The 66,483-nt window shown below is 33.6% G+C and overlaps 2 protein-coding genes across 2 annotated transcripts; one reads left to right on the plus strand and one right to left on the minus strand.

The window, feature by feature from the left end:
- Nucleotides 1–28,397: 28,397 nt before the first annotated feature.
- LOC128177163 (uncharacterized) lies at nucleotides 28,398–31,052 on the minus strand. Its single transcript, XM_052843744.1, has 2 exons — nucleotides 30,923–31,052; nucleotides 28,398–30,125 (listed from the first exon to the last, which is right to left on the minus strand). Exon 2 carries the CDS (start codon nucleotides 30,112–30,114, stop codon nucleotides 28,756–28,758), a length of 1,359 nt encoding a protein of 452 aa, XP_052699704.1. The 5' UTR covers nucleotides 30,115–30,125; nucleotides 30,923–31,052; the 3' UTR covers nucleotides 28,398–28,755.
- A 1,563-nt stretch (nucleotides 31,053–32,615) lies between these two features.
- LOC128175356 (uncharacterized) lies at nucleotides 32,616–34,162 on the plus strand. The gene is made up of 2 exons (XM_052840916.1): nucleotides 32,616–32,948; nucleotides 33,501–34,162. Exons 1-2 carry the CDS (start codon nucleotides 32,616–32,618, stop codon nucleotides 34,041–34,043), a joined length of 876 nt encoding a protein of 291 aa, XP_052696876.1. The 3' UTR covers nucleotides 34,044–34,162.
- The last annotated feature ends 32,321 nt before the right edge of the window (nucleotides 34,163–66,483 follow it).

Below are 66,483 nucleotides of genomic sequence, written 5' to 3' on the forward strand. Positions count from 1 at the left end.
TCCTATCTACTATACTATATTCAGTTATGAAGATGTTCATTACAACCAAATCATGCCACGAGTCCTGGTCATTTAGTTCAGATTACATAACATGTATAATTGTATAACTTAGAAATCAGACGACCGGGCTGTACAGTATGGCAATAATACAAAGTTGAATATTTACTCACTATAATGCTTTGCTATTTCCTTCAACCTTAGTTGGCGATTTTGTAAGATGATTGTTAACAACACATAGTATTGTATCAATACACACTTCACACCTTTGCCTTTTAATCACTGTTGCATTTTCATGGAGCATCTTGGCACCTACGCATTTTTGTCCACTATCAGATCAGGCGTGTACCAATAACAAAACGCCATGTTTAAGGTTTTCTGTGACCATTCTGGATTGGATGTAAAGATAAATAACCATAATACTGAGTTGAGAATTGGATCACAGAAGAAATAAAGAAATTGTCGGATATATGAACGTGTCTAGATTAACATTTCACTTCTGCGAATCATGTTGACAAACTGCACTTTGTACATGTATCATAATGCTACTTTGTGAGACCGGTTGGAGTCTGCTTGCTTGAAGACACTAATTGGTTTTGAAACACTTGATGTAAATTTGGTCCTAGTCTATTGATTACCATAAACTTTAGCATTAAGTAAAATGTGCCTTGTTCATAATATGAAGGGATAAGGAACTATCAGACAGACGTCGTACATCATTCAACGAGTCGTGACAATGTGGACAACTCCTAACACATTAACTTAAATGTCCTCATCCTTGGGGCTTTCCCTGCTAAGAACAGATAATTGTATTTATTAAGGCTGAGTGAAAATCCAATAAAAGTGAAGATTTTTTCAAGAAAATGGTTGAATCCACTTTTTTGTGTTGGTTTTTAAATCGACGTGAAGAACACATTATATGCCTGTTTTGGAGCTTTTTGGGTTTAACGTGTTATTCTAAAAATGACTTAATGTAAGTTACAAAATGTTCAGGCTTAGTATAATTATAAAATCCCTTTACAGTGTAAAAGACCAGTTTTCAGTACTTAAAGCTAGAATTTATTTAGACTTATTTCGTTTCCTAAAAATAAACAATGCATGCATGTATTGACCAAGTTTTCCTCATATTGAGGGATGAAAGCCATTGGAACGAAATATTTTTTGCCATTGCAACGAAATAAAATATTCAACTTAAGTGAATCAGAACAGTGGCTCAAGCAAACACAATTTGTCGTGTAATATATTCTCATTGGTTCAAATGATCGTCCCTAGAGATAGACAAGATATCAAAATTGAGCCAAATTTCAGCATAAAGATATCCGAAGAAAACAAGTTTTCTCTAAGGAAACGAGGCCAGTAATCGTTATTATACACGTATAAATGTTGACTGTGGGTGAGCGTTTTTGTCAGCCCCATGAAAACAGAATTCTGTATTACCCGACGCAAAGCGTCAAAATTTTGATATTAAAAAAACCAACATTTTAAAACAAGAATGAAATAAAAATCACCGTCTATTCCTCAAATAAACGTAGAATATACAAGACAAGCTTGTTTTCAGACCTCTTTTAAATACCAATGTCATCTAAACATTCTCTGGATATAGCTTTTATCTCACGGGAACCACTCTACAGACGTTAAAGCTGTTTCTTAGTGCTCGATAGCTGACGAATTATTGTCTCACTTGCTAGCAAACCGCTCCGTTGTGCGTCCGTAGTTGTGTCTTGACTGATTACATATTATGACGTCACGCTGTTTTTTTAGAGTTGCATTTATTTTATTTATAAGTTTATTTACATCATCTTCAACGAATGGACGAATAAGATGTATTGTTTTGCCTCGGAAAAGAATGTCTCGACGTCATTGGATGAAATGCGTCACATGATTGCCTTACAAATTTCTTTACACGGCGAGCGTCAAAATTTATACGGCAACATGGCGGACGTAACATTATTTGAACTGATATTGTACACAAACTTTCGACCATACCTTAAATTTTTAAGCCCCAAAATACTTAGAGTGACCCCCCTACCCCCTTGCCCATGACCTTATATTACGATCCTACGATGACATCCATGTTTCCGCCGACGACTGACGAGGAACGAAAAAACAAGAGATTTAAACTATGAATTTAAATGTTACATTATCTCATGTTTGCTTAGATATCAAACTTTAGGTCATCGACAGAACAAAACACTTATAAGGTTTGTTTGTTACAAAACTAATAAGTAATAATGTATTTAAATTGTGGGGTGTTTTCTCGATCTCTCCTCTGGCCCGGTCAATTGAACTTTAATGTCCCAGAGAGCGATATATCCCATAGGCCTCCTAAATTCCGTGGAATCGTTTTTTCATTGATTGTCAATTTTTTACAAGTTTCTATATATACACACAAGAACACACACACACATCCTTACAGATATCAGGTTTTATAATTTTGTACTTAGTAAGCCTGAAAAATTCAAGATTGTAAAAAATAATATTACAAATTACAATTTATAAAAGATATTTTAAACGGTGTGTACAACGCGGAACATCAGATGCCCTGCTAACCATTTATCTTCTCTTTCTCTAACAAGGTCTACTTGGTAATATTTTAGGTGCCCTATTGATGATATGTGCAAGCGTGATTTACTTAAGGTGACTCACTAGACTATGAAATAGTTTCTAAAGTCGGCAGAAAGTAACTCCATTAATTTGAAAGATAGTAAGTCTTACAGGCAAAAAAAGTTATTTAGGTTTTAAAAAAAAAATATGATGTTCAAAAATTGAAACTAGATGCTCTCATTAGACAGTAATACCCGCACCATGTGTTTGCCCCTAAATAACACTGTTTTGTACCAGTTTAATTAAAAATGAAGGCTACATGCAAGCTCCGGTAATACAATTAAAATTTCTAATTTTCATAACTGAAGGATGAGATCCCTTCCCATATGATAATACACATCGTGATATGAGCATCACTTTATGTGCAATTTGGGGTAGAACTGTTTGCAGTGAATTTTCAGTTAATCAATAATCTTAAAATTTTATGTCATAGAAAGTATAATGGTCTATATATTTATTACAAACAAAATTAAAAATTAAATTATGCCCCCTCCCTGTGGCGGTTGTCGGTTTAAGATTTGCTTCTGTGTGCCTACATGAACATCATCGTGTGCACAGATTTAGAGAAGGGGTGGGAGTGAGGGGTCCAGACCCCCCCCCCCTCCCCTCCCCATGAAAATTCATTTATATCAATTGTAAAATTACCAAAAATACACCTTGGACCCCAATGCTCTTACAGACATGTAAACACTCTAACCCATTGCGCTTCGATGTTAGGTAACATTAATTTTTGGGGGGGGGGGGGGGGGTGTGTAAATATTTAATATACTTTATTGTTTATCTCAATAGGAAGTATACATGTACACCACAATATGAAGGTGTCCTGCACCATCTTAAAGCTGTTATTTACCTAATAAAATAGTGCAAGTGGATTTGAAGAATAGGTCATAAAAATACATGCATGTTACAAATGACTGATCTTTGTCTGAAGTTACGTACACACCACAGATCTGCATGTCTCATTAGCGGGTACTAGTTTTACCCAGCTCTTCGATTAGATGGGTACATGGGTGTTGCTAAAACGCGGAACGGAAAACGGAACGGAAAGCGGAACGGAAGGGAAAACGGAAAATCTTATCTAATGTTATTTACCTCATAGATTTGTTAATCATGCTAAAACGATATACTTTATGTACCTTTTTAATTTTTTTTGAAAGATTAGCAATATTAGATTATTTATTCAAGAATATTTATTTCCTCAAAATTAACAGTACATGCATTGACCACTATATTGTGTTCCAAAATATCCTCGATTCACTTTTTTGCTGTATATTTATATATACCTCAGGGTTCAAGCGATTCTCTTTTAGAAGCATTAAACATTCTCATTATTCTTTCTTTAAAACGTCCTCTCTAGCTTATCAGCTGGTATAAATACACGGCTACAAATAAAGAAGTCTACCAGGTTTTGCATTTCAACAGACCCGGATGATAGTGTTGAAAAATTGTGCAAGGTCTTCTGAGTGACTTCCAAATGGAGAAAAGATGTCAACATTTTCCATTATAAATCGTCCAAATGTGCTGCATGAATATTTTGGGATCGACAGTCTATAGTCCCAATATATAATCGGAAAATCAAACCAGGCAACGTCTAGAGCTCTCTATTCGGATCATATGTATATAGCTGCTGGAATAAACAACTGCTTAGTAATGCATTTAAACAAAATTGCATTGCTAAAAATACTAGTTTCACAAATTACTAGTTTCACAAATTACCGGGTATTTTAATGTTTACTGTATTTTAATTTTTAATGTCGTCAGTCCTACGGTTTTTTTTTATTCCATCTCAATGATACTGTATCGTCTGTATGATAAAAGATCGTCTAGAACACCGAAAATTCAATTTTGATGTAAGTATATACATGTACATGTACATCATAATTTATTTGAAATATAAAAATACTCAAAACACGCATTAAACGCTTTCACTAACTGCGTGCGTTACGCTGATATGCCAGCAATACCAAATAAGAAAAATAAGTAAAAAGTTATAGCTAATTTGCTCGTTTAATCATGTTAATGTTTCACAATTCGTATACATTTGATTTTTCCGTTTCGTACTCAACTAAAGCCGAATGAATACAATGCTATAATTGATAGACATTCATATGAATATTAATAAGATAGCAACATGTTGATAATCATTCATTAGATATAAATAAAAGATACAAAGTAAATCGTTTCTGGCCGGTCTATACCCTTTTTAAGCGATAAACGTGATGATATTTTCCATTCCGTTCCGCTTTCCGTTCCGTTTTCCGATCCGCGTTTTAGCAACACCCATACATACACGTCTGTTTTCCGTATGCAGAAAAGGATTAGTTACTTAAGACTGATCAACTAAAGGAATTCATTATTGTGTTTTAATTGGATTATCATTATGATGTTGACCAATTTAGGTAAGCATAATACATGTAGTAGCAGTAGCACAATATAATGAGATGCCAGCGTACATATCCCCGAGTACCCAAACTCCGTCACCATAAGCAGAAAACCTTCCGCGTTTCTCTGTAAATTATTTTTTGTGGTTTTTATCATTTGCAATCACTAAATATAATTTGAAGCAATATAATTTATTAAAATTATTAATAAAAATATTTTTATTTTTATTCAAATTAGCCCTCTGAATACGACGTTTATCACGCGTGCCTATTATATCTTATGAACCTAACTCCGTCACCCACATGCTCTATGATATGGCAGGGAATGAAGACACATTAAAAATTTAGTTAAAACTCAATTTGTATCTAGGCCAAGTTATAATAAGTAAAAATGGTGCATACAATTTAAATTGTATTTAATTTCATCAAAATGAAATGATCGCCAGAATAAAAAACGGGTCCATGTAACAACAATCACAAAGGCCTTTTCAGAATGTATGGATGCCGTTTTATTTATGTACTTACATATTTCAAATATTTTATATCATTAACTTATATATTACTTATTATATTATTTATTTATTACATTTTTAGAAATGTAGCACATTCTAAATAATGATATACCGGATATATATCTATACCCTGTATAAGTCAAAAGTATCGGCATGAGCGATTTGACGTTATCATCAAGAGTAGTGCATAAAGGCTATTGCGGACTGAAAAAAATGTATTGATAACCTTAATCAAATATGTATTACATGTAAAATGTTTCATCTTGACCTCTCTAAAAATGGCTGACCACCGTAAATGATCGAATGGGCCCGCAAGTCAGAAATATCGATATTTTAGTGCACCTATGAAAAGGTTTTCGCTGATTTCACTCAATTAATGGTGCATAAAATGAACAAGGTTTAATTCTGTTATTTTTTGACACATTCTTAAATTTAACCGTTGCAAATTGTTGACATTTGATTAAAGATTTTTGACATGTAAAATATGACGTCATAATCGTACTTGATTTCAAACGGCGAGGAGTTTCCCGAAAGTGACGGAGTTAGGGGGCTATGCGATATATAGGTTCTACTTTCACTTTCTAAATGTGATCTCCCTTTGACAGCATACTGTATCATCATCTTTTAATACATGTATTTAAATAAGCTTATCATCGTTACCTATCCTATCGCATTTGTAAAGTTTCTGTCATTTTAGTTGCAAAAGTCATTTTTTTCATTTGTGAGCTATAGACTGCATGCACTATTGAGTTGACCCCATATTGACCCTGTATAAACAATTTCTTTTTGAATTTGTGTATTACATGTAAATAAGTGTAGACACTTATCATTTTTATATGAGTTATAATAGGAAGGAAGGAGTGTTTCTTTCTTAATGTATTATAATGCATCAAATACAATGTAGGTCATGACCTTATGGGACTGTTCTGACCCCACGAAACAGGAAAATACAAAATATCTTCTAATATGTCATTATGATGCATCAAATGGTGTAAAGTACATTAATGACCCCCAGGTGTTTTGTCTTTAACCCCCCCCCCCCCCCCATGAAATAGGAAATGATATGATTATACACTGTATATTTTTGTTAACTTCTGAGATCTGAGATCCTCATCCCGAAACCATATAATTTATTTTTGCTCTTTGTGTCATTGCGCGTAAAATTGTATATAGATTATGCCCCCTTGGAGACACCCTGGCATTTTAGAACTAGAAATAATAATGTATTTTATCTTATTCATATGTTATACAGTAGTGTTTGATCCATGTGGGTAATTCCTAGCCTAATGATGTCACTGCTTTGTTTAGGACTGGAGACTTTACAATTGCCCCAAATAGGCAAATACACATGCATGGCAGTGATGCATGTAACATTTTATTTATAAGTCTTAAAAATTGAATTAAGCAATTTCCAAAATATTAATGTGAATCACGAGAGAAAAAGCAATCAAGAAATGATTTAAAATTTGCTACTCTACACATGTGAGAATGTATTAAGAAGACTGAATCTTTATAACCAGGTTATTGGGGGGGGGGGGGGGTGAATGTGGAGTATAAATATTTATAATTTGAATCATTTATTGTTATTAATTTTAACTTGTCAATGAATACTACTTATTGATCCCAAGGTAGAAATATGACCAATAGATCATTTGTCAATTATGCAAGGTGTAATGTAATTTTTTTTAAGAATAACAATTTTTACCAGTTTATAAAAGTTTTATGACACCCAAATTATATTTTGATTTTAATAGATCATTCGACAAGCGAGGGGGGGGGAGGAGAACAGTTTATATTTGAGTTTGTTTGGGGGTGGGTATTTCAAGTCATACATTTGACAATTTTTTAATGTAATATAAAATAAGACTAATTAAGCCATACTACAGTCATAAACATGAATAGTATAGAACAAAACACAAACTAATACATGTACATGTATATATACATAGGAAGTATTACAAAACAGATGATTGATCTATATCTGGGTTCTTAAATTGAATCATATATCATGTATATATTATATTATTGTTTCTTTGTTCAAGGCATTTAAGATGGTTTGTAGGTCATGTCATAATCCCAAATGCTCTTCCTGAAATTATCAAATATCATAAAACCATTGAGATTCCCACCTTAATCCAAAGATATTATTCCTCCTTAGGTCATGCAGGCGCATCAGATCATTATGGCATGTAAGTCATGACCCTAAGGGGTCATCCTGACCCCCTTAGAATCAGAAATTGTCAATTATCTTAAAATTATTCATGTTTGATGATCCTATCTCTATTTAATCTTTATTATTAAGTCTCCCGAATGAAATTTGGAGACTTATTGTTTTTGTACGGTTCTTAATACATGTATTATTATTCTTCATCTTCATTTTCTTCTTTCCCGCTCTGAACTTGTTTCTCAGAGATGGCTGAACCGAATTGTACAAAACTCTAGGATATGATAGGCCTGCATATCTAGTTGTGCACCCTGGTTTGATTTTTCTCATTTTGGGTTAGACAACCACTTTTCGGGGGAGGGGGGACGGAGGGGGTGTCAAAAGGGTGTGGGGTCTAACATTGAACCTTAATGTAGGAAGAATCGTAGACTCTATTGTAAATGGTAACTAAAAAACCGACAAAGATAATAAAATAGGGTTTTCATAATCATATATTGGCTGTTACTGGCAATATATAGGGTTTATTAGATCTGACCCCTGGGGTCATCCCCTACCCCCAGGAATTTGAAATAACCATATATCTCAGAAACTGTTATAATCATGACCCCTAAACCATATATATTCATGTTTCTGATGTCAAGGGGCATCAAATGTTATGTAGGGCATGGGCCCTGGGGGTGGTCCTGACCCCCTCAAACAGCAAGTCCCTTAATATCTTCAAAACAGTTGAGATCCCCACCCTTAAACCATATATATTCTTGTTCCTTGTGTCAAGGGGCATCAAACGGCCACGGGGGTGGTCATGACCCCCCTTGAACAGGAAGTGCACGAATATATCGAAAACGGTTGAGATCCCCATCCCTTAACCATATATATTATTGATCCTTAAAGGGCATCAAAAGGTATGTACCGGTAGGTAATGGGCCTCAGGGTTAAATTTAATTTTTCAAAACCGTAATGCACATATATGGAACAGTTCCTATCATATCCCAAGATATGATGTGTCTATCCATTAAATCATAAAAGGAGTTCTAGGATCTATGTTTTCTTGAAGTGATAAACATCAATTTTCTGCTACTTTTTGACTCCCTGGATGAAATTTAAATTTCTAAAACCTTACTGCACATCTATAGAACAGTCCCTATCATATCCCAAGATATGATTGTCTATCCATTAAATCATAAGAGGAGCTCTTGGATCTATGTTTTTTTTTAGTGATAAACGTCAATTTTCTGCTACTATTTGACTCCCTGGAGGAAATTAAAATTTTTAAAACCTTATTGCACATCTATAGGACAGCCCCAATTATATCCCAAAAGATGACGTAGCTACTCCAAAAGTTGTAAGAGGAGTTCTGGGAACCATATTTTTTTTGCAAAAAAACGTCATTTTTTGTTGCCCACTGATCCCCTTAATAAAAAAAAAATTCTGGAACCTGATCACAGCTTAATATGACACCCCCAATCATATTCTAGAAGATCATTTGGCTACTGCCAAAAAACAATGACGTTTTTGAAACCAGTTTTTTTGTAAAAAAAACCAAAAAAAAACGTCATTTTTCAGCCATTAAATGACCCCCAGGACAAAATTGAAAATTCCGAAATCTTATTGCGCATCTATGGGATACCCTAAAACATATTCCAAAAGATGATTTGTCTACTGTTGAAAATGTAGGAGGAGTTCGAGGAAGAAGGTTTTTTGTGAAAAAAAAAACGTCATTTTTTACCAATTATTTGACCCCCAGGACTAATAGGGAATTTTTGAAACCTTTTTACAAAACAGCATGATACCCCAAACCAAACTCCAAGAGTTCAGTTTGCTGGTTTATAAGATGTAAGAGCAGTTTGAGAAAGTAAAACGTGACAGACGGACGGACGGACGGAACAGGGTAACAACAATATACCCGAACTTTCTTTAGAAAGTGCGGGTATAATAAGTAAAATATGAACAAAGAGACCTAGGCAAATTTAAACTCATGTTATGCGGTGCATGATCACAAGCCCGATAATTTAACCACTGAGCTATGATGGTATTAAACCATGTAATGACGTAGTGTCGTCAAAAGTTTTTGTGTTGATATGAGTGAGCTACCTTAACATGTCTATATTCAGCAATCTTCGACCTCGTTCTTACAAAGAAAACAATTAGACTTGCCATCGATTTGATTTGAGATCATTTTCTTTAATGGTTGGCGTAAAATGATGATCGTTAAATGTAACTTATGTTTTTCTCCTGTAACTTCTATTAAACCAAGGACTTTCAAAATATTCACAAATCTTTTTTTTGTGTAATTAAAATTGTGCATTGAGATTGAAAGAGATTTCAACAGGTTTAATTTAGAATATGTAGTAGGGATTTTTGGTTAATTTTCATCTAAATCCCTCACAAAATTGCAAGAAATAAATCAACTAGTTGTATTTTTGATAACAAAAGAATACCATGAGAACGAGTATAGAACGCAGGCTATAGTGTGATTGATTTTACAAACGTGTAAAAAAGAATGAGGAAAAAACTGAAAGTTTGGTCAACTGTAAAGAGATTGTGCATTTTGGTTAGACCTTCATACGAAATCATTTTATTTCGATATATTAATCATGTTTATTACGTATTCATGCGTTGCTATTACCAAATTATCTTATATTTACAACAAAAAAGAGAAGATATTTTAGCTTTATCAAATTAATATATAATTTATGATAATAGCTGTACCATAACGATGTGCCCTTGCTGCACTAACTCGTAATTATAAGCTAAAGGCATTATAAATTGATCGGTTAAATGACCTTGCATATGATACATGCGCAGTGCCATTATTACTTCGTACGCCTTTACCCTCAGCCTGACAATGAGTGTAATCCTTGACAGATGTGTGAATACTTATATCTGAGATATATATATCTGAGAGCCAAACTGTTTTAGAGGGGTTTTATACTACAATTTATTTAAGAATAAGTTTAATTATCTTTTGCGAGAACTGCGAGAACTAAATATACAATACTTTAGACAAGTGTTACTGATTAACTATATTGTAAAACTATTTCTGTTTTCTGTTGTAGATATTGAAAAAATGTGTTAAACAGAATTGTGTCAAGTTCACCATTTATTCTGTTTCGATTTTCTTAATGTTAGTTTAAAGCGAGATTTCATACAGTGAAGTCATTCAGGTCAAACAATATGATTTAAGTATTACAAGGGTTGCCTTACACAGTCGAGAATGTGACATGTAATGGGATCAAAGAGAACTTCATGCGTATAAGTATTACACAACCCGCATGTTGTACAAAAGTGTCGGAGAAGCAGCAGCGACATGAAATATGCATGTAATATTAATTTCCTTCTACCAAATGCATGCTTTTCCTTCGGTTTGAATTAAGTTGAGTCGCTTTTAATGTTTCGAACATGAATCGTCGCTTAACTGAAATGCTGTGGACCCTTTGGAGATCTTTGGAGAACACAAGAGCAGCTCTGCTCCTGACATCTTCCAGCTGATGTAATTAAACTTCATACAAAGAAGAACATGATATTCTTTGGGAGGCCTTTGTCCCTCCGGCAGTTCTTAAGATTAAAAAACCATTTGAACGTTTTCAGTACACTTCTGGGAGGCAAATAATACCCCCCCCCCTTCAATTTTTTAAAGGGGGAAAGGATTGTATTGGCAATGTAACATAGCCAGTGACGGTTGATATATAGAACCATTTTAACAAGACCGTGGACTTTTAGTAGGACGTAACTATTACTAAATCTATTTCTTGCGTCAATACAAATTAAAAATGACGCCGGTTTCAAACGAAACATACACCGATTGCCTAGTCTTAGCTCAAAAGCATACAAATGCTGTTGGTTTCAAAGAGCCATGGTTAAGTGGCCTACAGTAAAATAGACACGACTACGCCATATTGCCGTTGGACACAACTACCCAAAGTCCAAGCTCTTGTTAAAATGGTTCTATGTGTAATACTACTCACATCGACGAATCGATTGACCTTCAACCCTATGTTTTGCCCGCAAGGGAGCATGCATCCCTGATTAGGTTTTTCCTCCAATAAGATACTGCAATAATTTATGGTCCAGTCAATGCCGGAACTCTCTGAACACCAGAATCAAGCTAAATCCGTCCCTCAGATAGATGGAAACTTAGATTACAGCAATTTAGTTCAGGGTCATAAGTAAATGGTCTGTTATCAGGACTGACGTTGAAAGAGCTGGTGATCTTTTTCATTAGTAGAATTTGAGAGATGCGTTCTCAAATACCCACTTACTACATGCATGCAAAGGTTTTTTAAAAGCTCATATGTTCTGTAGATTTTTAAATAGGTTCTTGCATAAAGTAACAACACAATGTTCTGACCTCGTGAAAATGTACTCATCATCAAATCATTAGTCAGTATTTATTTCACAGTTACTTGTGAATTTGTGCAATAATGGAGCGCGGAGAAAAAAACACAACATATTCCAAAAGACTGGATAGTGGGTAAGTATAATGAGAATAAAGGTAATTTATTATTCAAATCTTCAAATAAACAATGTCGTGCGATGTTGTGTTTTTATTTACCTGATGATTTTTACGTCATGTACAAGTACATATTTCCAGAATAGGCATTGAATAATTAACCTAGGATTGGGATTAGCTTCATAATGTGGAGTAGAATAGATCAATATCCATGAAAGCTGATTTGAATATATCTGCTAAATTCAGCATTCGTTACATTCATTAAGATGCAATAAAGAGATGAGATATTCTTAATTATATAGGCTTATAACTATAAATAACATAGCAGCATTATTTACCGGAAATGACACGCTAGTCCACACCTTCACATAATTAAATACTATTACGAGTATACCCTTAATCAGCGAAAAAGGCGATCTCAAAATTTTGAATTGAACATAAAACAAAATAAAGGAAACGATTGATAGAATTTATAAAAATGGTTGTGATATCAATTTTCCCAAGGTTAAAACATCGCGTGACGCAAGGATTCCATGAAATTAAATTATTGCATGTTCAAGTTTGATAACTGCAGCCGAGACTTTATGATTACCAAACGGTGAATATGGATCAATGATGTTGTTGCTTCTCTGCAACAGACCCTGGATACATGTAATGGTAATATTGGAAGTAATTAATTTAATCTGAAGAGTCGGCTCTTCCTGAGATTACTTCTGACACAAAAGACCTTTTCATGCAAAAACGTAGTGATAATATCTCATCTACCGTGCGACAACAATTCGGTTTTGCAGTGATATATATTTTTTGTTATTTTGTGCAAAACTGCTGAAGTAAATGATACCTGTCAAAGGAGAACAATTGAAATCGATGCGAAATACACAGAATTACCCAGATTTCTTCTTCCACATACCGTATATCCGGGGTTTTTTGCGTGTCACAAAATTTACGAAAATGGGGAAAATATGTAGCATGTTTAATTTGCATTTGTCATTTTTAACGAAAAATGTCTTAAAGAAACTGATACAGGGTAAAATTTCTGCGTATTCAATATTTTGCGATTTGAAAGAGGCCGTGAAAAAAATCGAAAACTAGAACATCGCGAAAAGTACTGGATACGGTATCCTGGGAAAGACAAGAACAAGACAAGCTTCCAGGGAAGTTTTTAAATCTTTAATTCATCTGGACCTGACAAAATCTGTAAAGGTGTTATATTGAAAGGTTCTTGTCGTCTTTTATAAAATTTTATGTAATTAGCTTCTTAAGCATCAGTCACAACTGGCCGTACGTGTTTGGTGATCGTTCGTGTGCCAAGTGTTCTGTGCGGCCTTACGTAGCTGACCGTGGCATTAAAAATCGCGTTGCAGTGATTGTAAGTGTAACACAAGTGTAAGACAAACGAAAGTTTGAAAAGCCAATCGTACATGTAGTTGGCATTAGAGATAACATTTTTTGACGGGTGCCATTCGCAGCATGTGATGCCCGGAAGAACCGTTCATGCGTCCTACGATTGTCGAACAACAGACGTACGTTCACGCGAATCGCAGCAGTAGCACATGCTCTATGTGAAATTTGCAGGTCAATCGAAACTGGTGTCTTATATTGGACATACGCCAGTAAAAGTGTAGGTGTTCCCGCTTTCTTTGTATAAAGAGAGGCATGTGTATAGTAAGTGTACATTTGCGGTTGGTTACATCGTGAAGAAATAATATGTCAGTACAAGAACTTGATGACAAAAGACCATGATGCTATGATGGTTCATAGTTTGAAGTTCATTGTTTTCCAAGAGTTATCTTTTAATTAAATAGTTGTCCTTTCCTTCATTATCTAGAGTTATCCTTTCACTTGTAAATTAGAGTTATTTTCCCTGATTATTCCTCGTGTGACCTACGTATGTCCATAAGGACATTCACCCGTCAGTCATTTAAGGTCTAAATGCTGTCGCACACTGTAAGTATACTTGTACCTGTATTTTTGCAAATATTTCTTGCATATGTACCTGGGTTTTTTTTTTAGTTTTTGGATTATTTTTTTTTTTTTTTTTTGTAAAGAAAATACCCATTCTCTTTAAAAAGTGTGGAACAGTCATAATAACAAGCATTCTGAGAGTATTGCATAAGCAATACACGTCCCCTACCGGTTTGTAGAAATTTGTGAAAACAATGCACTGTTATGCAGAATATCATTTCTTATCGTCTTCTGTACCCCGAATCAACAGACCAACCCGATAACGAACCCGATTGTAATAATACCAAAAACCCTGTCGATTAAATTTACAACACAATGCTTGACACTACTGTACAGAACTTACCGGTATCTGTTTGTTAGAAACAGAACAAGGAATTGTCCAAGTAAAATGCATGATATTATTACTGACTACATACCTTCCTCGTTTATTCAATACACACCGAACCCGTTAACGAACCCGAGCATTAAAAAATTGGAATATAAAAAAATAATTTTCTCGAAAATATGTCAACCAGACGCTACAAAAGTGTAAACTTGTTCTGTAGTTTGACATTTTGAAGCTGTGCAGCAAATTTCATATTATTCCTCAAACGCATAAAGAAAAAAAGTGTGGAAAACTGAAGTGGGACAGACAGACTGACGGACGCAGAGGAAAGCTATAGTCCCTCCGGTGAAAACCGGTAGGGGACTAATAATATTAACAAACGCACGTTTGTAACAATTTTCTATGGAAACCTATTTTTGTCAAAACTTTATATTTTGAATCTTATATTTGATTTGAATCACTTCCTCTTCAGATTATTTATTAACCAAATATCATAATATGTTTTTGTTGCTTTTACATGTATGTACATTGATAATGATTTTTAAAATGTATGAATAATTCATATTTTGTTTCTTGTTTCAGTTTATTACCACTAAGATACAATAAACGATGCACCTTTTTGTGTTTGGTAATACTATCTGCAAGCCAAGGCAGAATAATATTTCTTTTAATTTCAGCACCAAAGGGAACTTTCATTCACTGTTGTGTTGATGGCAAACTTGCAAATAAGAAAACTAATTTGAAACAAGAATAGAATTCCTGGGTCCCCCGCCGGTCAAGCAGTATACTAATATCGACCAAGGCTGATTTAGGAACTTGACCAAAGTATTAGTGGTATAAACATTTGGTATAAATTTAATGAAAATCCGTCAAAATTTGTAGGCATGAGAGCGCTTACAAGGTCAATTTTGGATAAAACGGAGTCATTATTGTGGTCAAAGTCTCATAACTCCAAAAAAAGTATCGACCAATGCTGATTTTCGAACTTGATCAAAGTATTAGTGGTATAAACATTTGGTATAAATTTAATGAAAATCCGTCAAAATTTGTAGGCATAAGAGCGCTTACAAGGTCAATTTTTGGATAAAACGGAGTCATTATTGTGGTCAAAGTCCCATAACTCCAACAAAAAGTATCGACCAATGCTGATTTTCGAACTTGACCAAGAAAATAATGGTATTAACATTTGGTATAAATTTAATGAAAATCCGTCAAAAATTGTAGGCATGAGAGCGCTTACAAGGTCGATTTTTGGATAAAACGGAGTCATTTTTGTGGTCAAAGTCCCATAACTCCAACAAAAAGTATCGACCAATGCTGATTTTCGAACTTGACCAAGGTAATAGTAGTATAAACATTTGATATGATTTTAATGAAAATCCGTCAAAATTTGTAGGCATGAGAGCGCTTACAAAAAAGTGTAACGGACGGAAACACGGACCAACGGACACACGGACGGACGCCAGGCATTTCTATGCCCCCGCTCCGCGTTGCGACGGGGGACAAAAACAATGTGTGTCGCTCTATTATTATTATAAGGAGTATTGCTTAATCATCCTTCTTGCTTTGGTGGATGCAGATTATGGATTTATATAGGCTAACGTAGGTGGCTATGGACCAGCTTCGGATGCTGGAATATATAAATCCGATTATTACATGTAGTAAAGATCACTATTGGATTTGATCACGCCTCGACCGAAATTATCACCTCATAATTCTCAAAGAATAATTCCTTATTCCTTAAATAATGCATTCAATATTTCATATCGCGAAGTTATGCTCAGTTTTGCGGTGCCCTTGTAAAGAATGTAACTTGTAGGGTTGCTGTGATTTCTCTCTTGGCTTCAACACGTGAACATACATGTACCACCTCAATCTCAGTCAATTGTTTTTTCAAATCATTATAGATTGAAAAAATCTTATTTATTAAACGACTATGTTATATGAATATGTTTGATATATGTCTGTTGCAAAATTTTTAAGAACATCGCCTTTGTTTTCTATGTCAATGCCTCGTCCTCAAGAGTAAACTTCTCTTTCGGATTCCTACTTGCCTCCCATTATATCCTACTATGTATGAGCACCTCTTTGTACAACAGTTTTTTTTTTAAAATGCCAACATCTAAAATCCGTCAAGAAATTCCTTCTTTGAAAATTTATTAAATAATCTAATTTGAATCTTGGGTTTTCCAACAATAAAGTTGGAATTTCCGAGCTTTATTTGGAATTCCAACATTACTTTTCCAATAACTGATGTTGTGATTTTATTTTTATTACAGAGTGGCAATAATACATTTCGATCTTGAATAGTGAAAATTAGATTAAATGATCAAAGGTTATTATCAAGGGAATTGTTGTTTTTTTTATTGTTGATGATATATTAGATTTGCAAGTAAGTGGTTAAAAATATATTTTTATAGCTTAATAAACACAAATCTAACAACACGGAAGCGATTTAGGCTAATCTTTTTCGGTTTTTATCGTTTGTTATATTATAAACTAGGTTATTTTTCAAAAAAAAAAAGCGCAGTAAGGTTTGCATCAGTCTATTAATTTCCAAACCGCTTGATACTGAAGCCTGTAGGCTCTTAATGAAAAAAATAATTTATTTGGTGGCCTCCAAAACTTTAAAGTTGCACTTTAGGCGACTACGTGTATATGTTAAATTGTTGTTAAAATTATTAAATCGCTTGAGCTTGATATAAGCCTACAAGATTTCTACAGGTGTTAAGAGATATCAACATCATAATCAAAATATAAATATCGTTTTTTGAATTGTAAATTGTAAAGAATTGAACATTTAAAAATTCTTATAACTTGTAAAAGAATCAGTGGGTTTCGATTTCATGACGCGCATTTCAGTAGCTGACGCTTTGACCTATTGCGCTACGCTGGTAAGATATCAAAAGCTTATAAATTTAATTTCATCGTTTATTATTTTTTTTGGGGGGGGGGGGGGTAGGGCACGATATAGAGGTGTCCAATACCTCCTCGATTAAGCAACTGATCTTATAAATGAAAAAATACGGTTAATTTCATTGTCAATTTAAAGAGAGAAGTACTTCGCAAAATGAAGGGGTCCCTTACCTAAGTACTAGTATCTCCTAAACCAGCCACAACATTGAGCTAATTGTAATAAATATCAATAACATCATCTTCTGAGAGTCCAAAACTAATTCAAGTTAGATTTAAATGTAAATCGATCCTTATGCTATTGATAAAAAATCAGTTATCCATATCACCAGTCATTATTATACATACATGTACATGTACTAGAATGTTATTTGATTAATGAAAATTTATTGTGAATCTGAAACAGCTAAGTAATTTTAAATATAGGTAAAGATTTATTCAGCTGCCAAACTGAAAATGTAACAATTTTTAAACCAATATAATGTCAATATCATCTCTAATAAGTAACATTCTACGTAATTCTCGTTCTTTTGAGAAAACACGAAAAACCTCATGGCCACGCAAAGTCCTCCAATTTACCATTGCTTCGTAATTGATTAGCAGAGAAAGTGAATTAGAAGAAGGCATATTCTAGACAAATTTAGTCTATTTTACATGTATAGTAATATTTTGGGTTATGTCTCGATAATTCTTTTAAATAAGGAATGTATTTCAATATGCAGGGTCTGATAATTTCTATGATGTACTAGTATATGCCGTATGTTGTCCAAGCATTCCAGAATCTCAAATGTCTCTTTAAAATCTTTTTTTGTGGCTGATGAGAAACATATTGTCATATTTCAAACTGTATTTGTAAGGTAAATGATCATTTTGAGAGGCGATTCATAATTTATTTTAATTTTAATAACTCAAAGATTGAATTTTACCGTACGCGTACAATCGTTATGAAAGTAGAATGTGTGCAGCAGATCCTGCTAAAGAAAACAGCTGTTGCTTTTGATAGCTTTGGTCATTTATCATCTTTCGATAAGCCATTACATAAGCTAGAGAGATCAAACAACGATTTTGCACTATCGAAATAGTTCGTTACAGCAGAAAATTACCAATCTTGTCCTTGAATGGAATCGAATGAGTGTAGTGTATTTGATGGTAATGGTGTCAATATAAAAGGGCAATATTTTTCTTAGAGGTAAACCTTTCCTTTTTAAAAATGTTTTCTCGTTATATATGGAGTCCATAGGTCTGATTTAAAAAATATCATTTAGAATAATAAACTTGTAGGCCAAACTATCAACTTGTAGTTATAAAAAAACGAACCGTTTTCCTGTAGATTTAAGAAAGAATTCATCTTAAAGACACCTTATTGCTTGAAGGGACACATATCTTAAAATCCGATGTGGTTATTTTTCGCATCCAGTGGCAAAGTTTATTTCTTCCTCCTGTGGGTTGATTTCATCCGGTCTTGTTTTGTTATCAAGGGGGTCTATCTTAATATTGGGTTAAGCCTTGTCTTGCATTTAACACAAGTCCTGTAGATTAAAGTATAAGAAAATCAAATAACTTAATCGAACTAAATTGTCTGCTTTGATTTATAGATGAATGATATGTTTGATAATATGGTGCGATTAGTTTTGTTTAAACGATATCGGTGACTAATTCAAGTTATTATGATTGCAAATAGGAAGTGTCTTGAATTCAGTTTATATTTTGGCATTAAAAAGGTTCTGAGTGCATTATTCTTGGCGTAAAAAAACCCAACGTAGGTTGAACCATTATTTCTATAATATTCCAACGTTCTTGTATTGATCCCTTTTATTGGCGTATTTCTTTCTGCCTCTCAGCTTGTTCGAGTAGACGCAGTTTTCCACAATCAGATGTAGATCATCATTTCATTAGACTAATGGGGACTTTAGAAGTGCATCAAGGCTAACCTATTGTAAATGAAGTATTGTTAATTTGACATGGATTTCAATGAACATTGTCTCACAATAGTGCAGGTCACAATAAAACGGCGGTGGTGATTATTCTGATTAAAAACAGGGAAAAGAGTACCAATTAATTCCTCATAAAACTTTATACAACCTTTTGCCCTATCAGTACTTGACTATGTTAAATATTTCTAGTCAAATCATTGGTACCGTTTGATACTTCATTCTTATTCCTTTTAGAATATGTCGGGGGAAAAAGAAAAGAAAAGGGATTCCGCGGTGTTTATAGGTCAAATTTGCAGTTGTTTAAACTTACAGCAATCAGCAGTTAATGACATTCTACAAAAAAATCTACCCCTTTGTTTTTAAGTTAATTTCCCTAAATATACTTCATAACATTTTGATTTAAGAAATGAAGATAATAATTTTTCTATTGATCGACGTATCAAAGAAAAAATTGACCGGAAAACTTCATCAATGCGCGTAGCGCATTGATGAAAAAGTTTTCCGGTCAATTTTTTCTTTGATACGTCGATCAATAGAAAAATTATTATCTTCATTTCTTATCATTTAATAAAACATTTTCAAATAAAAAAATGTGATGTGTCATTGATCAAAAATGTAAATAATGTAAATGAAGCGGCGCGTATGAATACAAAACAACAACAGCAACAATATTCAAAATGGATGCGCCTCAGCTGATGCAGAGCTATTGAGCTGAATTAAAGGATTAAACACAAATAGTGAGTTAAAATCTGAACCGGCTGAATTGAAAACGAAAGGAAAATACATGCGATAGCTTGTGATATTATTCACTGTGCAGAAAAACTCGTAATAAAACTAGTTTTCATTCGAGATCGCTGGAATATGCAACTGGACATAACCATCCAAGGAAAGGCGATCGTGGATGAAAATAGCTGATATGTCGACAGAGAATAGTATGTATAAGCGACTTTTGTAAACGTTGTGGAAAACTAGATAGCCAGTGATGTACTAAAATGGTATATTAGCCGCTTGGAATGCGCAGAAGGAGTTGATGCATCACTCATAGCTTTTCTTTACGACGCTTATTCTGATGACCGATCATGTACGTGTGTAAATTTTAAAATTATCTTTACCAAATTTGAACAGCAGTGTTACCGTGAAAGTGTATAGGCCTATATGTTCGTTATAATATTCCTGGAAAAGGAACAGCCAGCCTCGCTGTAAATGTTGATTGATCTCAAGCAGACGAAATCGTGAGAAGACGCTTAATTTTCTATTTCGTGAATCAAATAATGTGTTTTGTTTATTTTTGAAGGTTAAACTTTCATTTTTTTATATTCACAAGGTTGCATTTTGTTTGCTGACAATAAAACAGACACAACTTTACATTTTGTTGACAGTGTTTATCTTGGAAATTCCCGTTCTATAAATAGTGTTAGATCAGAACAGTTGAGAAAAGTAGATCCGGCAAAATTTTATTGATGCAGGTATCAAAGAAATTTTTCGACCAATCAGAAGCGCCGATATCTCATCAAACGAATACATATTAAATGATAGTGTTTTTATGTTCGTCATACGTAAATTGTTAACGTTAATTTTTTTCAAGTGACCGTGCAAGAACACATCTCACCGGAACTTCGTCCTTCTTCCGTCAGCGAAACATAAACGCCATGTGCAGACATCTTAACACATCTCTTCGTATAATTAAAATCTGCGACGCATAATGAAATATAAGTGATTAATTAAGAACAAACCATTTAAAGATTCATTTTCCTCTGAGACCCTATTAAAACCACAAACACTTAATATCTTTAGTACAAATGAAATGTCTTCCTAGCTATATTTTGCTTAACATGTTGTAACAATATAGTATTGTAATGAAAAATATATTAAAGAATAAACCCATAAAAATCAATGCCGGTTTTATAACAATGTAATTGTTTGTCTTTTGAGGCTGTAAGCGAAAAGTTTAGTACATGTAACATCAGTATTGTTTGAGAAATGGATATCACTTTCAAAACTCGTTTCTCTTGGTATTGTTGTGACAAAAAGTTTAATACACATGCTGAGGAAGGAGAACTTAATATAAATTGTGATCTTTTTTACCTTGTGATAATAGAATGAGGACTATTTTGGATTAGATATTCAAGACTTAAGGATTACGTTTACTCAGGATTTGAGATTTCAAGAAATATTTTTACAAAGTTCAATACCTGAAGTCAAAAGTTGTTTTAAAAACACAAAACAATTTTTTTTAACAAAAATCAATATTGATATCCATGTTTTGTTTATTTGAGGAAGTTATGCTACGATAAAAGTAGAAAAAATTTGAAACAGAGGAAATTCGGACTAATTTTTTCATTTTTCTTATTTTCTCTTGAAAACTTTCTGTAGCTATGTAGTTACAAAAGTTAAGCTTCTATGTGTTTTTTATATCATTTTACATATTTTATTGTTGTATTATATCGTGTTTTATTTTATATCACTGGATGGCACGCTATGGGAAAAATCTTTAAAATACTTAAAATCAATTCCAGATAGAATATCTCGAAAATTTGATCATTGACATTATATAAAGTTAATGTCAAAATAATACGGACAATAAAAGTAGTTTTAGGCAATCAGAGGTTTGGAGCTCCTATTAGTCAGGTTTTTGTAAAACTCGATCAAAAATGGGTAGAATTTTGAAAATTGATAGAGGAAATTAAATTTAGAATATGAGTTTAAAACGATTCTTTAAAATATGAAACTAGTAAAGCTATTGATATTTTATCATTTTCCAACCAACAAAGAACTGCGAACGCTAACGCCCGTTTCCCGCCTACATTTTACATCCAGATATTTCGGAATTTCTGTCAGATATTCAAAAACTAATTTTTCTACTAAAAAGTATAATCAAATCCTAATCAATTTATATCAAAAGAAAATCTGTATAAAAATTATTTATTTTTTAAACAAAAGTTTTGCTAACGCGGGGTCTAAAAAAATTTCATTGAAATCGGTCTCTATAGTGAGGAAAATTTTATTTAGCGGCCAATATGTGCATAAAAACTTAATGATAACATATTTACGATTATTAATAAAGTAAAATTTCATTTTAATTCATATCTGTTAATTAGTTTTCGAAAATTTACAAAGCAAAATTCTTTTTTTGGAATGTATTTCGGTCTGTAGACATATGTTCCCCCGTGAAACAACAAACCCTTTGGTAAAAATATGCTAAAAAACAATAATTAAAACCCCTCAAAAGGAATATTTGTTTCACCGGGGGGGGGGGGGGGGGGGGGGGGGGGGGAGATGTTTTAAAAAAACATTTCCGTTTTCCTTTATTCTCTATATGAAATGAGCTATTTTAACCCAAAATACAAAGTTATCTCTCTTTGTTTGACCAAATCATTTATATTTAATGAAAATATACATAAATGTTTACATTATTATAAAAAATTAACTTTAATTAGACAACTTTCAAAAAATGACTTTTAGTTAGGCGGATAGACAATGCTATCGTTCGCAGTCCTTGTTTTATTATTTCTAATAATTGCAAAATAAAGAAAATCATAGAAAGGGTGGACAATTTTGACAGTTTTTTCAATAAACATTCAATAAACATTCAGAAGTCACTAGTATAAAAAGTAGGTCATTGACCTAGTTATTTGAAAGTGAAAAACAGCACCACAGTAGTAGGGCTACAATGTAGAATAAGTAGTTTTTCGTTCCTATTAGTAGGATTTTTTCGCTCCTGAGTTAACATTATCCTTTAAAATATTTCGGTTAAATAGGTTTGATGACAAAACAAACTAGTGGGTATTGATGGTTTTAAAAAAAAACGAAGTGAAAAAGTCAAGGTCTTGAAATAGAATATTATGTCATGGTCAACAATTCTGATAGAGTTCAGCCTTGTTATATAACATCTATCTTAAGTACAAGTTTAAAGTTTGTATGATGAAGGAATCTCATGTTATGGCTTTGAAAATGTTTTTCATAAAACGCTTGACCTTAAAAGACAAAAAAGGTCAGGGTCAATTTTTCTAATGGATAAGCAAAGCTTTATTTTTTATGTCTATAGATTAATTTTGAAGGCTGTTTGATATAAGGAATTTAATGTTATATCCTAGATGATATTTTACATATGATGCTTAACCTAGGGATACTAAATAGGTAATGGTAAAAAAGTATGGATCACCTTTTTTATAGATCGCCCAACTATGTTTCAAGTTTGAAGTCTTTAAGTCAAAAGTTGATGTTTTTTGTCTGCACAAAATATGATTTAATCCTTAAATTTGACCTTGAGTAAAAATATGGGTTAAGGACAAATATATCACATAGTACAATTCAATGTATTATTTTTGTCTTTGTTAAAAGTTTGAAGTCCTTCTGTCAGAGTATATTCAGGACATGAACGAGTAAGGTTTTTTTTTCCTAAATAGACCTTGAAATAAAAATATTAGGTCAAGGTCCAAAAGTGTGGTAGGGTTCAGCTAGATTATATACTATCTATCTGTGATACAAGTTTAAAGTCTGTGTGTTTATTTAAGGAATCTTGTGTGTGTTGGTCTGGACAATGATTTTCATAAAATGCTTGAAAGACAAAATAGGTCAATGTCAAACATTTTGATGGCATGCACTCCTGCTCAACAATATTTATCTATGTTCCAATTTCTGGAGTCATAATGTCAAAGGGTACGTACGTTAGAGTAACGTTACGGCCCGAACAAAATATGGATGACGACGAATAATGAAAAGAAAATCGACAAAAACAATAATGTATCCCCTTTGAAATAGAAGATATTATAAAACGGGCCTAAACTGATCATGAACCCGGTCTGCTAGATTTGAAATACAATTAAATTCAGGTTATCATAAAGAACCATGGGCCTCTTGTTATATAGCATAGATACCTTCAATACCTGAGAACATATTCTATAAAAAAGTCTTATGATTGCATCTCATCTCGACTTCTTGTTTCCTAATGTATTGATTTTCAATTGTCTTTCCATTAAGATAAAAGAAACGCGAAAATATCAACAGACATGAAATGAAAGAAAATGAAAATTTTCCATGAATACTTAGTAATCATTCTGTATTATATTTCTTTTATGAAAGATTAGAACCGAAGTCGCTTCGTACACAATGCATTAATGGTCCTCTATTCACTAATGAACAATACTTTTTAACTTCGAGAAATTACATCGTATAAAGATTATCTAGCGCAATTTTATAGGGTACGTGATATTAAATTTTAACTCGGGGTAAATGTACCACTGATTGAAAATCGCATATTTTCATTAAAAGGGATCAGATTAAGTTTTCATTTTTCTGACATTAAATCTTGGTCTAATTTATATATTTATAGGTTAACGTCCAGATTACTCGAATTGATAGTAAATGTTACATACGAGGGTTTTTCGGAAATTATTGAGACAACACAAAAATCTCTCTTTCTAAGTGACGAATTTTAATGAAAATCGGCATAACCATCTTTTCCCATGGGAGTAAGAGTAAATGTCTCAATAATTACCGAACAACCCTCGTATACTTAATTTGACTGGTTTACATATTCATTTCGACGTCAGCAATGAAATATTTATTTTGAAAAGTAATTTAACGTGGTTGTAATTATGAAAACAATAAATTCAATCGGTTTCAATACATATGAACAGTATATGTATGTGGTCATACGCCATAATTCATAGGTCTATGAGCATTCTCCTCTGTTGAAAACGCGCACTGTTTACCTCAGCGCAAAACTAGATTTTGTTGGCACTACAAGCATTCAATAATTTTCAAATAAAATTCTATTCATCATATCGTAACAACTTTATACGAATAAATGTGATGGATATCGGGGTAAATAATATTCTAAATATTTAAATACCAAAATTTCATTAGAACGTTTTGTAAGAAACCTCGACACTTTATTCTCATCTTCAGGGTTTAAACAAACCTAAAGGGAATTGCGTTCATTTGAGGATTAATTTTTTAGCAATTTTTTTAAGAGATGTATCATCATTGACATTCTGCTTAGAGAGATGAAACTAGTCAAATGCATAAGGTTGGGAATTTTCACAGGAGACAGCGATTCAATTTCATAGAAAGAAAGATAACTTCCTCAAAGTTTAATAAAATAGACTTTCTTTCGCAGAAAAGGCATTAAAGGCCATATGACAAAAAACAGATACTCATATAAGTTATGCGTACTTATATTACTCAGTATAACAGTGGCTTCGGACGTGATCTGTGTTTTGTATGAAATTGATACCTATGTGGCAACGCACTTTGAAAAAAAATTTCAAAATGCGAAATTTGGGATTAAGTTAACCCACTTTTAAAATGTTTTTCAAAGTTTGATATGAAGGAACATCAACATTTTGTAGTATCGAGACACGTAACGCCCTTTGAAAAAATATGTATTATTAACAATTTCTGGAATTGAATTCCTAAATTGTTGATAGTATGATGATTTGTCAACACAAATGAATTTCATTTACCGTCTTTAAAACGGGGATAGGGGTGGAAATAAAGGTTAATTACCAGAACATCATTTGATTGATTACAGTAAGAAGGTCCCCTACCCCTCTTTCTCCTTTCCAAAACATATATGATATTCAGCAACTTACAGTAAATGTATAAAATCGGGGGAAAATACGCTTTGTTGTAAATTAAGGACAGTGATATTGACAAAAACGAAAGCAATAATTTCTCCAATGGTAGGTTAAATAATCTATTAGCGTTTCAACATTGACCCTCTTTTCAAATTCTAATCAATTAAATCACTTCATTATAAAAAAAAAATCACATGTACATTGACAAATATTAAATTATTATAAACTTAAAAATAATCATTCGGGTGTGGGTTTTTTTTTTTCTCAAAACCGATCCTCTAAAAGATCATATTGTTTTTTAATAACCATAACTAATGTATCCTTTTTTCACACCCTGTTTGTTTATAAGCACATGCAATTGAAGCCAGTTGAAATATGTTATACATTATCTCCATTATTAATGAATACATTAAATCAATTTCGTTTTTGGCACAGCAAAATGTTCAGATAACTAGTAAGTTTGCTGCATACACAAAAAAAGGAAAATGCGGTTGCTAAGCGACACAGTTTTGTCATATTTGGATAATTCAAATCTCCCAAGTTTTTCTTCATGTAAATTGTCAAACTACGTAAGCTTATGAGAAAAGAAAAATAAATTATAATCGAGAAACTGTTTAACAAGTTAGCTGAGAACGCATTGGGTTCTTTCTAAAATATATCCCATTAGGCTACACAAGGTTAAAACAATTATTTATTGTATCTATAACTATATTTTATTCCGACTAAACCCTGAAATTTTTTTTCGAAGTGCGTTGATATCTACGATATCAACGCACTTTTGAAAAAAAAATTCAAAATGCGTTGACGTGGTCTCAAAATTAGTGCACTTTGAAAACAATTTTCAAAGTGCGTAATTTGTCAAAGTGCGTTGTAACATACCTAAAACAATGAAAATCTACACCAAAGCTCTTGCAATTATTTGTCTAAAACAGAATGCTTCCGTCGCTTGAACTGACTCGTTATCAAAAGCAGCAATTTACCATCGTAATACCTGAGAAGAATTTGTAGAGAGATCCATTTTTCTGCGCTAAATTTTAATTAAATTGATTAAGAATGATTTTTAGTACCCCAGATACTAGAATTAAAATATAGGTCACAATTCTTTCCACTATCTTTATCTTCATTTTTATCATATCAGCGATATAGTCATGTATATTCATTTAGATTTTTTATACTAAAAATTTGTACATGACCAAATTGTCCTCTACATGTTTTTTGATTTTTAAAAATTTGATTTCTTTTTTTTTTTTTGTACCAGACAGTTAAACGTTATTCATTCATTCATATTATACAATTTTTGTTCTGTCGAAATGCAGAAATAATGAGAGACACCGAAATTATGGGTCAGCCGTGCCACGAGCTGAGTTTCACTTAACATTGTAAACACACCTACATATAGTCTACAGGTATTTAAACCAAACTGGTATATTTGTTTTGTTACTAGTATATTATAAATTGAACCGATTCCCCCATCCCACCACAGAAGCAGTTTACAATGCCCACTAATAGACCAATGCGATTGTCTACATGTATAACCACTTTTGTTTTTATTGTGACATAAAAGCGTTGTCCCAAAATTACGTAAACTGAGGGCAGTACCTAAATTCTGTTGACTGAATGTTGTCAGAACACCGTATGATGACCATTGACCATTTGTCAAACAGTACCTCAAAATTCAAATGCGTGCTTAAAATATTTTTTTGCGAAACAAAATAATTTATATCAGCGGTTTTGTCAGAAGGCGAAATGTTAACTGAATAGCGCCACTTGTCTACGCTATTTTGGGTCAACCCTTGTATATTTCTACATATGTAGAATATAGTGAAGGATAAATGAAGTTGTTTGATTCCAGTATAGAAGTCTTTAAATAATAGGTACTATTATCAAATCATGTAACACAACCGTTTTTTGTAAGCAGTTGCGTCTTGGCCATGGATTCTAACACAGGTCCAAAAATATTAATTTGGTCATGACCTAATTATCCGGCACTGTTTAATTAAGGCAACCGATCCATATTAGGACCTCATATTTCTAACCTTAAGTATCCATCAGGTATTAAATACTCTGATATTAATATTAAGCGTTTAAGAGAAGAAAAAGATTCACCGAGAGAAATTTTTAAAAGTATTAAACAGTAATTAATTGATGAAGATTGCATTATAGCCTATGAGGACAAGCACATTTTTTAAATAAAAAAGTAAATACTATCAATATATACTTTGGTGGAAATGTGTATTATATCATAAGGAAATTATTGAAAATAAATTTCATACCGTTTAGATTTTATTACAATTAATTTTCAAAGATTAAAAGCAAAGGGGGGAACTCTTCGGGAAAAGGAAAAGGTCGATTATTAAGACACATTCCGCTCTTACGTACTGATACGTGAAAATTATATCCAAGAATACTGAATATTAAGCCCATACACATATGTTATGCATCAAGATTCAATGAATCTTGGGCTATTATGGATCGGATACCTTAAATATTTCAATAGATCCACATATGGATCGGATACCTTCAATACTCTTATATTTTATAGAATACTAGTATAATACCAACAAATGATGGTGCATCAATTTATTAAACACTGACTGACTGGAAAAGGCTTTAAGTTAGAGTTTGTTTCGGCACTGCACATCAGGTGGGCTCTCGATGGACCAGATTGCTGTAAGGACATGCACATGTATGTATTCCACCCAATCTCAATCGATGGATAAAAACATATTCTTTGCATAGATATACCATACAATATACATATGCATATGATCGATACACACGTATCTTTGGGGTTCATTTTCTAACAACTTCAAATTTGAAATCGTGACCTTGATTATATATCTTTCGGCTTATTTCAAATAAACAGACACTGACTCGTTTAAAAGAGCATTCAACCAGATCAGTCCACATGAACATCCGTAATCGAATTTTAGCTTAGTAGAAAGATATGGTCCCCTCTCAGTCTACAGTCCGCAACCGATTCACGCTTTGCTTTCTCTTGCAACCGGCGCATCTCACGCCGAGTAAGTCTTTCCAGTCTGGATTCTGGTCTTTTTTCTCCCTCGGACTCTTTCACTTCTTCTTTTTCTTCATTTTGCTTGGCGATGTAAAGATCAAGTTCATCCAAAAACACTTCCTTTCTTTCTGTTAAATTATTCGCATACGAATGTTCAATATCTAACAACATTCTTCGGCGTTCTTCGAACGGATCGTCAATGATGTAGTTACTGATGGACTCTCCATTACTGGAGGCGGATTTGGCCATCTCTCGTAGTTGATCTTGGCTGTGCGTGTGACAAGAAAACATACCTGCCTTCATGGCCGCCGAAGCACTCATCCGTGTTATTGAGGATCCTCTGCTGCGACTCCTCCTCTCGATAGCTGATTTTCTAAAAGTGTCAAAGTCCTCAACTATTGTAACTTTTTTGCCTGAAGTCTTTTCGTTTTGCAACCCTTTGTTTGCTTCGTCGTGTTGCTGTGGGTCCTCTGTACCTCCCGTATGGCTGCTGGATTCAGGCTTTAGCACTGGTGTCACTATCACACGTGGTATCGCGGAATCGTTGAGATCCAACTTTGGTGCAACGCCATGTTGCTCTGTTGTTTGACATTTGTCCGGTGACATATTTTCAGACAGACTTGAATGACAAGAAATACTTTTAGATCGGTCTGATTTTCCTTCTAGTCTAGGTGATGTACTGGTATTTGCATCCGATTTCACTACGTCATTTCCGGATTTGGTGTTTACGTCATCTTTTAGGTTCTTTTCCATTACTGGGGAGGACAAAGATATAATCGAGCTTTGCCTCCCTGTCGACAAACTCCTGGGTCTTTTGGGACGCTGTTCCCTCCCTATGTTAGCCAGACACGTGTTAGGGCGGAGCATAGGGGACATGGGAACAGCGTCACTGCTCTTTCTGTACATGGCGCTCCTAGACATCCGCTGGTTATCACGTCCCTGAAGCTTTAGACGTTTTTCTGCGTCTGCTATTCTCAACGCCCCAGTTATATTCAAGGGCTTTACGAGTTCTCTCATCTCACCCGTGGCGTCCAGAATTTTTAGGTGAGCGATTTCGTCGCTTTGTAGATGCGACTTTATTTTATTCACTTTGTCTTTGAAGCGTTTGTAGAACAGTTTAATTCCTCGATTGTTGAGGTCTATCAGCTTCAAGGAATATGAAGCCTCGGCATCTAGTGTAGACAGATTCTTCAAAAGGCATCGCTGTTCCTTCATGTTGAAAATCACAGCATTCACTTCTTTGTCGTTTTTGCTGGCATGTGGGCGCGACATTGTTCTGGGGTCTATAAAATTACAAGAATATAGAACTTAATGCGATACACATACATTTGTATTCTACTGACCAGTTTAACTAGCATTCGATCACATCCTTCCCATTGTTTAATTAGAAAAAATGTATATCACATGTGTACATGTAAATCAAAAGCTTGGGGAATTCTCACGTTAACAAAACGACAAAAGATTAAAAACCAAGGTAGACTAGCGTCGTAATCCAATTACAGACGATTACCGTCTTTTCGGATCACCTCGTTCCTATATAGGATTATATTGGATAAAACTCAGGGGATTAATGTTAGACCAATTTCAAAACGTTCAAAACCATTTTCATTTACACGAAAACCGTATACACAGCTATTATACCTTATGCAATGATGTTTAAGAAACAACACTCTGTAGATATAACTATATGCTACACATTGAATGTAAAGTCAAGGTTTCATATTTTTAATTTATATATTCAATTGATATTTGGGTTGTTACATGTATATTTATAATCTAAGGCTAGAAATAATTCTTTAGATTTCAAAGAGATTAGAAACGTGAAAGGGCCTTTGAATTTCGATGTGTCGGTCGAAGTTTACTTAAAATCAAGTGTAATGAAATACATCAGCAGAGAAAGACTTGCCTTTAAACTTCATAATAATTGCATAAATCTAATCAATGCATAATGCTTCAGAATGTCGGATTATTTTTCATGCGTTTTAAACTGTAAAGTAATAACTTTTTTAATGTTCAATGACAAAATGACACATAGCTATACACAGTCATATATAAATCAGTGAACAGAGGGTATTCTTACCTGCTGAATTCAGAAAATGATCCTACACATATATCACACATGTACTTAATTTCGCGTTCTCAAACACAGATTACCTGAAGAATCTATAACTGGTCTAGAATAAAGAAAATTTGGCAACTTGAGTATACAGAGACAAAACAAGTCTTTAATCTTTGAAATAAGATTAATAATCTTAATACCTTAAATGAAAGGAGACATACCTGAAGTATATGTTAATTTGACTAGATGACGTGTTTTTCGTCATATTTTAAGCAATGTTTGTACTGAAAGGAAATAAAAAGGATCGGTTCGTTACACTAGTACTACAATTTGTGATGTTTTACATGCCAACACCAACAGAGAGATTATTCCATCTAAACTAATAAACTTTATTTACTGTTTGCTTATGAATAATACATTGCACAAAAATTACTACATTTACAAGTATAACGAATATATATAAGTACTCTTTAAAAAGAAATCTGCAATTAAGATAGTATAAAGGACAATATTTTATTTTATTTAAAAACCGAAACATCTGCTAGAGAGGCAGTCCTTGTTCGTGCGGTAATAATTTCTGATTTTAGATTCATTGATGACCAGTTGCAGAGGAGGATATTGGTATCTTATACTGTGATTTTTTTCTGTGTAAAAGGATGACGAATGAACATGCTACAACTATTTTATCAAGGCAACGTACCGTGTCCAAGGTGAATAACTGGGTATCAATCTCGGAACTTTGGGGGGGGGGGGGGGGGGGTGTTACAGCATTTGGTTACCCTTGTCTTCGAACTACATGTAAAATATATTCTGATTTTATTCTGGTCGTTCAATTTAAAGTCCGATAACTTGGACATATATGTATGGACGACAAACGTTGATCCTCGACAAGGTCTGCTTCGGTATGATAAAACACCGTCCTATTGCAAGACTTTTAAGACAAAACAAGTTTAATATCCTTCCAGACAACGACTTTTTCCCTGGACTAGGTCTCGGTACAGTACAGGCAACGCAGATCCCGTGTTTCCCGCGCCCCGTCACGGTATAAACACATCGAGGTGATCGGCCAGGTGAGACAGGTATACTGCGTTCCCATCACGGTAAACTCATCATCTACCTGTCCCCGCCACGGTAAAATTATCGATGGAAAAGTATCGTATACAAGCGGGAGTTATCTCCCAGAATGACAAGTAAATTGCATGTTAATTTATATTTAATGACGATATTTAACCAGATTTTGACAGAGATTATAATCGAAATACTTGGAGTCTTTATTACTATTTTTTTTATTTCATAGCTATTAAATAAATTATTAAAGTATTTAATTTAATACTTGTGCAGCAATTGCAAATAAAATATTTTCGATTCTATAATCATATTTTAAGAGGGTCGTTAAAATAAAAAATTTTCATGAAATGATTTTAATTGCCTATAAAATCATAAATGTGTACGCAGTGTGATTGTGTTTTTTTAACAATTAACAATTAATTGATCCGCCTACATTTTTATTGTTTGTTGTTGAAGTCCATGCGTGTCAACTAATGATGAGCAAGTGATTAAAAATTAGGGCTTCCTATAATCAGCAACCCGGTATTTTTTGCACGTTCGGTTCATTTCTTACACGGTCTTCTACGTGTAAAGATCATTTTTTGTGAATTCACGTTTTAGTGATTTTGTGTTGCGTTGTGTTGTGTTGTGTTGCGTTACTTTAAGTATGTCTCGTCGTTTGTCAGTGCGCGAGGATTCCCACTTTCTAGTGCGTTACGTTTGCGACGACAGCCGTGTGTTCTTCAAGACTCAGTCTGACTTGAATATTCAGTGTGGAAATGAGTATGACGTTCAGTGGGGCCGGCCTAAGGAAGTCGATCGAGCTGTGGTCTTGCATGCTGGATGTGAGCAGGACATGAGGGCCAAGCTGCGAGAGATGGAAGATACCGAGTGTCTACCAGCCTCTCCTTGGTCATCAGCTTCTTTGCCACCTTCACCCATATCTCCAACTCCACCGCCATTCCAGGAGCCCAAACGTCGCAAGAAAGAAAAGTCACTTGTAAGTACATAAGTGAATAAAATTAAATTCGTCTATTTTACAAGAATCACTAATAGATGTATATTTTCACTATTATTTATTATCTATAGATATATTATCCTAATTTATAACGTACATAATTAATGCTGCAAACAAAAGCATTGGTTAGTAGCCCTACTTTGATTTATCCTTTTTATAGTTATACTTGCAAGTTCATGCACACAGGTTTATAAGAGAAAGCTCCATGGTTTTTTTTAAATGACAAGTCATACTCCTGATAGAAACTAATGAAGACTGGAAAATAATTTTAAAACAAAAATTCCATTACACACGCTAGGTTGTCGATTCACGATCATATTTTTGTAAAAATATCAAAAGTAATAATATTAATAATTTGTAAAAATATCAACTATGTACATGTATTTGTAATCAACTCTATAATTGAAATTATAAACCGCAAATATCATAAAAATGTTTTGTTTTTTATTCATACGTCGATTTTTAAAGAGTTGGCAAAGTTCGCTGTTCATTCAGATATTCAAAATTTGACTAACAAACTGTAATCTATTTTAGGCAAAACCTGAGAAGCCAAGGGCAACTGTTCTTGCCGTTGGACAACCCCCAACTGTACAACCTGCAGTGCCGGAGCCAGAGCCTGCTGATCCACCTACCTATCAGACTGATGAAGCCCCGTCCACGTCAGCTGATCCGCCAATCTGTGAACCACGAACGCCATCCACTCCAGTTCAGGGCACCACTCCCGTACGGTTCCGTCCCTACCACAACTCCACTGCAGAAGAAGGCACCGGAAGTTCCTTTCAACTGGCCTTGATGAGGGAAATGGTGGAAATGCGTCAAACCATTGACACCCTGACGAAGAAGTTGGACGCTTCCAACCGCCGCATTGCATCGTATGAGGCCACACAGAAGACTGTGCTCTTGAACACCAACGTCTTGATCGACTTCGCAAGGAACATTCGAAGCAAGCGCCAGGATCCTATCGCTCCTGTGGCCGTGTCGACAACATTCTCGCTGGACGACATACCCGAGGAATATGCGATCGGTGATGAGGAACTGCGCCAGATAGTGAGGGATTCCCGGTATATTAAAATATAGATACTGGAGTATACAAGGGAATTCGATTCATTGCATATGATATATTTTTTTGGTCAAAACAATGAACTTTACCAATGAATTGTTTATCCGTACACTTATACTACTTTATTTATGAATTTTGGTAAAATGGCTTGTATCAATAAAATAAGTCTCAATATAAACTTTCCCCTATTTTGTTTTCGCATTGTTCAAAAACTGAAGGGGGGCGGCTTTAAATTAAATTCATTTATATTTTCAGATCAGACCTTAAATGATACAGATGGTTTTTAAAACAAAAGTGGAGGGGCAAACCCCCCTCCCCATTGTTATGACTGCATATATGTACATGTATTAACAATTTAAAGCTATACACGCTATAATTTGCGTCAATTTTGAATAAAGGGGAAAATGTATGTGTTTGATTACTAATAAAAGTTACCTTTATGCTGTTAATTATAATGCTCAATTCGATCACGTAACAAATATATCAAATATTAAACAATAAAAAATATTTACTTTCCTGCAGGGTTGGCCGGGAAATACCAGTGCTGGGAATTACCGGTGGTAAATACCGGTATTTCCCGTCCCGGTCAATACTACTGTTTTTCACTAATCTGGGAAATACTGGGAAATACAAATTTATAATCTTTATTTCTTTAATTTTTCCAATGCAAAACGTATGTTTATGATAAAAGATATTAACAACTAGAGCAGAGCTCGTGGCAAACCCACGAGTAGGTCTTCCGTTGTTGCTGCGGGTTGAAAATATATGTGATATGGGGTCAAACGATCATAATGACTAAACTTTCAGTTCTGCTTTTGTTATAAAAACATGTTGTGATTGAAAGCCTGTATATAAAACATGTTTTGAAAAAAAAAGGAAGAAAATATTTTAGGAAAACTATTTGTCGAACACAGTTTGTATAATCGTTTCAAAAATTCTTTAAAAAATGAGATGTTAAATGGCGAGTTAAAATTTTAAAAGGGTAGCAAGCATTGTTATAAACAGTATGTACGCATGATTCATGTCAGGAATTGTATTTTTTTTTAACCGAACACGCCTACAAAACATTTTTTCTAAGATAACTTCTTTATTTAAATCTTTCTAAATTTTTGAAGACTATGTGCAAGTTTAGAATTGTTACGTGCTGACAAAATTTAGTAATTAGTCAAAATTGATGGCATCTCTGAACTTTTCTATAGAGAAATGTGTATCGTCTGATATTATTTAATGAAACGAGTAGACATAGACATTCAAAATAATATATAATCAGCTAATATAAAAAAAGATCAGCGGGAGAATTTATGCAAAAGCGAGCATCAAAATTGTACACCAGATGGTGCTGTTTCATGGAGACACCGCTATGTAATGTGAATTAAATAACCTTATTTACAGAAATGAATATCACATCTCTAAACGATGTAATATTATGCAAAATCCTTATTTTTATGTCAGTGGGTTGATTTATAAAATTGAAAAAAAAGCTTCAATTGCGCTTGCGTAAATTGGAATTCTGGGAAGGAATTAGACAGTCCGTGTTAGAGAAATTCGAAGAAGTTATAAAACTGGTCAGTTTCTAGATCAAACTGCGCATTGATGTATTAAAATACTATCATGTGTATCGTCTGTAGCCACGGTCCGTATGTGCAGTCATACATTGTATGTATATCGATACACCTTTACCTCCTCACCTACAGCTACAATGTATACAAATGAGGGTGCAACCTTCATATACACATGCATAGTCTTATAGTTCTGGAAACTATTTATCTTGTATTTTAATATATTGGGTATTCATTGTTCACCTAAAATTAGTATTCCAGTAGCTGGCTGTAGCTAACCTTGTAAGTAAATTAAGTTGCATTACAACCTCATAATACACAATTTTAATTAAAAGGTTGCAACATTTTCTCCTCAATGTGTCAAAGTTTGACTTCCAACTTTCAATTATAATATATTATGAATTATTCTGTTCATACAGAAGTTTAGCGTGGTCAACAGGTTGATTTATTAGCCACATTCTCAGGTAAGAATTTCACATCTTTAATGTGAAGATGATTGACTTCGAATAATAGTCTTACTGTTAATAAAAGCTCCGTCCAACTGTTACTCAATTACATATGTTCTGAGTTGTGTGCGCTAAAGCGACACAAGATTTTCGGTCGCACGTGGCGATTGAATTAACACAGACTGACCGAATAAACAAACGGGTGGGAAAGTGAAACACGTTGAGGAAAAAATGTTACACATAAGAAGAAGTCGCCACAATTGTTTTCGACAAATCTGGATATCTTTTCGCCAATTTAAAAAAAAATACAGCGCGAGCACTTGTCAGCGGGGCGGGAGGAGGGGAGGGGGACGCAGCAATGAGTTCGCTTCTACACTCAAACGAACAACCATGTATTAGAAAAACTACAGAGTGATTAATATGTGACCGATAGAATCTAATCTTAAGTTGTTTAAAACTCAATTGAATATTCTTTTAAATAATCATCAAATGCCTCAATTTAGGACAATTCAGAACATTTTTTTTATCGTGCTAGCACCTATCGCAAACATGTAACATTTGATTATAATTTGAGTACCTTGTACTCTATCGTATAATTAAATCAATGCTTAATCAGCTGTACAAGTAAAATAAATTTATCTTTTCATCTTAAACCTAAATAATAGTTAAGACATAATAAATATAGTTCTGTCCGTGCAAAATATGAAACATGAATTCGTGATAAGGTACATGTAGAAGAACACGAGTCGACCGCGGATCACTCGTCCACTCGCGCTATATATCCTCGGCCATGTGCGAGGGATGATCATCATTTGATATTTCGGGGGGGGGGGGGGGGGTTAAAAATTTTAAATATACAAACCAACCATTAATTTATTTCTGACGATGTTTCCGATTTGGAGTAATATCGTTCATTAATATTCATTTTCAATCAAATGTTTAATTAAATAAATACAAGATGGACAAACTTTTATAACATAAAATTAAAACAGTTCTTGTATTTACGACTATATAAACTCAAACACGTTCATATTCATCTAAGTATGCGTCACGGAGTGCGAATCTTGTGTATGAGATAACCGCTTACCGCTTGGTAGTGCAGCCGTGGCTGATCTCCTCAGCCGTGGACGAAGGATAGATTACGTAAAGGTACAACGCGCAGACACGCACAGTTCGGAATGCAGGACGATTTGTAAAGTTTGCAGTATAATTACCATATTCTATCAAATAAAAGTTCTTTATTTTAAACTTAAACCCAACAGTTGATCTATGTCTGATATTGCTTTAGATGAGAATGACATTGCTTTTATTAATTAACTGAACAATTTCTTAATTGACACCGAATCGTTTCGTCCATAAACTTTTATGTGTAATCAAAACTAAAACAATTCTTGAGTTCGCGGCTAAATTAACTCGTATATGAGAGACTCAACTCTCGTGTATTAGATAACCGCTGACCGCTAGGTAGCCCAGTCGCGACCATGGTGACCGATTTTCTCGGCCGCGGGTGATGGAGAGTTTTGTTAACTTGGCCAAATTGCCGCGAGTGATGGTCAACACGTAGTACTTTTTCCCTCACATTATGCAATACCCAAACACAAAAACAGTTTAATGAGATCAATAAAGTCACAAACAACATTTTTTGCAGCGACGCCCATATCAAAAAATTTACTGTTTTAGAGTTATGAAGCAAAGACTTTTAAGGGCTCTAGACCCCTCATTTTAGGGGCTAGCCCCTTTTTATGGTATCAAATGAAAGCTCTTTATATTCTGCACAACTTTTACTCTATATGTGTCTAGAAAAAATTTACAACTAAAAAGTTATTGAGCAAAGATATAAGCAAAATTTAACATTTTTTTAAACATTAATTTCGATGTAATTTTTTAAGTAGTATACGTGGGTTAGTCAAACATATAAAACAAGGAGGACAACGTTCAAGATGTCTACATTAAAGATTTGTAAATTAAAACTACTTGCTACGGATCAACTCGGAGCCTTTGCAGGTACACGAGACCCACTAAAAAAATATTCAAAGGAGAATAACTCAAAACCGGAAGTAGCGATTTCACAAATTTTTGTGCTGTGGTAAGCTATTATTATTTCCAATAAACCCTGAAAATTTGAATAAAATCTAATGACAAACAAGCGAGATATTACAGTTTAAAGAAACGTCTAGAAGAAAAAGAAGAAGAAAAATAATAATGAAGAATTTCCAACAGAATCAGTACAAGGTCTTCCGTTGGAAACGGAAGACCTTAATAAGCATCAAAAACCAATTTATCCTACTTTCCCATTTCACTGCCAGTTTATGAATCTTAAATTCACCAATCACCTATTCCCCCAGACTTCTATAGCTGCTAAAGTACAAATTTTAGTCCAGCTTTTTGAACTTCAAGTTTTCTGTTTTACAGATTTATAATTCAAAGCACAAAATAAACTGTTATAATTACTGTAATTGTTACAAGTAACAATTAAATAATCACACATGTTGTTATAATAAATGATACTTGACAGTTTTGTGCTCCTGTTTTGGGGAGATATATACTATGAGTGGGGCTGATTGGCTTCTTCTTAGGTGTGTTGCATACTGAGGTAGTGACACAATCAAACTTTACTTTTCACAATTTTCTTGCACCATTTTCACATTCACCAAATAACTAGAAAATGGAACTTTTGATATCATGTTTATGATAACTGTATAGGTTCACCTATACCTGACTAGTCTTAAAAACAAAATAACAATGTTGTCAATGAATAAACCATGTTTGGAGTATTCATAAGAAGATAACCAATGCATTACTGGGCAGGCAAAACTTGTTAAAATCAAAGAACATTATAAAATGTCAAAAAGCTGACAAGGTGTACTATTGTCTACATCCCTACAGATTTGAATAAGACTAATGTCTAAGTATGAAGTACTATAATATATAGTTGCACTTTATTTCCCAGTATTTCCCGGGAAATACCAGTAATTCCCGGGAATTACCAGTATTTCCCACCGTCCTGGGAAATATGAGTATTTCCCGCTTTTTTGCCAACCCTGCTTTCCTGCCAGGAAAGTAATGCCTCCTCGTGAATATCAATCTATCGCGTGATATCGACAGCTAAATTTAGCCTATCATACCAAAACTTGTGAAGGGTCAACATCTTCATAATTGTGATAGTTTCACAAAGGAAAGGATATTTTCAGTAAAGCATAAATTTGTCCGATATACGGGTACAAACAAAAGAAAAAATTACAAGCCTGTGAGTAGATATAAATACTGCCTTTAAAAAAATGACGTAGACTTGTGTTTTTCCCCTATGTGCTATTTATAGATACTATACGTGTTAATGCAGAAGTAAGGGTATCGTGAATGACAAACGTATTTTAATTTACTCATTATACATGTATGTATTTCAAATTAACAACTGTTAAGCATATTAAAAATCAAGTTGGATATTTAATTAGGCAAACAATAACGACTACCTAGTTCTCCGCGGACATGCGCAATGAGGTCGGTTTGCTCTTCCTTTATCAATATTTATGAAAAGGTATATTTTCCTGGCAGGAAAATAAACAATTAAAAATCTATATCTTTGTAACGAGATGGAATTCACCATTGTAATTTACAGATTAAGGATAACTTTTTAAGTAGACAAACACATGCGTTTTCACTGTCATTCCAAATTGACGTAAATTATAGCGTGTATAGCTTTAAGACAAACTCCTTTTTTTATAATCATGTCAATAGCGACATTTTGTTGCTACAAATTAGGAAGTCTCGTGAAAACTTTTGTTTGATACAGTTCTTTATACAAATGCAAAAATGTTGTAAATTAAATGCTAAAAAATTACAGTTTTATAATCATTTTTATTCATTGCCGATTTTAACCCCCATATGTAGGATCAAATTCAACAAGCATGTCTTATACAAGTAAAATGTGTGAATTTACAAATTAAAGATCCAGTTAATGTTATTTCCATAATTTATTTTTTGTGAAAATTAAGATTTGCAACGGAACAGTGTCATTCAATAGGGAATGGTGCATTTGGAATGCATATTACGTGGAATTTTCACATGGCTATTATAAAGCCATTTATGCAGTTATCGCTCTTTGAATATAATTTCCTAAACATTGCACGGATAATATATGGAAATACGAGGTTTTTATATATTTTTTAAAGTTTGTGTCGATGTCCAAGGTGCTGCAAACCAAATTTTTACTTTAAATTTTCTACTTTGAAAAACTATACCCTGTCCCAAGATATCCTGGATTTCATTTTGCTTAATTGCATGATATTTATTAATACCTCAGGTTTCTCTTTTTAAGGTCATCCAGAGTGTCTTTTTGGTGCTTGAATCAATTATGACGTATATGTAGAAAATGAAACAGTTTCTTGATATTCTATATTAAATAATGGGAAAAGTAATCCCGATACCTATATTCAATCTTACAGATGGCATTCTAAAGCGGATTTCAAGAGCTTGTTTAATTCCGTTTTTGGAGAAACTGTAGGCATTCTAGTTATATTTCATTTGTCAAAAATGTACAAAACTCTGAAATTTGTTACTCGTTTCCTTTTTTATATATAGAAAATGACCGTTTAAAATGATTTGTTATCGTAAGTCCCGATTCACCCAACAAACAAAGCTATTGCTATAAAGCATCATTGGGGTGGGGGTAGGGGAGGACTTGTTACATTGTAATAGATTTTGGGGTAGGTCTGTACCATTTTGAAATGAGATACAGCAAAACTCGAATATAACGAACACGGATATAGCGAATTTACGGCTATAATGAATTATTATTAATGTCCCGGCAAGTTTCTTATATAAAACAATAGAAAATTGATGTATATAACGAACACGGCTATAATGAATTTACGGCTATAACGAAGTATTTTTAAGACCCCCGCTGGCAAAATTTTAACGTATATTATCTTTTTTATAACGAATTTTTTTCATTTCAAATTTCGTTGAAGAAACATGCAATTTTAAGATGCATATATTAAATACTCAAATTCAAATAGTATACGGAATTTTTTTAAAAATTGAAATGACATGGTTATATTGACTTTTTTTTTGTAATTGACGGTAATACTTATTTTATACCCTACGGTAGTTTAGAAAACTGTTAGCCGGAAAAACCCTTAATTATTTTACAACGAATTCGCTATAATATTTTTTACGAATTCGTTATAAACGTATAGCGAATTACGGCTATAACGAAGTTTTTTCTATGGTCCCTTGAAATTCGTTATAAACGAGTTTTGCTGTACTACGTTCCTGAAAAGTTTAAAAAGAAAAAAAATAAAGTTTTTTTTAACTTATCAAGCATTTGTTATTTAGTTTAAAATTGTTCGGTTTAAAATAGCTGGTTTTGAATGAAACACAAGTACCTGTTTCAAATGTAAAAAATGACATAATCATCTATATATAGATTTTTAAAAAAAAATCTATAGTAGATTTTTCTTAATTAATACTTTTTTGAAGCCCTATTATTCAGGTACCACAATATCAAATTAATCATAAACTAAAACGCCATTCCTTATGCAAATGCTCAAGCTTTTAATTTTTAACTAGTTTGATTTATCATTAAGATCATAGTTATTAGTTATCTGGGAAAAAAATCTTTCTTTCTGTTACCGTGCAGCACAGCTGGGTCTAAAAGTCTGCGCTGCTATTTTAACAATGAGCGTATTATGTAACCCGGATCTAAACGACCCGGGAATCGGCCATGATTTTCCTGCCTGCAAACTCCTTATTTTTTATCGTCTCGGTTACGTATTATTTTATCGCCAATATATATAAATTACATGTATATGATAATAGGTTCATCTGTGGGCATATATACCTTAAATTTATTAATCGGCATTATCACATGTAACACGAATGCAATCATGTTTATTTCTCTCGGTAAATATATGCACAAGTAAATGATACAGTACATGTACATAGGCTGGCCTATGTGTAGTGTGTGTACAAGGTAGATATTAAACTATATATATATATGTGAAGGATAGATGATATAATGTACATGTACAAGGTACATGTATGTTCTTAAGTATAAGTGTTGATAAGATACTAAAGCACATATTTACAGGTATATACTAAAGTACAGGTATAGGGTGTCAAAGCCATTAATTCTTTGCTGATGTTCTAGCCACATTATCAAAAAGATTAATCATTAGCATTGATTTACTAGTTTCGTATACCTTGCATGCCGGGAGAAAATGAGGTCTGAAGCTGTACTGAGATAATTTGGGTTCACAGACAATAGATCTACGTAGAGCAACAAAACTGCAGCTCTAAGGGTATATGACAAAAGACCTGCACCCGATGTTGATGTATGTGCAGTTTAAAAAAAATGTGAGCAAAATATCTAGCTAGCGATGTAGGCTTTTTGACACCGACCCACAACGCCTTCAGCCCCATATAACGTGAACGTGGGTCCTATGTGGACTTGCTTCAAAATCTTTCTAATAGTCCCTGTACAAAGATTCTGACAGTCGCTGTAGAAAGATTCTGATAGTCGCTGTACAAAAGATTCTGATAGTCGCTATAGAAAGATTCTGATAGTCGCTGTACAGAGATTCTGATAGTCACTGTACAGAGATTCTGATAGTCGCTGTACAAAGATTCTAGTCTCTGTGCAAAGATTCTGACAGTCGCTGTACACAGATTCTGATAATCGCTGTACAAAGATTCTGATAGTCGCTGTACAGAGATTCTAATAGTCGCTGTACAGAGATTCTGATAGTCGCTGTACAAAGATTCTAGTCGCTATGCAAAGATTCTGATTGTCGCTGTATAACGATTCTGATAGTCGCTATAGAAAGATTCTGATAGTCGCTGTACAGAGATTCTGATAGTCACTGTACAGAGATTCTGATAGTCGCTGTACACAGATTCTAGTCGCTGTGCAAAGATTCTGATAATCGCTGTACACAGATTCTGATAATCGCTGTACAAAGATTCTGACAGTCGCTGTATAACAATTCTGATAGTCGCTGTACAGAGATTCTGATAGTCGCTGTACAAAGATTCTAGTCGCTGTGCAAAGATTCTGATAATCGCTGTACACAGATTCTTATAGTCGCTGTACAAAGATTCTGACAGTCGCTGTATAACAATTCTGATAGTCGCTGTACAAAGATTCTGATAGTCGCTGTTGAAAGATTCAAGTCGCTGTACAAAGATTCTGATAATCGCTGTACACAGATTCTGATAGTCGCTGTACAAAGATTCTGACAGTCGCTGTACAAAGATTCTAGACGCTGTACAAAGATTCTAGTCGCTGTACAGAGATTCTAATAGTCGTTGTACAGAGATTCTGATAGTCTCTGTTGAAAGATTCTAGTCGCTGTGCAAGGATTTTGATAGTCGCTGTACAAAGATTCTGATAATCGCTGTACAAAGGTTCTGATAGTCGCTGTTGAAAGATTCTAATAGTCGCTGTACAGAGATTCTGATAGTCGCTGTACAAAAGATTCTAGTTGCTGTGCAAAGATTCTGATTGTCGCTGTACAAAGATTCTAGTCGCTGTACAGAGATTCTGATAGTCGCTGTACAGAGATTCTGATAGTCGCTGTACAAAGATTCTAGTCGCTGTACAGAGATTCTGATAGTCGCTGTACACAGATTCTGATAGTCACTGTACAAAAGATTCTAGTCGCCGTGCAAGGATTTTGATAGTCGCTGTACAATGATTCTGATAATCGCTGTACAAAGATTCGGATAGTAGCTGTACAGAGATTCTGATAGTCGCTCTACAAAGATTCTAGTCGCTGTGCAAAGATTCTAATAGTCGCTGTACAAAGATTCTGATAGTCGCTGTACAAAGATTCTGATAGTCGCTGTACAAAGATTCTAGTAGCTGTACAAAGATTCTGATATTCGCTGTAGAAAGATTCTGAAAGTCACTGTACAAAAGATTCTGATAGTCGCTGTACATAGATTCTGATAGTCGCTGTACAGAGATTCTGATAGTCGCTGTTGAAAGATTCTTATAGTCGCTGTTGAAAGATTCTAGTCGCTGTGCAAAGATTCTGAAAGTCGCTGTACAAAAGATTCTGATTGTCGCTGTACAAAGGTTCTGAAAGTCGCTGTAGAAAAGATTCTGATAGTCGCTGTATAAAGATTCTGATAATTGCTGTACATTAAAGATTCGATAATCGCTGTACAAAGCGACTATCAGAATTTCGGAGCGTAGCAATTCTGATTTTGATAAGATTGGAGATGGACAAGGATCCAATCTCCCTTTGCCCCTTTATATATTAATGTTCACCATTCCTAAGAAATGGTACTGGCTATGGTGTTTGATTACGATTTATAAAACTATAGATTCATTAAATGTTTTTCATCGAATATAGCCATAAGTATATAATCTACTATTAATTCCGCTGCATTATATATCACGATTTAGAGATAAAATGTATCAATTAAACCTTGCGATCATCAGCTATTCTTTTATATATATAAAATCTAGAATGCATTGAGTAATCTTCAAATCAAAATACTTAGAGTTTGCATGTTTTAGAGATCAAAACTTAGAACATTTCAAACCCTGATTCGATTTGTGCATTAAGACTCTTTTTCGGGAGATAAAGCTTCTTGAAACATTCGGACAAAACCCTAATGATATCTATTAACTTTAATCAATTTTCCTGTTTTTCAAAACAGCGATTATTATTTGATAGCGATCATGAATACATTGCGATTGTAACGACTCTCCTGGGAATCGGTTCTCAGATGTCAATGTGCTACAAAGACAATTTATTGGAGGAACCTGTACCAGTAAGGATGGGACTCAATCATCTTAATTGACAACGTGAAAGTGTCAACAACGCGCAAGATCATAAAGCAAGTTTGTCTAATGTAGCAAAACATTGGAAAATTAGATCTCGCTGTATCTTGCCTGCAATCTCAATATCTATTCAGCCTGTCTATTACTTAAATTCTATTTTTCATACTTTTAGAGAGTTGAGTAAACAATCGAAGAAGGTAGCAATAATACCTTGGAGTATTAGAATATTATCTGATGGTATTGCGGTGCGGAACCTGGTGTGAATTCTCTGCTCCCTCGCATTCATCGACTCAAATTGCTTTCTGTGACAATTTATTCAAATCAAATAATAGCTTTGGGATTAATCGCGACATAAATAATGCAGATATGGACACTGTCTTTATTAACTATTAGAAGGTATTCGTACGCGGAAAGAGAGCGTTTGTCACGCAGGGCTGTACTTTAATAAGATCAGTGTGTGATATGAGACAATAAATCACAAGATCCGTATATTATTTTTTCTAAATATGAAATTATTGATAGAATTTCATAACACTGTATTTTATACACGAAAATTGAATGAAAGCAAATTACAAACAAAGTTTACAATATAGAGCACTCTGTTGCATGAAATTAATATAATGTCGGATATCACAACTCTCCGGATACAGCCAACTGCTGTGCAACGTTTGACAAAAAATTCAACGTTTGCAAGCGGTTATTTTTTGGGTCCTTTTTTTAATCAGAAAAAACTTTCATCGTCCAGTATACCTGACAAAATTTTTGACCATGTTCAAAGCCCAAAACGAGCACCACTGATTTGAGGTGTCCGCTATGTCCGCTTCATGTACATGTGTGCCTTTCCATGTGATGTGTTTAGTACCAAACTCACGCGCTTCTGTTCCAGGACATGACAGTCTGCTAACGTTGATGTCCGTTTGAATGAACGATTGCGATTGCTGAAGCGTTAGTATACTATTGGAAAACTGTTTCGCCGTTTTTCTGGATTTGCTTTTTTTAAAGCATTTAATTACTGATCGAAGAAACAGCATTGATATAAAGTGTGCAAGTATCTCTGAACACTATGTTTCCACTCGATTTATACCACGTAATACAGAAAGCAAAACTTGTGCATACAGACTGTAAGGTGGCGAGGAGCTTTGTATTTATGTATGTATTTATCCAAATTATAGATATCATAAGAATACCCAACGCAGCCTCTGTTTATTTTGTGGGTGTAAACAGAGAACTTTTTTACAATATGACAACTACATGTATTTACTGACTTAGGTCATATTGTAAATTTTGTTTTAAATTTGCATTCAGCATGTGAAATTCAGAATTTATAAGATGACAAAACTCTAATTGAAACAAAAGGATAGCAGGTTTAAAAGATTCAAAATGCCAATAGATCCGCTTTTTTACAGTCTCGACCTCTTGAACTCTAGTACCGGTGTATTAGGCGATAATACAAACATATGTTAATATTTGTTTTGAGAAATGGTTTTATCAATTGTAAACTGTCGTCAGTTAAATATTTTTCCTAGGAGAAACGGCTTTGTGAAAAATCTAAAAGGAATTTTTAAAAAAGAGTAGAAATTAATCCTGCTTCTTGTTCAGACTGTGAAATGCTACTGTCTTTGATCGAAGTACTTAACTTATTAACAGTGCAGCATGCTATCGGCTAGGTATATGTTTAAGTTTCTACACTGTATATCAAAGTCTTCAAAATAAGAACAAATATGAACAAACTAAACAAGTTCTTTAGTACTAATTGATAATTATCATGTAAAATGATAATTATAGAATCTGAAGAAAATTGTTTAAACACAAATAGATATTAGAAGAAGGTTTTTTTCGCAATAAACTATAGTTCGCTAGATAGAGTCACTCCAAAAATTACTGCCTTGTGGAAATGGACCGAAATCCAAACTAAAAAAATAAAATGCCAATGAGTACGTTAACTTCGCCAAGTACTTAATCAAATCAAGGATTTTGTTCCTCTTCTACGCATCAAGGTATTTATCGATTGTTATACCCCGAGAAATCTAAATCAGCATCTATCATACCATTCTGTTAACCTGCAAAATGTCTAGCATTATCGAATGGCTGCCACCTTTCCGTTTTCTAGATTGTCTCACTTGGGCATCTTATCAATGTTTCATATTGTTTAATATAATCCTTTTCAAATATGATATCTTTATCAGGAAAAACCAATATATCAAAATGATTTTGAGATTTTTCTTTTTCTCTTCATCACTGCGGCTCTCTAACATGAGACATGTATTTGACGCAGAATTTTTTTTTAATTATACAGGTATGTCCAAGATTGATGTTACTTTTATTGAACTGTTTATTATTAATTGGTATTCCCTTAATTTTACATTGATTCGGTCGTTGATATTAGGTGTAAGTTGTCTATAAACAATAAATATAACTGTTTTCTTTCCCAAAATTATTTCCTAAAAGCGTAGCATAAAGGGGTAGTGCGTTCACTACAAATCTGTAAGACATGAGTACGAATCCTGCTGGGGCTTTTATAAAATTTACTTTTACAAAAAATGTAAAAAATATATTTTTTGGGATATATGTTGTAAAATCATTTGGATAATAATGTAGTTTTATCCACATTGATATCGATAGGTGTCCTATTAATATGCAATTGATATAAGCCGAAAACTGTCCACTCTGTCAGATAGTGTACAGTCCGCGGCGCTTTAGCGCAGAGGACAGTACAATATACATCTGTCGATATTTGTGAATTGAATTACATTTTCATCAAAATGCTTTCACCGGCTTTGAGTTTTCATATGTTACAATATTTTCTCCAGATCTGTTTAAACAATTTATGGTAAGGTAGAAATTATAAAAAGCTCCAGCGGGATTTAAACTCATGACTTACAGATTCGTAGTTACTTGTGCAATGCTGTAAGGAAGAAAAAAATATAGACGTGATGTTGTTGTTTAATTCGATAGGAAGTACGTCACAACGTGGAGGTTTTTCATACTAGCTTAAATCATTTTGTCTTTTCATTGCTTATGAACAGTTTTTAGATCATTCTTCTTTGAATGTTTCATTTATCTGGCACTATCCATTAATTTACATGTAACAATAAGAATTAGGCCAAACCAGATAATATTACATTAACTAATCATTAAATAAACAAGTTTTGATAAACAAAAAAGATTTTTTGCATTTGACTTATTAGTCCGCACTGCGTCATGAAAAAGCATGCGCAAAGGTGAGCATAGTTCGAAACCCCCGCGTATTGGTCATTTTTGTACCAACAACGGTAGAATATGGTGTAATTTTGTAGGGTTCAAATGGGTTTTTTTAACACATGGATTTAAGTTAACATAAAATACTGCCCTCTCTATATGTAAATATTTTTTTTTAAACCGTAAGCAAGGTTTTGAGCCCCTTTTTTATTTTGACCTCAGTTTAACGTAGCAGGAACGAAATTGGTCTATAATGTTATTTTTCATCGCATCAGAAGTATACATTTTGTAACTATTGAAGGGTACCTCCAGTCAAAAGTGTTTATTTCGTTCACATTTAAAACACAGTTTTAAAAAAAACAAGCTTGTAGGATTTATGGTTTAGCTGGAATTGATTGAAATGTCAAACAACCTGACGAGAGAGAGAGAGAGAGAGAGAGAGAGAGAGAGAGAGAGAGAGAGAGAGAGAGAGAGAGAGAGAGAGAGAGGGGGCACACTTATTGAATAAACATTGTACATGTATATGGACCTTTTATGCTAGCTTGCAAATTGGATCTGTATTTTCCAAGGGGTATGGGGGTTTTAATCATGTTTTTAATCATTAAATAGAAATGTGAACCTGGAGGAGTTCAGACTGCCACCCCTTTGTACCAACACATTAAGATATCTAAGACATTTTCATTTTTGCATATAACATTAATGAGAGTGTAAAGTCAAAATAAATGGTTACACGTGTGTAGAGACAGCATGCTGATACCATTGTTATTTGCACGCTGTAGGTTAAAGCAATATGAACTGCAATTTTTTGCTGATTTTTTTTTAACTAAAATAGCAAAAATATCATGGTTTTAAAGTTTTGTTAGCCATATTTTTATTGGAAAAGCCGTTAAGAAGCCTTAAATGAAACAAAATTGAATTATTGTCGTCCTGTACAAAACGTGTTCTGCTATATATTCCTTAGAAGAGAACTCTTTCTTCTGACATTAATGATTCTTTCAAATCTTTTTTATCATAAGAGTTTAATTTACTACAGACTTATCATACTAGCAGGTTTTTGCAGCAAAATAAAATTCTAAACAATACAGTTCATATTGCTTTAAATGTATATCTTCTCCAAAGTCATCTTTAATGAATTGTAAAATCCTCCTTTACACCGAAAAGAAATTAAAATTATTTTCTCTTTTAAACACTTCAGTTGCACTTGAATGTGAAGCACTAATGCTGGTGGACACATTTGTTATGAAGTACATTTCACAACTGACATGCGACATTTTCAGATTTTACGCTCGTGCGTTTCCGTGAGAATAAAAAAAAGGTGACATTTAATATCTGCAAAACCAGAAAGAAAGCAGATATCAAGCTGCGGATTATTGGAACTTTCTAAGTCAGATGAATTCTATTGATTGGTGAAAAAAAGATTTTTGACTGGAGGTACCCTCGAAGCAAATTGTAGATTGAAGACTTACCCGTTTTAGCCATTGTAATAATAAAAGACTAACATAACATGTAATAGATTCAAGGAATTTGAAAGCAATTTCTTTTCTCAAAATGTATGGACATCGTTTTTATTTGTAAATACTGGTAACTTTTAGTACGTAAGAACTGTGTCCAATCAATGATCGACCTGTTTGAAGAGTGAGTTGCCCTTCTTTGTTTTAAATACATTAATGTTTCAGTAATTAATTTTTTTGAGTTTTCTCTCGGTATTTCACTTTTAGGTCAATTAAATTATTTTGTATCTATTGAGTATTTGATGATGTAGAGTTTTATCATTATAACTTAAGAAAACCAAATGCAATTTCGAAATCATTGAATTTGAGCAAGTATTTTATTCAGTTTTCACAATGATTTTTAACTCTTTTTTTTCAAGAAACGTTCACGTACGGTACAGTATGTTATTCTTTTTTCAAGTTCTGGTTTATTTATTTACTCAATATCATTTAAACATGAGGTACACTATAAAATATGATATTCAAAGTCACTGTAGCGTTACAATTAATAATTCATTAATTTACCAATGTAGAACGAAAAATACCTCGAGGGGCGACTAGCTCATATACTTTAGAAATAAAAGTTTTTCGGTGATTTTACCTCAGATCTTAACTAAATCAAGTATCAATTCTTATGTGTTCGTCAACTATTTTGTGCTATTTTGTAAAAGCTTGAGTTTGTTCACTACTGTCCGAGATATTGATTTAAATACCTGTCACTGTTTGCAAGTTTTTTACCTTAATTATTTTTCCAGATTATTAATATATATATTTATTTCCAATAACATTAAGGTGTATTTTTCAATCCTGTCTTTTTACGCAATCTTCATTGGAAAACGGTAAACAGGGTTGACATATCTTACTACCGTTTCTGATCCTTTTGAGCAATCAATAAAATATGTTCAAAACAAGATGCCGTCATTGAATTGTGCACTTATTTAGTACATATGTGACTGGAAGAGAGTCAATCATTTTAGACTGGGTTATTTCTTTTTTTATTGAAAAAGGAGACCATTTGCCATTACATATATTTGTAATTCAGGAATGTTGCCACACACACCCCCACCCTCCCTCTACTCTACCCACTCACACCCAAAAACAAAGTCGCTGTATCAATCAATGACAATAATTGTAAACTCTCTTGTCATACAAAACGATCGAGTATTACTGCATCCAAACAACTATGTTTTCATAATTTGCAGATATATTCTTTTCTGCACGCAAACAATAAAATCGAAATTTAAAAGCTATCTCTGCTATGCGTATGTGTCGTGTGTAGGTGGGTCGAGGAGGGGGTGGGGGTGGTTAATGCTATTATTGAAAATTAAAAATAAAACAACTAATAATTACATAAAAAATGAACTATGGGTTTATTTAGATATTTTCCTTCACGAACTAAGAAATGTTTTCTCTCTGCTACTGTTTTAGATTGTTATGTTTTTAATTTGGCTGATTTTCAAAATTGCAAAATATAACATACTAGATTTTTTTTAAATAAAGGTACAGAGACTATATTTACCTTCAGTGCGATAGTATTTTAATGTGTTGGAATAATGTTTTTCTTATCTATTAAAAAGTATGAAAAGTATAAAAAGTATTCTTACAACGAACTTTAAAAAATGTTTATAAAGTTGGTTGATTTTGTTACAATGTCAATGCACTTTTGAAAAAAATATATGCTATGTTTTTATCAGATAATCATTTACAAAGTTTTCTCAAGGACGACTAAACCTGTTTAAAAGGTGAATGTGTATTTGGCTCGGGTTCATGATACATTCTGCGACCAAACTTCTGGATTCTTCAGTATCAGCAGATGTTGCTTAAAATATCATCACAGATGTCTTTGAGCAGGTTTTGTTTTTTTTTAATTGAGTTTTAAATTGTTGTTTTGGTGTTTTTTTTCTTATTATTTCATACTGTACAAAGACGTTTAAGATAGAAATACATTTATAACTGCAAAAGCCATCAAACGTAGTTGACATATAAACAATTAATTGTTTTATGAGTTTGGGCATTGTGCATGATTTATTGTAGGGATATTTATATGAATTATTTATTTGGTTACTTATTTTGTTCATTAAAAAGAAGCTTTTCATTCCTAAATTTACAGGCCGTAAAGTTGCAAATCAATGAAGATTTCAAGGATGCAAACCTTCCTTCCACATGTCAATTTTTAAAACTCATGATCAGACTTAATTTTTATAATAGAACATCCATCATTTTTCAATACAAATATTATATGATTGATCAATATCTAGCTTTCTGGTTGACTGATATCCAACAATCTATGAAAAATCAAACATTATATTCACTATAACATTTGAATTTTGCTACATTGGACTTAAAATTAGGTCGTCCAATGAAATATTGCGTTTCTCAATTTGTTCGGCTATTTTTGTATTTACCGTATTGTTTACAAATTAAAAAAGTGACCCAGATATGAACTGCCGGAAGTGCAAGGCAGAAAAAAACAAAAGTGTGAAAACAAGTAAACCTAACTATGAAAAAAAAGTTTTTTATTGAACCATTTTTAGTGGATAATTAGTAATTATAATCCATTTAATGAGATTATGCATCATATCAAATAATAATGGAGCTTTGAATGAAATTACGACTTCAGATAGAACCACGTGTTGATTTCCTCGTGTCGATTAATTGCGACAGAAGTATTATTGGGCTGGATATATTGATAGATATATGGGCAAAACAAAGGTGAATGGCAACTTTCATTAAGTAACGCAAAATGAAAACTGTTCAAAATCCAGTTTCAATTAGACGGGAAAACGGTACGATAAAAATAACGATCATATTATTTGTTTAAATAACATATTTCCACAATTATTTTTCCTTGTTCATTTTAAAGTCTATTGACATGTACCTCTAGTGCATTTTTGAAATTAATCCGCACCAAAACATTCGGTCAGAAGTGATAGAGGGCGCTTGATTCGATACTGGGAAACGTATTCGAAACTAGGAAAATGGAGGGGGTGTTGAAATTACTATCTCCGTAATTCATCCTTTATATTTTCAAGTTTGATACTACAGTTTAGAAGAACAAAGAAACGTGATTTAAACAAAAAATAAAAACATTTGGAATTCCCGAAAAAATAGTCGAATGCACGACGAAACCTCATACTGAATCGTTACCGGTAAAACGACAGTACAATCTTAGCTTGATAACACTCAACTTGCTAAATCATATAATAAAACAATTATTGGTGGGTTTTTTTAGGTAAAAAAAACAGCAATAATTGTATAATAAATATCCTTAAATATCAAAGATAGATATTATTATAACTACATTAATATACATATTCCATCGAAGAATCTGTCGCTTAGAAATGAACAGCGGCAAATTATTGTTATTAATATGAAAAGGTATTTTGCATTGATTTACAACATCTTAGCAAAATGTCTATATTGTCAATATTAAAAAATTATTATCTAGGCGTAATTGATATTTTAAAATCAATATTGAATATGTGATAAAAAATATTCTTTCAAGCTCTTTGATAATTTTTACCAAGAAAAAAAAATAGGAAATAAACGATACATATCTTACATTTTACAGCATTAAAAAGGATGTGTTGATGAAATTTGCGTTTATATATATTATGATTATTCTTTCAAGTTAATCTGTTTGGATTAAACGCAGTTTATAATTCGTTCAATGTGCGTATATTTTGCGCGTACTGTTCGCCGTAGAATTCACTTCAGCAGTTTTCTTTAGAATGAAAACATTTAGTACATTAAAATAAACAGGGCCTTATTTGGAGGGTAACAGTTGAAACACCCTTCGAAAATCACTGTCAACCTCCGCTTCGCATCGGTTGACAATGGTTTTCTCGTGGTTGTCAATTTCAGTTGTTACCCTCCCAAACAGGCACTATTGATATATTATTGAGTATGCATTTGTTGAATTATTACGAATTACCGGTGAGCTGGAACAACGTTAACCTAATGAAAAATACTTACAGAGAAACTATTACTTGAACTGTTGAGGAATGAATCGATGAAGACCTTATCTTCAGTTTTTACTGTTTTACAGCATTTGATACAATTTTCGGTTTTAATAGACATTTTTAAATCTACATTTTAGTACAATGAACAGAATTTTTAGAGTATTTCATAATGAAATGTTTTCACGGTTGTTAGAACACTAGTACTGTAGTTCGAATGACATTATTATTATCATGAAATGTGAAGAGTTTTCCGATATTACATTCTTAGAAACAGAATATTCACAATAGCCTTACATATAAAAAGACTTATTTGTTGAGTGTAGTATTTTTAAGCCAGTAAATTGCACGATGTTATAGAGAAAAAACAATTTGAAAACAAAATAAGGAATATAATCATTACCGGTATTTTTTAATTCTCTGTAATTTAATATCTAACTGCGCAAATTCATACTTTTCTTTATCAATGTAGGAAGATATTTTGAATTATTATACCTGTAATAATCTTGATATCAAAATAATTTTCCCGAACCATGATGATGTTTCATTTAATGAAAAGAGATATTTTTTTAGTTTATATAAGAATGCATGAACTTACTTAGTATTTGCAATGTGTGTGGAGCATAAGGCTCTAAGGTCATGAGTGTTAAGCCATTAATCCCTAGGTCGCTGGTTCGAGTCCCAAGTCATTTAATCTACATTGTCTAAGTCAACTCAGCTGTAGTTGGGTAACAGCTTACGCTAGGGATTAAGGTGGTGTGGGACACTTAATATTGTGACGACCCGCGCTTGAAAATTGAGTCAAAAACGTTAACGTCAATGGACATGTTGGAGCACTGGGCCGTCATTAAATTTTGTTGGCAAGCAAGAAACATCTCCGATGGAGACAAAAAGATTCTTAGATGCTGCTGGAGATGACACACATGTGTCTAGGACAATGGTTTTACAAATAGAACCAGAGGTTTAATTATGGAAGGACTGATATTTAGAGTTCTGGTTATATGGGGTGGATATAGCTCGGATCTTGCACCCATCATGGATTTCGTTTAGTTTCCTTCTCTAGATTAGAAAATGCGTGGACTGAGATTTTTTGACTTACAATGATCTACAATATGCCACAAAAGACATAGTACAAAACTTGACAAATAATGGCATGAAGGTGCATTATATTAGTGGATTAAATGACATGAAAAGTGTGTGTAACTGAAAGGTCATTACTTTACAAAAAGAGAGGTTTTTCTTTCAGTTTGACGTCACCTGACGTCGTGGAAATATGAAATGGTGCTCCGTAAATCTAATTCATACAAAGTAAAAATCGCTGTATATTTTGAGAAAATCATCAAAATCGTATGATATTTTGCATACTTATTTTCAATTATTAGTCATCTAATAAAACATAAGACATCCTACAAAGTACACAGCGATTTTTCTGTAAAACACTGGGTCCGTGAACTTTTCTAACAACCCTGGCCTCGTACTTCCTAACGTAATAAACAATAAAATTAAGTATAACTTTATAAATGTTTTCTTTCCAAAAACTTATCTAACAGTGTAGCGCAATGGGTTAAGGCGTTCACCACCAATTAATCTATATGTCATGAGTACGAATCCAACTACCTTTCCAGAAATTTTTAAAAAGATATATTTTTGGTCAAATAATGTAAAATTTAAAACTCAAAACCAGTGAAAGTATTTTGATAATAATGTATTTTCATTCATATTAAAGGGGCATGGTCACGATTTTGGTCAAAAACTATTTTTATGTTTTGAGTATTTACAATGCTTTTGAAATGCATTTCTAATGATCAAATAAAATTTGATTGTCATTCATAGATTTATAAGCAAGATACGGGGCTCACAGTTCTCTGTTTTTGTTTACATAGGTTCAATATACCTACAAAAAATCTTTCCCCGGCTTATTTGTCTAATATTTTATTAATTCTAAGCAAAGATAAGCAATTCCTAACGTTTTACATAGCGAAGAATTTCAAGCTCTGTTACTTGCTTATAACTCAACAAATCACAATCAAATTTCGGTTGCCTATTAAAAATGCCTTTCTGAAGCATTGTAAATATCAAAACTAGAAAAATAATTTTTGACGAAAATCGTGACCATGCCCCTTTAATATCGACAGGAGTCCCATACCGACTTAACGTGCGATTAACTGGTGCCCCATCCAGACTGGTGGCCCATCCAGAGGGAAGCAATGACTCTCAATCGCTAAGCACCATGGAAATCAACGATAGGCAGCGGTTCTATGCACCTCATAGCTCGGAGAAGGATTCAACTTTTTAACTTTAAATCAATTGCATTTGATTAAGTTGTATTAGGGTTGATATTGCCTACTTTTTATCTTTAATTTTATGATACTTTTTGCTAGCGCTCTCGAGCGCTAGCAACTAGGTTAGTCTTTTTCACTGGAATAGGCATGCTCGACTCCATAGTAGGGGATTCTGGGAATACTGCACTACGATAGATAAACTGTACCATTTGAATTTTGTTTTATCGTCTTCACATGAAGTTTTGTGTTTTATTGTAAATTTCAAAAAGTAACAATAGCTCAGGTCTTATAATGCAAAGTTATTTTCAATATTATGATAAAAAGCTATCTTTATAGATCTCAGATTCCTTCAAGCTCGGAAAACAACTTCGGATATGTTTTCCGAGCTTGTGGAAAAGTCCCGAGAAGATACGATTGCTTCAAAAAGGAACCAATGGTTCTTGAAAATTTTCACCTCGAAATTGAAATTACAATATATACATAATGATTAAGGCACAGTCAATGAGCTATGCCATTGCCGATGTGAAGCCCACTCTAGATTAACAATTCTAAATTGAGACCCCACTCCAGCACAATTCCAGTACACCACTTTGCCTTCTTATTATTAATTAATCGATTCAGAAATTTAAACCAAGTTTTAGAAATCTGCTTCTGTGTTTGTGATGGCTACAGCGCTAGCTCACCAATCTTTTTAAAATATAAGCTTGTGAATTAACTAAATTGGTAAAGGGTGTAATTTCCCACAGATTTCAGTAAAAAGAATAAATGAATCTGCTCCATTGAATCATACTACAGGTACCTCGTACTGTAAACTGTCTTGAGGTATTGCTCCCGTCACTTTTTGTTGATTTTCCATTATAATAATAATTCCTGTCAACGAAGTACAATTCAATTGGATAAAAGGAGGACAAAATCCAAGATATCTTCATTGAAACATCATCTGTATACCCGAGGAATTTCACAAGAACAAAATCAAACATCATTATGGAGTTTCAAAATGGGAAATGTTTACATCTTTTCTCCATTCGGAAGTACTCGGGACACCTCGCATAATTTTTTAACTTTATCATTTGGGGTACTTAATATTGTTTGCAATGCAAAAATCCGTAGAATGTTTTAGTTGTGTATGTGTATTGAAACCTGAAGCGGTAGAGGTTTCAGGGCAGATAATCTGGCTTTTTTTTCTTTCTTGTGAATTGATATATAATAGTTTAGGCACAGAGGTATTTATTATTATCGAGATATTCCGCCAAAACGGGTGGAAGCAGATACATACTTTAGACAGATCTAGAGTACAGTTTACATGTGCTTTGTGTGAATCAAAGACTCGCACAAAATCATGATAATGAAAAAATACGACGCTCCTGCAAGTAAAAAATGTATAATATAAACATAAATAATTGTTTTTACTTCAAGCTTTTCCGACACCTGCGACATTATAATTAGCCATGATATTATACATGTAAGTGATAGCCGTACATGTGTAACTAATGTGTTCTTTTCATTAATGAGGGCTTGTTTCACACGTCTGTATCCAAGCCTATTTTACATGGACATGTGTTTTAAGAATTTTAAATGGAAAACAACACTAGCGCAAATACCTGAAAATTAATTTATCATTGAATCCTGATCTCATTTACACGCATAGACATTCTCTAGTAATGAACAATATTTACCCCCTATCTGATAAGTTAGCCTGGGGGGGGGGGGGGGGGGATGGTGAGGAAAATGACGTCAGGTGTTTGTGGTTACAATGTCTTCCGTAGCAAAGCTAGCTAGTCCTGCTTAGCGCCATGGCCGATCTTGTTTTAACTTGCACCCCAGTGCCATCTAGTATCCCAGAGTTGATTCAAAGCAAATTTTATTTATGGCAAAATAAATTAAACAAGTTTATTTTTTATAGAACTGGTATTCTTTTTATTCAAATGACACTTTTTGTACGGTCTTTACTCTGGTTTCGTGTTTCCTCAAAGGGAAATTTGATTAGTCCATACTTATGGTTGAATAATATACATGCAGTCTATCTAAAATGAAATCAATTCATAGAGGTAGTTTTGCGAAAACTTGGTAACTTTGAAAACTTAATCCGAACGGTCTATAAGACGTGTAGTAATTCTATATCCTAAGCATGGGCTTTTCCATCAATTATTCAAACGAAACGTTTACTTCTGGTTTCAAACGATGCTTGAATTCGATATGAAATTATCACTTTATACCAAAGACTACCAAATAGAAATTGGAGAGGCGCTCAATTATTCAAGAGGTGCTTCAAATAATATTTGCATTCTTTTTATTTATCGGGCGTCATGGTTGTTGTTTGGAATTACTTTTTTTCTGTGTCTTTTACTAAATGACAAATGTCGGTCATTTCATCATGTCTAATTGATTGGAGCATAAAAGTGGGTCTAAATTAATTCTGAGAATCGAACACTTCCGCGGAGTCGACTGAGCGGCTAGATTTAATGTACCATAACTAGGCGAAACTTAACCCGCCTAAACCGTGTGTAATATATCTTCAGAGCGTTTAAGATAGTCGATATTGAACTAAGAGAACAAGCGCTTTAGATTACGGATAAACAAGAATAGCCTCTTGTCTTGGTCATTAATATTTCATCAAAAATTGATATTCCGTAGCCATTGTCAGCGAGTCTTGCCAGATAATACTTAAAGTGAGCCTTATTAATGGCAGTTTGTTTAAAACAGAATAAGCGAGTTGAGAGGACCATTTTTTGGTCTGGGATCAAATTTTTGCAACATTAAATTATTTTGGTTTACCAAGTAACCTCTTTCATTTGACCTAGAATCATGCAATACTTCAAAAAACATTATTTCATTTCTTTTTTAATCAATATACATGAACTAGCATCACAAAATTGAATGACATTTCTGTTACTTTATCAATATACCTTTAGGTATAAGTTTCATAACATATTTATATATGTCAAAGATCGCAAATGTACCTAGAATAGAACAGAATATCAAATGCATTGAGCGTGAAATTTTTTTTTAAATAAATAATTAAATTCTTAATGTCAAAGTTCTATAGACGCATTATTTACGTTACAAAACGAAAAGATCATACAGAGTTAAATATGCTTGTACATGAATTTTCATTTAAAAAATAAAATGAAAATGAATATATTAATATATTCTGAAATAATATATCGAAAATTAGATTTGTCAAGATATTAAATAAGAAATTAAATCCTCCAACTGAAGCATATATTAATGTACATGTATCGTGTTGTATCAGCTGCATACTGTGATTGTATCAATATTCGAATGCATCAAATTTCTTGAGTTTAGTTACATGTAATTCGAGGTTTTCTTGAGAACATGTCAATTCGTTGAAAATATATTGACCAGCAGGATTTTTGCCCTGTGTATATATCGCGCGACGTTTAATTCTGTGAATCATCTCAACAACGAAATCCACGAATATTAATATTCAACGAATAAATGATGAAACCAGAGCCCCAAGGGTCTGTGACAAACACATGTCAAAAATAAACTTCCTTCTTATCCAGCGGCGTTTCACTGGAAGAGACGTATTCTCGAGAGGACATAAAATAAAAATTGCTAGTAGTTATCTATATAGATAAATCAATACTTATAAATTGTGTAGGATTGCAACTGGATTTTTTTCGCCATATATCAATATGTATTTATCGGATACGATAAAGACACTGCTTAGTAATTTCCTATTTTATCTTGTAACGCAATATGAAAAAAGAAATAAACCTGCTTTATGTCATCGATAAGTTATATTCACCTGTTTAATAATATTTTCCCGTTTTGTTTACTACCTTTTTTTAAAAAAAATTATACAACACATATTTCTATTACTTGTTGTTTGTGCTTTTTAACTTTGCATAAAAACCCTGCCATTATTTGCCTTTGTTAAATTACTTTCATTGAAATGTTTAATTTTTTAAAGTGTAGTCATAGGGGCTGTATGAACCTCAGATATCGGCCTGAGTAGCTCAGTGGTAGAGATAGTGACTAGAGTTGCAGGTATCCCGGGTTCGATTCCCGGTCCAGCCATATATTTTCAATAAATTTATATGCTAATTTCCTATTACAAAGGTAAAAGAAGTTTGCCATTGTGTACGTGTATCTCCTTGTTAAAGAAAATTGTTAAAGAAAAGTTTTTAGAAAGACGCACTGTGCAAAAGTCTTAAAACAGCATTCAACGATGCTTAAAACGCTTCTATATCTCAAATGATTGAATGCACACATACTAATAAAACACTATTGTTCTATAAGTTTTTGGGTTTAACGTTAGTTTTTTCATCTTTTTCTTCACTCAACGCAGTCATCAGTGATTCGTTCAATGGCCGACCCTGTTTTAATTGATCGTCTTTATCCTTCTCAACCGGAAGATTACCTACGTTCAAAGTTCTTGGTAGATCTGCTAAACTTCTCTGTAGTCTGCTTTCCTGTCGAACAATTGAACATTTCAGTGGAGACCACAGCTGTTTGATGTGAACAAGTCCTGTTCACGCTAGAACTCCACTGTGTTGGAATTCCTGTCAGATGATGTAGGTTCTTATTGGGTGCACATTGTTCTTACATCATGGTCGATTTAGGGCATTGTGTGTTTCAGGCTTTGGCTAACGCTAAATTTAATGGCAATGCATTGCAATGCATTGCAATGCATTGCAATGCATTACGTGATTCCAAAGTAATGTTAGTAATGTGTAATGCCACAAATTTAGCAAGTGATGGTAATGTAATGCATTACTTTCCAAAATCTAGTGTAATGCTGGCAATGCAAAGCATCATTTTACATTACTATCCTTATTTTTGATTATTCATCTTTTAAATTGTGATGAATTGAAGCTTTACTGTTTTTAAATATATTACTGACTTTTCACAAAGTAATGGTAATGCATTGCTTTGCTACTGTAATGGTAATGTAATGCATTACTTCAGGAAAATTAAGTAATGGTAATTTAATGCCTAAATTCATAAAGTAATGGTAATGAAATGCATAACTTTTCAATGCAATTCAACCCAAGCCAGGTGTGGTGGTATATCATTAATACACTAGTTTTAGCCCCCTTTCTCCTCCAATTTTTTTTCAAGATATATTATCGGTAATTACAATTTAAAACGTGTAAAATTATACAAGTGTTTCTCAAACAATCATATGAGCTGTTGAATCGTCGATTATATAAAGTGTACCCTCTCGATTAAAAAAAGACATAGTATTTCATTTGAGAAACCTGGTACACATGTCTAGCAATTAAAATAACAAGGTTCGTTTCAGATTAAGAGTTTGTGGGGAGAGAGAAAAAATCGGTTATTAGTAATAAAACCCAGAATGCTTCAGAAGCTGTAATAATGATTATGATATGTCTTAGATCTAAGGGAAACTGGTTTCCGCAAAGCACAACTGCAAAATGTCTTACCCCCAGGGGAAGCCTAAATCACTCGTGCAGTTAATATAAAGGGGCCAAGTAGCGTTAAAATTAGTCGTTTTCTTCCGATCTATAATGCTTGTTTGTTTTTTATTGTCACTGTAGAAGCGGTTTTTCTTGAGATACCCTCCCTTCCCTTCCATAACCGATTTATTGCAAGCATTAAAAGTTTCAAATGCTACCTTCGTTTGTCGGTCAAACTTCGTATTGGTATTTCGCGAGTATTTGCAAGACTTTGAGTTCTAAACTCTTTACAGACGTATAGTTCATACTCTATAAAAATAAGACTTTGATCCGTGAAGCAATGATATAAATGATAATCACAATTTGATGGAAAACGGAATGTGTTTTATCCGTAACGTCAATTAAAGCAAGCTTTCTTTGCACAGACATCCTATCATGATGAAGGAAAGCATGGCGTTGGTTTGATCTTTTTGTTTAATTACCTAATGTCAAAGAAAGCTTCAGACTGATCAAATCTTGCCAATGTTCTTGTTCCTTTCCGGCTGTGTGCACCAATTTCTTCAGGCCAGTCATTTTCCAACGATTCAGGAATTCCGAAATCACTTGAGATGTCTTTCTATGGTCTTGAATCAAACGTCTATATACTGTCCTTGTCAGCGCTGGAGTCATTAACGGGAAAACAACACGTTTAGAGCTATTAGAGAAACAACGTCTTTTGAAAATTGTCGATAAAGAGATAATAACTTATAAACGACCGTAAATTATTTCCTTTGGGAAATATTCTTCAAAAGATGCTATGAAAGAAGTGTGATGTCTCAGAATTCAAGACGTCTTTATCATAATCAAAGGCTCTGCATCAAAACGACACAGTTAATAAGATGTTAAATATTCTCAGTTGGGGTTGAATGAGATGGATCTATTGGGTTGCTTCAGCTTCTATTAATATTTTTTTCTTTCTACTCATTATGTTCAACAACGAATAGCATTAACGATGAGTAACAGCCATACATTGCAAAGACTTCATTACCTTAAGGTGGCAGGGGACAGTTTTTTTGATCCAATTCATTGTAGCCAAGGGATGCATGTCTTTGGAACTCTGTAACTAGAGTTTCCTCAGTTCCCATTCAGCACAAATACCTTTAATTCACTCTTTATAAGGCCAATCACCAATTTCTGAAGAAAATTGCTAATCAAAACCTGTAAAATTCTCTACATACTGGTTTTTATGAGATTTTGACCCTTTCATATTTTGCTAATTTTTCATGATTTTTCAGCTTTTTAGACCTCCCCCAGCTAATTCCCTGCAGAGGGTTGACCTTCCGTACCGCGTGCATGCTGTACTATCAAATGTCAGAAACTTACCGGTGTATAGTTTACAATGTCCCATCCACCTACTTTTCGTGTTATTTTACCTCCCGTCTGTAACTTGCAATTTCACTGTGTAAAGTCAGCACAACAGTCAAAGCCGCAGGTTTCGCATTTTACTTCTGATTCTCATGTACCTAACATAAGGGGCCTACATATTGCATATCAATTTCAACAAGAGACACCCCTCTAACTAATGATATTCATTAAAAATCATTTCATGAATTTTAGCAACACTCATAAGCCTTCAAGTACAGCAACTCTCAATTTTACAAAAATATTGACGGGTACTTTATTCGAAACTGTCCCTTGCTACCTAAGCTGCAAACATAGAAGCCATCAGAATATCAGGTTTCTAAATCGCTACCGTTATTTCTTGTTACAATTTTTCTTTGAATTAGAAATTCATAAAAGAAAAAAAAGAACTTAGAAGAAGAAACTGCGCTTCAAGATTTATCGATTTGGGTTTTTTAGGGTTTTTTTTTCGCTCAGCTTCATTTTTTACACGAATGTATGAGTGTATAGAGCCATTTTTACAAGGTTATACAATATAAACATTAAAAGGCGCTATGCAATGATATAATAAATACTTTTCACAAATGTCCCCAGTCGAGAATATAAGTGAAAAATACTACATGCATTAAGACGTTTCAACATTCAACTAAACACTATTTTTCGTATATATTTTATTTTATCATTAGCAACGTGAAATTCAACAATTACTTGTATTTTTGCTTTCAGATTTTCAAACAATTACATGTATATAACTTACCATCCAAATCGTTAAAAAATTAAATACAATGAATTTTACAGCCACCCTAACATCAATATTTTTTTGTAACCCCCGCAAACGAAGTTGGGATAGGGTATATAGGAATAACCTTGTCCGTCTGTCTGTTCGTCCGTCTGTGCAATCGTGTCCGGTCTATATCTTTCTCATGGAGAAAAATTGGACGTTCCTACTTCACATAAAGATTGATTATGACTTGATAGTGTGGCATGAACTTGACCCAGGTTCTTTGCGCAGGCTCAAGGTCACTGGAAGGAAAAGTGGAATAATTGTGTCCGTTCTATACCTTTCTTATGGAGAAAATTTGGACGTTCCTTCTTCACATAAAGATTGCTTATGACCTGAGGGTGTGGCGTTAACTTGACCCAGATTCATTTGTGCAATTTCAAGATCATTGTTGGAAATGCATAACTCCTGTTTAGGCCATATATTGTAATGGTAAATGATTAAAAGCTAAAACTTGAAAGATTGTTTGTAACCTGTAAATAATTTATGATCGTGAGCTTTGGTCATTTTTGCATGTTCAAGGTCACGAAGAAAAATGGTAAATCCATTAATTTCGAACGGAGAAATATTTGAATTACTATATTTTCTTAGCGGGGTATCATTTGTGAGCTTGCTCACAGTACCTCTAGTTTTTTAATCAAGACGGTGTTTATCGCCTTGTCAAGTCTTCAACTGCTAAAAAAAATCATATTATCGCGCTGTCACAACTTTAAACAACTTGCCGTCGCACAACACAACTTCCCACAACACGCTATTGCGCAAATACAACACGCTGTCGCACTATCACGATTTCGATGTGTTAGCACGAAAACATGTTGTGCAATTGAGCGTTGTTTTTCGTGTTGGTGCGACGGCGTGTCGTGTGATAGCTTTAGCTTACACGCGAGATTAGTAAAACTGCGTTAGCGAAAATGTGTGTTGTGTGACGACGCTATAGCGATTTGTGATTGATGTTACGCGTCTATTGCGAGTTGTGTTGATGCAATGGCGTGTTGTATACAGTTGTTTTAAGTTAAGGGCGTGTTGTTTTAAGTTTTGTTAGTGCGACGTAATTTTGTTAAAATTGTGCTAATGCGACAACACTTAAGTAAATTTTTAAAAGCATGACCGTGTGTTTTGTGACATAATGACCAGGCCCCGGGGCCATAAAACTGAGATGAGCTCACTTTTGATCTCAGTCTCGCTTTTACAAAAGGAATATATAGTGGAAAAGTGAGACTGAGATCAAAAGTGAGCTCGTCTAACTTTTATGGCCCCGGAGCCAGGTGTATCTCATCTTAAATTGGCCCTATCCGGACACCATACTCCAGTTTAGGAAAATATACATTTTGGCAAATGTATCTTAAACAGTCATCAAAAGACCTGTCACAATTAGGCACATAGCTTCAGGTGAGGGGAGGGAGGCCTGCCCCCCCCCCCCCCAACTTTTTTTTTCGCATCAAAGATTTTCTATGAATTTACATTTAGAAAATGAGAGCTGGCCCCCTCACTTTGTGGGAGCATATAAAAAGTTGATATGAAAATAAAGAAATAAACAGTGAAATTGACGTTAAAGTTTAACACCCCCCCCCCGGGCTACTACACGGATTAGGATTTTCATGTTTGCGGAAATGTCTCTTTTTTTCTTGCCAAGATTTTTTGAATGAGTATGCCCATCCCCCCACCCCTTCCACTTTCAAAAGCGATGCTCTTGCCCGAACATACGAGATCAACACATAATGAACGTAGGGTTGTCACCAATATACCCAGCAAATCTACCTGAACGATTAGATACAGTTGTTTAGCATAGCTGTTTAGCTTTTGTTTAGCACAGAAAAAAATATTTTACCTCTAATTTCCAATTTTCTTATACATCTTTCAGTAGAATTTTTCTTCCAAAGAAAATTAAACTTACCCCGACTCTCTTAACAAGAGTACAAGTTATGGATTGTATAACTAATTGAGTTCATAGTGAATTTGACATTTAGTCTATAGATATCCTTCTTCTTTAAAGTTTATAGAAAAAAATTAATTTCGCGCTAAGTAGTTGCCAATATGTCGTGAAATGTGATTGTCAGTTGTTCTAGAAACAAACCAACGCTTTGTATTTTCCAATGGCAGGTGTCAAATGTTTGTAAAAATAAATAAACTGAACAGGAATATGTACACGTTTTTCTCTTTATAATATATATAATGTCAAGGCAATGCAGATATAGCACAATCCCCAAAAATGCCGCGTCCGTACAAATCACAGAACCTTAGTATCAATCTGACGATCTTCAAAAATATCAAAATATTACGTAATCTGAACTACACTTCCTTACATCACAACAAGCAATATATAGAAATGAAACTGAAACAACAATCATTGAATATAACAAGTTTTGGTAACATGTAATATGTATATACGGCAATTTTAATTAATGGAATATGTTGTTTAATGGACACGTGTAAAAGATATTGCACTATAAGTTTCAAAAGATGCGCATGTATCGGTAATTATTAACAATAGCTTCAATTAATACATGTATTTGTGACTTTGCGTTAATTTTACTTGCATGTCCTTAAATATGTGTTAGAAAATATTATATGCACTTCTGTGTATCGAATAATTTTTACTTGTTTTCACTCTTAGGCAGCACAGACATCATTTAACCAGGAAAATATACACATGTACATACACGAGTTATGACCCTTAGTCTAAATTAAAACTGCACATTTTTGGCGTTTTGTCATATTGTAAATATTGATTTTAATGAGTGGATATAAATCAAGATTTAAGAAAAAAAACAGAATCGTAAATTTGGATAAAGGTATATTTGTAAATTTTGTATTAATATTTACACCGACACACAAAAATCACAATTTACCTTATAAACTATTTATATTGATTTTAGCTTGAATTCAAGACTAGTGTACATGTAAGAGAATGAGATTAATTAGTATCATGAAACTGAATTAACAACCTACAACCTATCTACATAAGAAAATTGGAAGACTGTCATCAACAGACTTTAAATCAACAAATATACAGAATTTAAATCAACAAATATACAGAAGGAAAAATACCACGGGTAAAAACCAAACAATTACAATAAAACATCTTTTTTGAAGAGGCATGTGGTGAGGTGCGAACAGGCCTACGTCTTGTGGACTTGCGTTGTCATAAGGAGAAGCACCAATCCCTCTCGTTCTTCGACAGTTC

The sequence above is a fragment of the Crassostrea angulata genome, chromosome 3, assembly GCF_025612915.1.
Source record: "Crassostrea angulata isolate pt1a10 chromosome 3, ASM2561291v2, whole genome shotgun sequence".
Lineage (NCBI taxonomy): Eukaryota > Metazoa > Mollusca > Bivalvia > Ostreida > Ostreidae > Magallana > Magallana angulata.

Coding starts and splice junctions, on each gene's coding strand:
- LOC128177163 (XM_052843744.1), bottom strand. CDS start 30,114: ATGTCGCGCCCACATGCCAGCAAAAACGACAAAGAAGTGAATGCTGTG.
- LOC128175356 (XM_052840916.1), top strand. CDS start 32,616: ATGTCTCGTCGTTTGTCAGTGCGCGAGGATTCCCACTTTCTAGTGCGT. Junction 32,949..33,500: donor GCAAGAAAGAAAAGTCACTT/GTAAGTACATAA, acceptor AATCTATTTTAG/GCAAAACCTGAGAAGCCAAG.